This window comes from Hyperoodon ampullatus, assembly GCF_949752795.1.
Source record: "Hyperoodon ampullatus genome assembly, chromosome: 11".
NCBI classification, from domain to species: Eukaryota; Metazoa; Chordata; class Mammalia; order Artiodactyla; family Ziphiidae; genus Hyperoodon; species Hyperoodon ampullatus.
The window spans coordinates 34,022,746-34,093,117 of NC_136924.1; the positions used below are offsets into that span (position 1 = coordinate 34,022,746).

At 51.5% G+C, this 70,372-nt stretch overlaps 2 protein-coding genes across 6 annotated transcripts; both read right to left on the bottom strand.

The window, feature by feature from the left end:
• Positions 1–3,957: 3,957 nt before the first annotated feature.
• Positions 3,958–23,282, bottom strand: IFT27 (intraflagellar transport 27). 5 transcript variants are annotated; one of them, XR_013811150.1, is made up of 10 exons: positions 23,130–23,282; positions 15,909–15,988; positions 15,522–15,581; positions 13,829–13,888; positions 11,724–11,841; positions 10,688–10,797; positions 7,385–7,435; positions 4,996–5,104; positions 4,400–4,466; positions 4,125–4,179 (listed from the first exon to the last, which is right to left on the bottom strand). XR_013811150.1 is itself a non-coding variant. In XM_079714786.1 (8 exons), the coding sequence occupies exons 1-7, from the start codon at positions 23,161–23,163 to the stop codon at positions 7,415–7,417; spliced, it is 483 nt and encodes a 160-aa protein (XP_079570912.1). In that variant the 5' UTR covers positions 23,164–23,282; the 3' UTR covers positions 4,045–4,179; positions 7,385–7,414. The 5 variants fall into 5 exon arrangements, 3 of the variants coding, with proteins under 3 accessions (XP_079570911.1, XP_079570912.1, XP_079570913.1); XM_079714786.1 differs by lacking the exons at positions 4,400–4,466; positions 4,996–5,104 and having other exon boundaries at positions 4,045–4,179; XR_013811149.1 differs by lacking the exons at positions 4,996–5,104; positions 7,385–7,435 and having other exon boundaries at positions 4,101–4,179.
• A 19,117-nt stretch (positions 23,283–42,399) lies between these two features.
• Positions 42,400–59,395, bottom strand: PVALB (parvalbumin; the record flags this gene model as incomplete). The annotated part of the gene is made up of 4 exons (XM_079714790.1): positions 42,400–42,512; positions 56,072–56,181; positions 57,470–57,602; positions 59,335–59,395. The coding sequence occupies 4 exons, from the start codon at positions 59,393–59,395 to the stop codon at positions 42,484–42,486; spliced, it is 333 nt and encodes a 110-aa protein (XP_079570916.1). The 3' UTR covers positions 42,400–42,483.
• Between the last annotated feature and the right edge of the window lie 10,977 nt (positions 59,396–70,372).

The following is a 70,372-nucleotide window of genomic DNA, read 5'->3' on the forward strand; positions in this document are numbered from 1 at the left end:
TTTTTAGGATGGAAACGAGCTCTTCGTTGCTGTCCTCTTCATATTGATCAGCTCTGTTTACTGGCAGAGCAAAAGAGTGAGCGGGCATTGTGTACATAAATATCATAAAATCCGCCGAGGCCTGTCAAGCCGAAGTTCTTAATCCTGGCTCCATCACTAACAGTTTGCAACCCAAAGAAGTCCCTCTCTCTGTGTTTTCTCTGTCTCTAAAGTAAATAAAGGATAAAGTGTTAAAAAAAATCAGTTGGTGTTCTGAGAAAAAGGGTGGGGTGGGGGAGAAAACAATTCTAAATTGGGCTGAAAATACAAAGTTTTTGTTAATGCTGGAGATGGGTGAAACCTTGTCTCCACATCTTCCCCATCAGCTCTTGGCCAGAATACTGGGACGTCTCTGAACTGGTCTCCTTAATCTCCAAGCACCTCCTCTCCCACCGCCTCCACTGATTTTCCCCTAGGCTGATCTTTCTAAAGCAGAAATCCAGGTGAGTCACCTCTGTTAAAACCCTTAGAGCTTCCTATTTCCTTCTGGAAAAAGTCCAACTTCTCTGGTCTATGTACCAAAACCTCCATGCTCTTGTTTTGCCTTCTCTCCAACCTCTCACCAGCTGGGTACCCCTCACTCCTCACCCAGTGCTTCACGCACAGGTCCTCAAGGGGGACCCTGCTTCATGCCTCAGGGCCTTTGCACGTGTGGTTCCCTTTGTCTGGAATGCTTTTCCCTGGTTGACACTGGGTGTTTCCCTGCGAGGTCCCTGGAAACCCCTCTTGCCTGTGAGACTTGAGTTCCTTGAGGGCACAGCCTCAGCCATCCCGATATGCAGCAGGGTCCCTGCACCGAGATGGACCCAGGGATGGGACTGGCAGGTGCAAAACCAAAAGCTTCTCTCAAAACCAAAAACTCCTCCAAGAGATCTGGGTTGGCATGATTCTCAGCTCCCATCCTGGGCTCCACTGAATCTGCTCTGACTGCCATCCCAGTTTGGGACAGGAAATTTTTAATTTGCAATATGCCATTTTAAAATACACACTTTAGCACCAGAATGCATGTATTTTAGCTACAGCAGGTAGCCTCCTGCTCTCTGAGTCTCCTCACAGAAGAGGAGAGTTTTCCTTAGTCATGGAAAACTAAGGGCTGGTGCTCATGGCAAAAACAGTGTCAGGGTGAACCACTGGGCCCAGGACACGCCCCTGGGGCTGCCTCACATGCCATCCACACCTGAATGGGGAACTCTTCCAGGGCGGCACCCCAACAAAGAACTCAGCCTGGAAAGTGCCTGAGGGCCCATGTTGGAACTGGGGTCTATATTTCTAAGCGACCACTCCAAAACACAATGGGTCCCGCTGTGTTCCCACACTCCCACTCACCCAGGCTTCTCTGCCCTCTTGGTCGGTGAACCCAAGTGATGCCAGCAGCAGCAAAAGGTACCGCAGAAGGGTCGGCTTCACAGAGCCAGGGAGTGAACAGAAAGAGGCCAGGCCCCTGCCTCAGACCATTCCTCGCAGAAGAAGGAAACCGTGGAGGACAGGGAATGTCCCAAAGACAGCAGGAGAAGCGCTCAGCTCCTGTGCTCGTCCACAGCAGTGGGGGACCCTGGTGCCTACGCTTTTGGGGTTCCACTGGGGTTTAGAAGTGAAGTGTTGGCTCATCTTTCTCTTCTATGGCTTGTAGGTGATTCTAGGGCAGGCACTGAGTCCCATCCATCTCCAGATCCCCCCAAAGTCCATACATACAGCTCAGACCCAGTGCCAGCCGCCAGGTAAAGAAAGTGGAAGGCAGGCTTTCCACTTCAGAGGGGCCTATGAATCAACCACACCGAGAGGGGCCACTCTGCCCTCTCAGATCTTGCTGAACTGTCCCCTTCTCAGCGGGATCTTTTCTAACCTCCCTATTTCATACCGCTACCCCCTCCCTGGCACACCCTCTGCACGCCCTGCTCTGTTACCATCCATCAGACTGCCGGATTTCCCTAAGTGAACTTCTTTCTCACCCCACTAGAATGTAAGCACCCTGAGGGTAGGGATTTTTGTTTTACTCTCCAAGTCCCCATTTCCCAGAACAGGGACTGACACTTTGCCCTCAGCGTCCCACCCTCTGTGTGGGTCCCCACGTGAGCCCCCTGGGGGCCATGAGCAGCGGAGGTGGGAGCACCTGCTCCCCCTGCTGGTGGCACAGGCTTCTGCATCCCCCCTCCCCAATCCCCCTGGAGGGAGCCAGGCACAAGGCTAGGGGATGCGTGCCAAGCTCCCCCAAGGACGCCCTCACCACCCTGTCCCTGCAGTTGGCACCAGGCTCCTGCAGCTCTGCGAGCATGCAGCTGGGGAGCAAGGTGCCAGCCTCCTCTTCTCGGCAGTGTCCTCTGTCTCTTCTTAGGAGGATTCTCCTGGGGTCGCCAGTCCCTGGTTCTGGGGGTGGGGCCGGAGAGGGAGTGGTACCCATCCACCAACACTGTCCACCCTCACTCCCTCCTCCTCTTGACCACTCGATTTTCTTATATAAACAGCAAAGGGCAAGGAGTGGAGGGGCGGGGCACCTCCAGGATGCCCCGGGGAAGGTGGCCCCAGCCTTTTGTGATCTCTTTAGGAAGTGGGTTTCTTAGCATCTCTCTGGCCACAGCCATGGGTCCCAGTAACCAATTCTGGGGCCTCCGTGTCTCCTTGGTTGTTTATTGTAGATCTTCCCTTCCGGAACACGGGCCAAGAGACCCACAGCTTGATGTGACCAGTGCCCAGGAAAATGCCCGGCGAATTGCAGGCCCCTATCTTCTGAAAGAAATGACTCACTGGGAAGATGGCTGTGGCTACAGTGAGTTTGTGTTGAGAGGTGACAGGAAGGGGGGATGGGAGGGGCCCGAGGTGGCCGATTCGTGGCCGATGCCCTTCATGTTCTCTCACTTCTCACAGTGACCTCAAGGGGCAACCGAGCCATCACCTCCTCCTCCTCCCGGCCAAGCTCAGGTGGACGCAGGGGGGCGGCAGCTGTGGGCCAGGCTCTGGCGTCCATGATTCTGACTCTGGTTCCTCATTTGTAAAAGTGGGGCAGCGAGACTCCACGTTGTAAGGATTAAATTAGCTGATATGTGTAATGTGCTCAGCTCATGTAGAGACATGGCAGGTCATAAACAGCGACCAGAGTTAATTTCCATTATGACTGCTATCACTGGGACAGACCCAGAATCTGCCTACCGCCAAAGCCAGCACCCTGCACAGCACCCCAACTCCCACCAAGAGGGGGACTGAGAGAGGGTGATGACCCTCTGGGGCCCTGGAGCTGAAAGAAACTGGACCCCCGGGTGAGGGTGACAGTCAGAGGCAAGCTTCAATGCCAGACCTTGGCCCGCAGCCCTGAGGTTAGGGGGCAATGAGCAACTTCCGTGGGTCTTTAATCAGGGGAGTGAAATGATGAAAGTGGTGTTTTAGGAAGATTAATCTGGCAGCAGAGACAGGATGGAAAACAGTCAAGCTCAGTGCAAAGAATTATGACTGCTTCCCGGCTTGCTGAGAGGAGGGTCATTAAAGGAAAGTGGCCTCATTCTCGGCTCCCTGGGTGCCAAGTTCAGGGTTCCCGGCAGCTGGGAGGGGCTGGGTCTTTATCAAGAAGAGGTACCCAGGGCAGCCGGCAGAGGGCACTGTTTTGCAAAGGGACAGTAGTCATCACCAGGGAGCTCTGGCTAAGGAGCAAGGTGGACAGCGGGACAGGAAGCAAAGTCGAATCTGCTAGAATAAGGAGAGGGCCATCAGCCCCCTGGCCATGTGGCAGATTCCAAGCTGAGCACCTCAACTACGGCAAGTTGTGGGGTGGGCTCTTGCGGGGCGGTCCTTCGGGGAGGGCAGGACACCCACTGTCACAAGCACCAGCTCCCACCACTGGAGGCTGCTCTGGAAGCAGCAGCCAAAGTGTAAAATGGCACCAGGGCTGCCCCGACCAAGAACGGAATGAGCTGCTGCTTCTCCATTTTTCTCATTTTATTTAAAGCTGTCACGATAGATTGGAAGGACCCAGGCAACTCTATCTTCTCCCATCTCCCGAGGAGACGGAGCCCGCGGCCAGGTTCCATCGCGGGGAATGGTCCAGCCAGCCCCTCACACCAGCGCCTGGAAAACCTCCAGCTTCTCCTGGTACAGGTGGTGAAACTGTTTGGCCAAGTAGTGGAAGGGTGCTTTGTAGTTTTCCATCTCTTTCTGGAGAGAAAAATTGAAGACGTCGGTTGGTTGGTTTTAGGACTGTCACAGAGAGCTGGCATCGCCCACTCTTCCCTCCTGCCAGGTGCTCCGCCCTCTGCCCCAACTTCTTCCCACCACCCCCACCACTCAGGGCAGCTACTACCATTCCTCCCGTTTTACAAGAAGGAAACTGAGACGTGGAGAGGTTGAGGTCACGTGCCGAAAGCCACACACTTGCCCGTGATGGAGCTGGGTCTGAACCTAGACCTGTTCCTGCAGAGCCTGTACTTTTAGCCACTCTTGCTCTGTGTGTGACAGGATGTTAAAATGAGACTCTTTCTTGCTTAGTTTTGACTGAGGCCCCAAAGGTCAAAGCAAAACAACAGATGGCAAGGACCTCCACACTCTGGAGGGAGGACCAGACAGGATGGAGGTCAGGGAGTGCTGTGGCATTTACCCCAGGATGCGGGTGCTTCTCCCTCATCCTGAGGTCAGTGGGAGGGTCCCAAGAGGAAGCCTGCAGCCCGGGGACCTAGGCCAGTGCTGGACCCGGGCCTGGGAAGCATCAAGGTGAGGCTGGGGTTGGCTGTCTGGATGGCCAAGCAGGAGGGGGCAGACTGGGGATGGCCCGCAATGCCTCCTCTGTCAAACTGGGGCTGCAGCAACGCTTCCCTGGACCAGCAGCGGGCCCAGCGGAAGCCCAGCCTGGAGCTGTATTAAAGGGACTCCGCGGGGACAGCCTCCAGGAGGGTGATGGGTCCCAACAAGAATGGGCGGCCCGGAATTGAGGTTGCAGGAAAGGTGAGGAGGTGTCCTAGCCTGAGGAGGTGTCACCTGTGAGGTGGAAGCCGCAGGTGAGACAGCACCCCTGATGGGGGCAGGGAGGGCATCTCTGACACCTGGCAAGTCCAGAGGGGCCACAGCAGGTCCCAACAGAAGTGAGCTGGTGGGGAAGCACAGGTCCAGAAACACAGATGCAGCAGCCTGGCCCTGCTTCCCACAGCAGGCTCAGGAGGCGAAGCTGACTTTACGAATTTTGACAGTCACTCAGGACTGGGCATTTTAATAAGTGAAATAATGAATAATTTTGTGACTAAACGTGACCAAAGGATTTTTTTAATTATCTGAGAGAGATCAGAAAAGTTCTGGAACTTGCCCTAGATTTTCTTCATCTGGTAGGAAGAACCAGCCCTATAGGGTGAGCCTGACAGGCTCTGGGAGAAAGAAAATGGTACGCTCTCCACTTAGCTATCGTTTCTCACTCTCTCTGTGTGCATCCATGGGTATTTAAAATTTTTTTAAAGAAATAAGTTGGCAGAAGAAAGCACCCACTACTTTCAAGACAGTAGCTCAAACTATGAATGCACAAGAACCTGTTTTCAAACAATCTGTAGCTGGTGGCAAAAGTGCAGCCTTGATAAGAGGTAATGAAATATCCCCAACAAAACGGAAGGATTTCCAAACCAAAGGATGGAACGAAGTCATCAAGCTCAGTGCCTTTGTTTTAGAGACAGCAGTCTGGGGCCCAGGGGTGCAGTGGCCCAGCTGGTTTACGCAGAGCCCAGTCTAGAATTCAGATGCCCCAAATTTGAGAAGAGCAGCCTTTTCACTCTGCCAGCTGGGGTGACAGAAGCGCGCAAAAGGAAACCAGTTCCTGCAGAAAGTTACTGGACTTCCTGTCCCAAAGGTGGAGGAGACAAGTCACCAAGAGCAGAACCAGAGGTGGCAGTGCTGAGAGGGTGCTGAGAAATGAGAGGACAGCTGGTGGCCCAGACGAGCGTCTATACTCAACTCATGACTGCCAAGGACCGGAAGGCTGTCGCTCTTCAGCCGGACATAAGAAGAATAACTCAGTTATATTTGCAAGACACTTTTGACTGTACAGAGCATAACGTCCTAGGCTATGCCAAAGTCAAATAGCAGAACGTTACGTCGGTTGCAAGTATAGTTAAGCATTGAATGGGAAGAGAATGAGGCCTGCAAAGCACATGCACAAGGATTTCTAACTGAGTCTGAAAGCTCTTGAAAGCCAGATCTTTGGAGAACGCAACATAAAAAGTGGGGAATTCAATGGAGGCAAGTCTCTTTATACACACGGAGTGCTCCTGAAATAGCACATGTAAACAGAACCATTTTCCAAATGCATTAGGAAGGCTTGCCAATGATAGGAACCCTTTTGTTAAATGATGAATCATAATCTTGCTGACATAGTTTGACAGCTGTAGAGTAGGTCTGCTTTGCGTGAAGAATCTTTTAGAGCAGGCTCAGACTAGTGCTTAATCTGGCCTAGAATTCTGCCCCTGAGACTCCCAAAGTAGGCTCTGTGGGAGGCCAGAGCCCCTTCTAGAAGGTTATCAAGCTGGACAGGCTGGCCTGTGTTCTAGTTCTGGTTCCACTGCTCGTTAGCTGGGCAACCAGGGAAAGCAACACAGTCTTTCTGAGTCTGTTTGTCATCAGTAAGATATGGATAGCAGCAGGACTGTTGGAAGCCTAAATAGATAATGTGTGCAAGAAACTTAGCACACAGTAGGTGCTCAACAAACATCAGTTCCCTTCCCCTCACCTTCCTGCAAGGGAAGCCATCCCTATGGATCTTTCCTGAACTCGCTTTTATTTAATACTGTCCAACTTCTTGCAGTAATAAACAATGCATTTTAAACTTTTAACTGCTGTTTAAAGAAATGCTTTTAAATTTTTTGGTGTGAAAATGTCAAATATTGAGGGGTGTTAGAAAGTCAAAGAGAAACCACAAAGACCTCGAATAGCCAAAGTAATCCTGAAAAAGAACAAAGTTGGAGGCATCACATTTCCTGATTTCAAACCCTATTACAAAGCTATAATAATCAAAACAATACGGTCCTGGCATAAAAACAGACACGAAGCCCAATGGAACAGAATTGAGAGCCCAGAAATAATTGCCCCACATATATGGTCATCTAATATTTGACAGTAGAGTCAGGAATACTCAATGGAGAAAAGATAATCTCTTCAATAAATGGTGCTGGGAAAACTGGATATTCACATGCAAAAGGATGAAACTGGATCCCTATTTTACACCTCCCAGAAATTAACTCAAAATGGATTAAACACTTGAACTTAAGACCTGAAACCAAAAAAACTCCTAGAAGAAAACATTGGGAAAAAGATCCTTGTCAGTGGTTTTGGCAATAATTTTGTGAATATGACAACAAAAGCATAAATCAATAAGTGGGACTACACCAACCAGAAAGCTTCTGCACAGCAAAGGAAACCATCAACAAAATGAAAAGGCAACCTGCAGAATGAGAGAAAATATTTGTAAACCACACATCTGATAAGGGGTTGGTATCCAAAATATACAAGGAATTTGTGCAACTCAACAGCAAAAACACAAATACTCTGATTAAAAAATGGGCAAAGGACGAATAACAGATATTTTTACAAAGAAGATATTCGAACGGCCAACAAGTACATGAAAAGGTACCCATAATTATTAACCATCAGGGAAATGCAAATCAACCACAATGAGCTATCACCTCACACCTGTGAGGACGGCTATCATCAAAAAGACAAGAGGTAAGTGTTGGTAAGGATGTGGAGAAAAGGGAACCCTTGTGTACTGTTGGTGGGTATGAAAATTGGTGCAGCCACTATGGAAAACAGTATGGAGGTTCCTCAAAAATTAAAAATAGAGCTGCCATATGATCCAGCAATCCCACTTCTGAGTATGTAACCAAAGGAAACGAAATCACTTCCTTGGAGATAGCTGCATCCCCATCTTCACTGCCAAGAGAATAGTCATGACAGTAGTCAAGACACGGAAACAACCTAAGTGTACACTGAAGAATGAATGGATAGGGCTTCCCTGGTGGCGCAGTGGTTGAGAATCTGCCTGCCAATGCAGGGGACACGGGTTCAAGTCCTGGTCTGGGAAGATCCCACATGCCATGGAGCAACTGGGCCCGTGAGCCACAACTACTGAGCCTGCGCATCTGGAGCCTGTGCTCCACAGCAAGAGAGGCCGCGATAGTGGGAGGCCCGCGCACCGTGATGAAGAGTGGACCCCGCTTGCCACAACTAGAGGGAGCCCTCGCACAGAAACGAAGACCCAACACAGCCAAAAATAAAATAAATAAATAAATATTAAAAAAAAAAAGAATGAATGGATAAAGACAATGTGGTACACACACACACACACACATGAATACTATTCAGCCATAAAAAAAGATGGAAATCCTGCTACCTGTGACAACGTGGATGAACCTTGAGAGTATTATGTTAAGTGAAATAAGCCAGCCGAAAAAGATAAATATTGTTATGTTCTCACTTATGTGTGGAATCTAACAAAAAACAAACTCAGAAACAGAGAGTAGACTGGTGGTTGTCAGGGGCGGTGGGGATGGGGGTGGGAGAAACGGGTGAAAGTGGTCAAAGGGTACAAAACCTCCAGTTTTAAAATGAGTATGTTCTGGGGATGGGATTATAAAGAAAAAAGAAAGTCAAATGGCCATGTAGGTATCTCCTTTAGGTCTGCAGGACAATTATGGCTGCATTTAGAAAGAAAGGAGGAGATGGGCTTGGTGTCAGGACTTGGCTGCGTCTCAAATGGCATTTGGTTATATCTCCTTTTTAATTACAGCTTTCTTAACCGAGCTGCCGGTGGTGCTTTTGTTGGCATCAACTCAGTGGGGGACTAGTTAACTTGCACAGTTAATACCAAGCGCTTAACTGCAGCCTCGTCAGACATCATTTATACCCTCCCATTTCAATCGTGTAGTGGCAAGCACCTGACCAGAGTTTAAACATGCAGCCCAGTGGCCTTTGGTGATGGAAGTGTTGGGAGTGGGTGTTAATTTCTGAGTTCCGTCAAGAGCTCCAGGGAACGTGGGATATTGGGGTAAGGAGGCAACTTCATAAATTTGAATGCAGGAGGGGGGAATAGGAAGATACTGTTTGCTGTGGGTGGTACAGCTTACTGCTTTGCTCAAAGGCGTCCTGCATACAAGATGGGCAACCCTCTATATAGTAAAAGCCTGCTAATTGGAACTTCACTAATTTAGCATTTGTGATCATTGGACCAGAGGCAAAACTGACATTTATCTCTGCACAATCTAGCAATACAAGGATTTAGTGAGTAATAATAGCATAAATGAGATGACTAGAGGGAATGTTTATATTTAAAAAAGCTAACATTGACTGAGCGTTTCCTATGCCTCAGACTTCGGGCTACGTGTTTTTATATTCACCATCTGACTTAATTCTCATATTTATTACTCAATGAGGGATATATTTTACTATCCCCACTTCATAGGTGAAGAACCTGGGGCACCAACAGGTTAAGTAACACACCAAGCGGCCCACAGCTAGTCCTGCAATTCACCGTCGGAGGTCAGAGCACCTGCCTGCACTCGCTCCTTTCCCTAAGGAAGCATGCCGCTTTGAGGGGGTTTAAGAAATTCACATCCATACAGCAACTGAATAGCAGCATTGGCCAAATTTCATAGATGCAACAACAAGAGTGCCTGTGGCTTAAGGAGAGTTTGAGTAGAAAACGACCTCAGGGCTATTTATTAACTAGCGCACTGACTCTCTGGGAGGACCAAGGAATCAGTCGGGGCCAGAGGCCACAAGGCCAGGAATGAAGTCCAAGTTACCACCAGGGATGTTTCAGGCTGTGCCAGACATGGCAAGTCTCCCCAGCAACCCCAGGAAGGGGCACTGCGGCTGGCACCTTGGTCCCTGCTGGCTCTGAAGTGGGTGTTTCTGGGCGGCTCCTGCAGGGGGGTGTCTTCACTTGACCCCCTTCCACAGTAGCACACGAGTGTTTCTGATTGGTGTAGCCTGGGTCACATGCCTGCACCCTGGCTGCAGGGAGGCTGGGACCTCAGAACTCCCCACGTAGGAGGGAGCTTCCCACAATACCATGAACATGCCCAAATCATGGTTATCGGGTACTGAAGGGGCCGGGAACAAATCCCTCTGACCGTCCCCCCTCCCAAGGTTCTTGATGAATAGACCAGAGGACACTCTATGGCCTGGTGTCACCCCGGGGCTGCGGCAAGGTAGGGGCAGGGAGCACGGGAACCAGAAGTCAGAGATCCTAGTCCTGGCTCACCCCTTCGTGAGTCAACGTGACGCACGGGCCAGTCACTTCACCCCAACACAAAGTGGGGAATGGGGGCCAGCTCCTGGATCATGGGGCTGATTTTGAGAGTCTATGAAATAATGTGCCAACAACACCATAACCCAAGATGTCTCATGCCAACATCAAGTGTCACAGTAACTGAACACAATACACTTGTGTTTCTTACTAATTGAGATCCAGCTTTTCCCAGGGCTGGCTGGCTGGCTGATCTGCTTGTTTGTAACACACGAGTGACTCTTGCTATACTGAGAAGAGATCTTGGGCTAAGGATGTAAACATCAGCTCCAAATTAGGCTCTGCATATGGTGGACTAACAACTCGATGCATGTGAGGTCATGTGAAAAACCGCTTCCAGCCGAGGTCTGCTCCAGACTTGGCTACGGTGCAGGCGGAAATACTTACCACGGATGTTTCAAAGCATTCCAGGCCTTGGCCCAGTGCCCATGCCCGGGTCTGGGCCGACTCCACCACTCGCCTGCTGGCCAGGTCTGTCTTGTTCCCCACCAGTACACCTACTCGAGAGAAACAATCGGAGCATCGCATTTAACCGTGGCTGTCTGGGAGGACAGCTGGAGAGATAAAAGAGCAAGCAGCCTAATTTTGAGGTGTGTAAAACCTCATCTGAGAGGGGCTCCCTGATCCGAGGTGATGAGCATGACCAGAGACCCTGCACCGACCCTGCACGGGCCCCCGAGGGCCGCAGCAGAGCGGGAGGCCGGCGCTTTGCAACTGCAGCTTTCGCTCAGCCCCTCTGCTAGACCTCCTGGGTACCTGTCCGCCTCCTCTCCCTATGGCTGCAAACCGTGAAGGCGAGGACCAAACTGATGTGAGCATTTGCGATCATTCCCAGCTCATGGAGCAAACTTTCAAAATGCTCATTAACACTAATCTGAGGGCTGGGCTCAGCGTCAGGCACTCAGGGGTAATTTGGTTCTGTTGCCAGCTGCATCCGCTGCGGCTAATTTTTGAGCCTGTCTCTGGAGATCGCTTTCCCTGGTCTCTAATGAGGAGAATTTGTTGATCTCACATAGGGATGAAAAATAAACTGATTGAGAGCATTCAGAAGTGAAAACGGGCCCTGCATGGTTACTGGTGCCCCACATACAGGAGAAAATGAGGACTGCTTCCCTGGGGTTAGCTTTCCGGAAATAACAACTCATATTCCTATCACAGCACCTTCCCCCTTATTATCTTGAGTCACCCCATAACCGTGTCAGGGGGGGCGTCAGCAGGCCCATTTTACAGACTCACAGAGGTGGGGCAACTCACTGAGGTTTCCGTGGTTGCTGAGGCAGAGCCAGGGTATGGTCTAGACCATCACACTCAAAGACCAGGGCACCCTTTTTCTGCACCCACAGCCATGTCTGCAGTGACCTTGTGCCCTTGAACTTGAAGGTCAGAGGTGCTGCTGGAAACCCCGGATGCCTGCAGCTCGTACCTGGGAGGGTGGCGCCTGGAATCTGTGACCGAGCCTTCTCCAGCCACTTGCTGCAGTTGGTGAAGGACTGCTCGTTGGTCACGTCGTAGACGAGACACAAGACGTTGGGACTCTCCCACTGTGCAAGGGGGACAGGATGGGGACACGTCACTGACAGCGAAAGTGACTTCTAGACTGGGAGGAAATGTGGCCTTCTAAGGGAAGGGACACGTGGGCAGAGGGAAGTGAAAAATTCTAAAGGGGATGTGAATCAGAAAACCGAGCCACATCCACAGAAGAAAATGATTCACCCACAGGAATGAATGGGAGGGCTGGGCGAAGTGGCGGGGAAGGCCTAGGTCCGGGATGGTGACGGCGAGGGCAACAGCTCGCATTCGTGCCAGGCTCTCTGCTGGGCGTTTTCTGTGCATCATCGTGAAACCTCCCAACTTTGCAGGGCTGGTCTGAAGATCCCTACTGTGTAGCTGAAGAAACTGAGCTCAGAGAGGGTAACTGACTTGCCCAGGTCACACAGGCTTTAAACACCAGGGCGGGGCCGAGGCTTTTCTCTACCCAGAAACGCTTTGCCTGCCCCGGTTCCATTAACTCATTCTTCTACTCATTCTCATAGAGGGCCCACTATTATGCAAGGTGATATGCTTTTCTGCTTTGCAGGCCTGAAAGAGCATCCTTTTTTCATTAGCCACTCACTGGAAGCTGGTTTGCTTACATTTTCCTAATAAGGGCTGGCTTTTCAAAAGGCAAAGGGCACTTTCTGCCTCTCCTGCAGTGTATCAGCCCTAATCCAAACCAGACCAGCAACTGGACAGGGTTCGCTGTCCCAATTAAGAACCAGGGCTATGCTCTCAGGGGCTGGCGCCTTCAGGGGCTGCTCAGAGTCCTGGGCCATCCTGCTGCCTGGCACGGGGCCGCGGGGCAGCCCTGCTTAGGCTGTGAGGCTAGTCCTGGTGCGTGTGACTCTTGGCGATGCCCTGGTCTCTGGGGACCCCCATTCTGCACAATTAGAGCCTGGCTCATCTCTGGGGTGTTGTGTCACCTCCCAAGGTGTGAGGGAGAATCCTTTTCCATCCAGCTGTCCTTGGAAGGCCAGCCCAGAATTGGCTCTGGAGGCCTCACCCTCCTGCCCCTGAGGCAACACTGGCTCCCCTCCTGGAGGTGCCCAGGATGGGAGGAGCTTGGACTAAATTGATGATCCCTTCACACCTTCACTCCACAGACTACAGAGCTCTAGCCAGAGTCACACTGACCACTCCTGTGCATATGCAGGAGAGACCTCCCTCCTCCAGGCCCCAGTGAGGGGACCCAGCATGGGCAGCGTGTGACCCTGACTTGTCCAGACACATCATCTCCTTTGCTGGGCAGCGCCAGACAGTGTACATGGGAGCCGCGTGGGAAAACACCAAGAACCGATGCGTGAGGCCAGCCCTGTGTGAAATTACCATCATTAGATCTATTTCTCTTAGGCGAAAAAAAAGGGCGGCAGCAAACAGTTTCTATTAAAATGTAGCTGTTCTCGGAAAGGCAGGGGAGGGCTCTGGAGATCTCAGACCTTCTAAGTAGCTCACTGGCCCACATTAGCGGAACGGTTACCTTGGAAGGTACAGCAAGCTGGATCCTAAGAGGAAGGCTGGGCGGGCAGCAGGGGCAGGTCCCAGAGCAAACCTAGGTGGGACCAGGGGATGGGCTGGGAAGGTGAGCCTCACTGTGGGGCCTCTAGGGCACCCCCTAGCGGGGAAGGAAATCTTTGCTCCAGACCCAGGAGGTGGAGGAGGGCTGAAAGAACACCCCCAGGAGGGGGTTGCTCCAGAGAAGGGAGGCCCCGGAGTGGAGGGCTGCGAGGACCGAGGTGCACAGCTCTGGGGCATTGGGAGCCAGCCACTCCAGGGCTGGGGGGAAGCAATCACGAATCACATGCAAGAGCTGCTCCTACCTGCCAAGGGGCCACAAACCCCAAGGCTGGGAGGAATGCCCCTTACAGGATGTTGCCATGGTAGCTTCTCCTGGTGGCTGTAGTGAAGTGAAATTTCTGTGAGGGCATTGTTAAGGGGCAAACCTTTGGAAGGAGGTGGTGGTGATTGTTAGGAAAAAGATTGAATGCTACTTGCCAATTTATCCAGCATTTCAGAAAACAGCTCCTTGCCGGCCGAGTCAAGAATGAAGAGTTCCTGGAATCAGAAAGACAGGTCCCAGGAAAGCCTACACACGGGGAAACCCCTGGCTGCAAATCCCCGATAGGACTCCCAGAGCACCTTCAGGGTGACACACGCATGCGCACGTGCACACACATTTGTCTTTTGGCCAAGGCACGAGGAAGACGGTGGGAGGAGGAACGAGCTCAAGTACAATGGTTTCCCACCCCAACTGGCTCTTTCTGGGCGGCATCTCACCTCTCCTAACCCCGAGTGCAAAAATACCGGGAACAAGCTGACTTCCCACCTGGCAGAACAGAATGCTAGACAGGCTGACAAGTGCGCTGTTTTCCAAAAGGTCATTCTGCACTTTGTTAACCAAATTGATTTTCAAATCTTAAAACGATCCTTTTTAAAGGAGGTCACCGAGGAGGCCTGGGGAAGGCATTTAAAGTAGGACAGTCTGTCATGGTTCTGGATGGCTGAGGTGTGATTCTAGCAGAGGGCGCAGGACGACCCTTCCTGCCCGTGTCCGAACCTTCACCGGCCCAGGGGAGAGCCCCTCCCCAATGCTGCCATTCCAGGAAGTCTCCCCTAATTGCCCCGTTAATTTCCCGCTGGCTCTGGCCTCTGGCACACGCTGTCTGAAGGTCAGCGACCTCCTTTGCTTTGCACACTGGTTGTTGGTGCATTCATCTTATCCCTTCTCACTGTATCCGGGGTACTTAAAATTGCTTTTTGCTCATGGACCTCTTTAAGAATCTAGCAATTCTTAAGACTTCTCTCCAGAAAAGCACATGCAAACCTAGCATCTTGCAATTCAACTTCAAGGGTCGAGGCTTCCCACAGAGGGACCCAGGTTAGGAACCTCAATACTCGGTAAGTTCCGAGGGTAAGACCCAGAGCCCAGTCTTCCTCACTTCCTCTTCCTTGTCCCTTCCATACAATGCTTCCCGTGTTCCCCCCAGCCTGTTCCTGAATGCTCAGACAAGTCTAGGCCAAGTCCTGGCACTTGTAGGTAGCTAGTCAGACATGAGTGGGTCTCGCCCCATCCTGGACGGGGTCATCTTCCCCTCCCCAACCTGGACACTAGTGATCAGAACCCACCCAGAGATCCTCCCTCTTCTAGTCAAGGACCACCAGCCTTATCAGAACTAAGCAAGATAAACCGACCAGCACAGGTCGGTGCAGGTGCACCAAGACCTAAAAGGTGCCTCAAGGTAACCTGGGGTTCATTATGCCGTATGTGTAATACATTAGCATTGCGGTTTGGGTGCTCGTGCGCAAAGCGCCTGTCCGCTAGGAGAAAAGTTACGGAACCTAAAGCTGTCAATCAACTTGTCAGTCAAATAACGCAGGACACAGGGAGGGACCACCACTCTACAAAGCCCAGCCCTACCCCACTGCGGGCTGCTTCTGGTTTCCAGACAGCCCACTCTCATTCTTTCTTGGGAGTGTACTTTCACTCTGCTTAATAAAACTCTGAGTACTTAAAACCGTTCTATGTCTCTTGACTGAAATCTTTCCCTTGGGAAGGCAAGAACTGAGGAGATCGCTGTCCCCCAGGTGACAGCACTGCCTCTCTCCCAGGGAGGATGACAGTGACCACGGAGCCCTCGGGCGCAGCTGGGGCAGCACTGAGCCCCCTTGGGGCGAGGGCACCACTCACCACACTGTCCCCTGTGTCAGGGACAGGCACCGTCTTCACCACCAGATCCACCCCTGTTGTCTGTGGAGGCAAAGGGAGAACACGCACGTCAGAGGTCCCAAGGGGACGCATGTCCCCGGCTCAAGTGTCTGTGCTCTGGACTCACTTCTGGTGTGGAAGTCAGAGAGGTCCTAGTCTCGTCCAACCCCCTGCCCATGAGAGAGCTGTACACGGTGACCAGCCGACCACCGGCCAGTCTGCTCCACACACTGCCCTGTGCCCTGTGGCTTATGGCCATACGGTCAGGCCTCTTAGGGCTTCTTAAGGACATTTGGAAAGTCACTGCCCCAGGGTTATCTGATCACTTGTCTTTAAGCCTCCGCCAGGCCTACGACGCCCACATCTCACCAGGGTGTAGTTCTTCTGGAAATGGGCTCCGTCACTGCGGAAGATCTGGGCCAGGGCGGTCTTGCCCACTGTTGGGTCTCCTGTGAGGTCAGAGTAAAAGAAAAACACCGCTTTCATCCTAAGCTGACTGGAGGCTCTCCCATTCCAGAACGCTGGTCTAGAAACCGAAAACCTCAATGAGTTCTCAGGGAAAAGGTGCTTGATTCTCATGGGAACTTGCTCCGGGGTCGCTGGCAGGGCAGCAGGTCCTGAGACCGATCTTCCAAACCCATGACGGCCAGTCTCTTTTCTTCCGGGCTAATCCTTTCATCTACAAAAACCCACCCAGAAGGTAACAGAGCTGAAGGAGGGCTTCTGAGCACTGGAAATAGAACTGACACTCTTCCACTGAAACACACCCGATGGGGAAAACCTGTCCCTTTCAAACTTGAAATTACTTTGAAGTCTTGAAGGTAAGGAAGTGTGACCAGGTACAGACTTACAGGCTCAGCTCCCTAACGGAACCACTTTGAGTTTACAGCGTCCATCCTGAGAATCCTGCGTACTTTTCTGGGGTGGGGGGAAGAGGGGGAGAGTTGGGTGGGTTTCTACATTTAGGAGAAACAAAACGTCAGGGGCTACATTTGCCATCCTGAAGCCCATTTCCAAGTGACATTTTCCACCTCCACCTCCTGGTAACCCATGTGCGACCACTGCGGGCCCATCTTCCCAGGGCCTCTCCTCTAAGTCTATCGGCAACAGCCACTGGCTCCTCTAAGCCCGTCTCATACCCACCGGCTCCATCTCCTCGGCTTTCCTTTGTTAGTGAAGAGCCCCATAAACTGGTACCTGGAAACTAAAGATCTATGTCACAGTTTCATGTCTGAGACCTGGACCTTTCACAAGGTGGTCATGGGGAATTTATTCTGGAGTTCCTCCCGGGCCCCCAAGGGTGCTGGACGCTCTCCGTGCCCGTCCTTAATTCTCCTGCATCCTCCCCACGTCCCCACCGGTGGCTCTGCGTGACTTCCTTTGATACCACGCTGTGTTCATCTGCAAGACCTTTTCCACCTTGAGAGTCTCACGCTGATTCTCCCTCCGTCACCCAGCGCCCTGGCAGAACACCCGTCTGCTGCTTTCTCACCCCCTTGATCCTCAGCAAAATCACCGCGCTCGCATCCTTCTGCCTTGCGTCCCTTGATGCAATCGTCTCACCTTCACCCCGTTTTACAGGCGGCTTCAACTCGCCTCTTTACCTGACTCCTCGACAGCCAGCCGCTCTGTTCACTTTTCAGTTTTGACTTTTCCCACCTATAATTTTCTCCTGTGAGACAATTATTTGCCGACTCGTGGCGTTTCATTTCACGTTAACTCCTCCAGGTCTGAGTGAGCTAGTCAGGTCTTGCTTTTCTGTTTGCCACCACTTCTTTTTTTTTTTTTTTTTTTTTTTTTTTTTTGCGGTACGCGGGCCTCTCACTGTTGTGGCCTCTCCCGTTGCGGAGCACAGGCTCCAGACACGCAGGCTCAGCGGCCATGGCTCATGGGCCCAGCCGCACCGCGGCATGTGGGATCTTCCCGGACCGGGGCACGAACCAGTGTCCCCTGCATCGGCAGGCAGACTCTCAACCACTGCGCCACCAGGGAAGCCCCTGCCACCACTTCTTAGAAGGGAACCAACACGGGTTGAGCCTCTGTCGTGGAGCCATTCATACAATCTCATTCGCTCCTTCCCAGCTCCCAGGTCCCAGCCTCCACCCCCTGCCGGGGACTATCATTAACCTCATTTGACAGATGAAGATACTGAGGCTCAGAGGAGCTGGGTAACCCGCCTAGGATTCCAACATCGCCCTCTCTCCGCCAGATCCCACTCCTCTCCTAGAGCTCAGGGACCCTTCTGACCCATTTCTAACACTGCCCCTGCAGATCCTCATCCCCGCAGCCTTCCGGGACACCGGGGGTGGGGTGGGGGACCGTGGGCTGGACTTTCACTGGGTACCCACCCATCTCAGGGCAAACAGAGCACATCTTGTGCAATGACTGCATCCACCCTCCCGACTTCAATTTTGCTTCTGAATCGGGTTGGAAATTGGCCCTTCCCGTTTGTGAAATTCCCCACAGATCTGTTCTGGTTAATTTCATAACACTTGCTTCCGACTGTCAGTTAGAGTCACCCACACTTCTGGAAAACCTCCTGTGTCGGCTGAAGAGGGACCCGAGTGAGCCCAGGACGGGGAGACCACTGATACAACACATGTGCAGGGCAACAAAATGACAAGTGCAAATTCAAAGAGCACAAGCTGAGAATCGAGGTGTCTGAGGGTACAGGGAGGAGAGAAGCTGATGAGGGGTTTCATCAGCGGGGAGGACTTCCCTGGAGGAGGCTGAGCCCAGGGGTGACGGCGGGGGGTGGGTGCACTGCTTGAGGGAGAGGGTGCCATCTGTGAAGGCACGATGCAAGGTCACCTGCGACCTCATAATCGCCTAGTCCAGTGGTTTTTCCTCAGTTCTCACGCTCCCCAATGCCTCCGAAGGATGAATCAGCTTGAAGCAGCACCCTGCCCCCAGCAGCCCTCTGGCCCCGGTGACCCCGCACCGGCCTGGTCCTCCTGCTGCTCTGCCTGCCTCCCAGATGTGGACACCCCTGTGGGCCTGTCCTTGGTCCTCTGTTCCCATCTACTTGGTCCCACTTACTCTCGTTACCTTGACTGTCACTTCTCGTGCCAGGATTCCTCTCACAAGCGTTGTGTTTCCAGCACCCTGTGGGTGTTTCCACTGGAATGTCAGGCCTTCACCGGATCTCAGTGCCTGCAGCCAGGCTGGGTCCTGAGCAGCCTCGCCCATTTATCTGACTTGTTCTCTTCACCACTCTCGATGTCCCCAGACTTCACCCACAGTCACCTCTGAAGGCTCCTTCTCCTTCCTCCCAAGTCCAGTCAGCCTCCCCTTCCTTCCTTACTTCATTCTCTGTGTCTCCAGCCCGCACTTCCTTTGTTGTCATGACCAACACTGCCCTAGTTACCTCCAACTTCAACCTGGGCTCCTGTCTCAGCCCCAAACCCACCCATCCATGCTCTGCCTTGTGATGCTGGAGCTGGGACTCTGCACACGCTTCTCTTTGGCCAGGGATTTCCTGTCAGGCTCTGCCAGTGTCAGTTCAAGAGCAAGACTGGAAGGCTGGGGGTGGGCGGGGGGGCGGGACTTGCTCCTTCCCCTTTGCTTGCTGTTTCTCTTAGTGTCATCCTAGTGATGGCCTTCACCCAGCAGCAAAGGTTAGTCGCTGCCTCCAACTGTGTTTTGTTTTGTGTTTTTGCACTTCTGGACCAGCCTGAATGTGCCACCTCAGAGACACCAGCGTAAGTGGGCAGCGTCCCCTTCGCAGAGACCTGCAGCTCAGCTCCCAGCACCCTTCTGCGCTTCGAGGTTCTGACGACCTGCCCTCTTCCCTCTCGTCCTGCAGCCCTGGGATGAGGCTCCTTCCTGAAGTTACTCTCTGTGCTGCCTGACTGTCCCCTTTTGTCTTTCCAGTCCTCCAGTACCTGTTTAATGAACACCCCACACTAAATCCTCACTGTCGAGATGCCTATGTAGTTTCAGCTTTTTGCCTGGACCCTGCCTCATGTAGCACTTGGTACCAGGAGTGGCCTCAAGACACAGACCCTCAGGATGGTCTGGAATTGGTTTGGCGGTTTCTCACCCTAAACATGGGGCTGAGCTCCTGGCCAGTGGGCAATGGGTCCTAGGGATGGGTGGCACGTGCTGGCATCACACACTGGGTACCACCCCAGCCAGGCAGTGCCCCCTCCTCAGAGGTCTGGATCCCAGCTCAGTGTTGGGGGAGGTTCTTCTTCAAGCTTCTGACAACCCTGACCTCCACCCACCAATTGTGTCATCACAACGTCGTCTTCTGGCTTTTTCAGTTCTCTGACACATGCTGAACCAATTCCATATATTAAACTCTCTCTGTTGAAATGCCTAATGTATTTTCTGTTTTCTTGACTAGGCCTGGACTGAAAACACTTCCCAACTGGCCCTCTCTTTTTGTTTTTCTCCCTGCTCTAACCCACCCTGAGCTTGGCATCAACAGACAGATCTTCATAAAACAGCGCTTTCCTCTGGTGACGCTCTCACACAGAGCCTGTCAAAGGATTCTTTCCGCTGTACGCCCCTCCCCACCTTCCAACTCTGTCTCTGACTATCCCTTACACAAAATCTGGGCTCTACGGCTCTACAGTCCTATTCTCTTGATCCCTGAAAATTCCTCGAAGATAACCTCCTTTCAGGTCACCCTAATCCAAATCCTAATCCTGCCCAGTCTCTGCCAGGCAAAGCTCCAACATGGCCTTCCTGCCCAGCCTCTGAAGGTCGTTTCTCGCTCCTTTGTCTTTACCTGCGTGGGTAGTGCAGCTCACTGCTGGTGGCATGAGACTTGACATCAGAGCAGCCCTCCAGGGAGTCAGATTTATCATCCCATGTCAAGAGGCAGTAAGTACAGCATGGTACTCAGGGCACAGACTACAGCTCCATCACTTATGAACTGTATGACCTTGGGTCAGTAATCTCTCTGGGCCTCAGTTGCCACATCTGCAAGATGGGGACAACAGCTTCTATCTCATAGAATTGCTATGAGGATTTAATGAGTTAACATGTACAGTGCCTGATATATATTAAGTAATATTTATGTGATTTGGAAGCATATAAAATATAGATAAATGTTAAGTGTTTTTTTCTCTCCATCTGAATCAGAACAATTAGCAGCTGTGCCTTGAGGTATTTCTCTGGGATCAAAGGGCATTCGATTCCTGTTTCTTGCGTTATAAGCTATTATGCACAACTCAGCACTTCCTTGAGTGCGGGGGCTGGCCGGGTTCACCCTTGTACTCCCAGTGCACCTTGCGTGGCGACTAACACATAGTAGGTGCTCAGTAAATATGTGGACTGAATAAGCACTTGAATTATCAGGTCCCTCGGTGACTAGTTATGTGAGAGAAAAAAGGCAGATTGACTCCATTTTAAACAGTCGGGGGACTTCCCTGGTGGCGCAGCGGTTAAGACTTGCGCTCCCAATGCAGGGGGCCCGGGTTCGATCCCTGGTCAGGGAACTAGATGCCAGATGCATGCCGCAACCAAGAATTCGCATGCCACAACTAAGGAGCCGGTGATCCACAATTAAGGAGCACACGTGCCGCAACTAAGGAGCCCACAAACCACAACTAAGGAGCACACCTGCTGCCACTAAGACCTGGCACAACCAAATCAATAAATTAAATAAATATTTTTTAAAATGTGGTGCTTGTTTTAAAAAATAACATAAAATAAAGAGTTGGCCAGTGAGGGGGCCTGTGTGGTGAGGGTGGGGTGAAGAACAAGGTTTTGATGGGTGGTGGAGGTAGGGCTGTGTGCAGTGATTCACTCTGCTGAGGTCTTTTGGCCCCTGAAAACTTCCAAGAGGAGATAGATACCCTTGAGGCCTCAAAAGGAGGCTTCAGATTGAGGGTTAGGTTGGAGTTCAGGAATGACTTCCCAGGCAGTGGATGAAATCAGGTAAAACTAGTACCTGAGGGTGTGGGTATAAAGAAGGGCAAGGAGTCTCAAGTTGAGGCCTGTGGATGGTAGAGTGTGGGGCTAAGAACAAAGCCCTGGAAATCAGATCACCTGAATCTAGATCCCAGCTCAGCCAAACCCAGCTGTGTGACCCAGGGCAAGTGTCCTAACCTCTCTGGGTCTCAGCTGCCCCATCTGTAGAGGAGAATGACAATAATCCTGACCACACAGGGTTGTTGAGATGACCCGTGGTGAGGGTCTAGCACAGTGCTGACACATAGATGGTGCTCAGTAAGTTAGCCTCGTGATGGGAGTTGATTTAAAAAAGAAATAGGAGAAAGAATAGTCAGAGAGAGAGGTCCATTTAGAAAAAAAAATCTAACTTCAGAAAAAAACGATCCCACCTTATCCATGAGGAAACTGAGGCTCAGAGAAGTGCTTTGTCCAAGAGGACACAGCCAATCTGAAGATCAGCAGAATTAATTTTGTTACACAATACTGCCCCCACTGGTGCTCTGGAAACTAGGGACTGCTCTTGAGAACCATTAATTTCTTTTGCTCAGTATGATCTGATTGACTATGGTCAGTCAACTTTCTGTGTGACCCTTTTATTTCCAAATTGGAAAAGTCATTAAAAATACCATCCTTTTCGGTCTGGAAGAGAGGAATCAAAAAAAGGGATCTCTTTTTCCTCTGCATAATTTCTCACTGCTTCTTTCCCGAACTGGTCAGATAAACCCAGAAAGGTCACAGGTTTCAACAGTAACACAAGTTAAGAATTTTGGAGGTAGGAAGTTAGGAATTTTAGGCCGATCTCGGGGTTGAAATTCTGCCTATGACCTTCCTTCGCTAGGGGGTGACCTTGGGCAAGAAACTTCACCTCAGTGCCTCGGTAAAGTCAGAACAATCCAGCACTTACCCCAGGGTGCTACCTACTGTGACAGGATTAAATGAAATGCACGTGCCTGACAAGCAGTAAGGACTCAGGAAAGTACATCTGTGCTCTGTGGTCCCAGGTCCATAATCCAGGCAAATGTTTTTCTAAATGAGCAGGAACACCACAAATGTGCATGCCACATAGGCATTCATTCTACAAATATTTACTGAGTACTTACTATGTTCTACATATATGTTCTGGCTGCTTGGGATGTATCAGTCAGCAAAACAAAGATTCCCACTTTTGGGGGATTCAACATTTATGTCCTCCTGACCATGAGGCAGCACTGTAACTCTGGATCTTAAAGTCAACACACATAGCTTTTTGCAAACTCTGGTCAACTGTACCTTACTGTCTCCTATCCTTGTTTGCATAAGATTGGGGTCAGGAAAAAAATCCCATAAGACCACCAAAGTCATTGATGCCTAACTCTGGGGTACAGCACCTGGTTTAGTTGAAGCACTTATGGTGTGCTTAGCCTGATTTTCTTAACAAGTCTACTCCTCCTGAGTACAGCTCTAATTGGTGACGGTGGTCTCAGAGTATGACAGGGAGTGAAGGAAGCCACCTGGAGCTACAAATGTGCTCTGGAAGATAATTCTTCCACGCCTAATGAAATTTACTCTATCAGTAATTGCATTAACTCGTCTTTGCGAGAGAGAAAGGGAAAGAGGGTAGACAATTTACATGAACAAAAGCTCTCGACAATTTATGAAGTCTCTGGACTCCGGAGACTGTATTCACCCGCAAGTTTTCAGACTCACCTGCCAGGATGCATTTGGCTGCCAGCTTCACCATGGTAACCAACCACCTCCACGGACCAGACAGAAGAGCGGCTGCTGGAGGCGTTGGTGCCCTGCCTGGGAAGGGGAGTGGGGAGGGCTAGCGCTCAAGGGGCCTGTGGCCGCGGTGGGGACAAGGACAATGGGGCCTGGACCCTCCGGACAGCCCGCGGGGAGGATATCGGGCGCTAGGGTCGCAGCGGGGCGCACAGGAGCGCCAGATGGGGCCAAGTTCAAGGCCTCAGAAGGCAGCCTGAAAGGTGCCAGCGAGGCGATGCGGCTCTCGTACTCGGCCCAGCCCCTGGCAGTGCGGTCCGGGAATAGTGACCCAGCAACCCTCCGGCCGCAAGCACTGAGACAGAGGCGCTCTCCAGGAAACCATAGCCCGCCTGCCCTGCCTCCTCATCGTCGTCCTCCTCCTCGTTGACCGTCGATTGGCTGCCATCAAAAGCTCCCACCCCGAAGGCTCACGGAGACCAGTGGGAGGAGGGGGCGCGGCTAACAACATTTCCTCGCAGGATAATTCGTAGTAGTATCTGCTCTTCAAGCTTATCTCGCTTGACTAATAGTTGTAGGAGATGTCAATCATCTCCGCCTCCCGCCCCCGCACAGCCTGAAAGTTCAGGGAAAAGCAGTTCCAACATCGTGTATCCAGAAGCGGTGATAAAAGAAGCTTCCTGATTGGCCAGAGAGTGGCTTGGCCATCTTCGGGAGGAATGGGGACTCGCCGTATCCTCCTGCCCTCCTGGAGGTGGGTTCGCCCACTAAGTGGGCTGGTCGGGAGCGCGGGAGGCTGGAGCGGCGCCTGCCCCGTGGACAAGGTGTCGTTGCCCAGGCGGAGCTTTGAGCTGGTTTAACTTCGCCGAGGTTCTTGTCGCTCCCCCAAGTCCCAGATTCCGGGGAGCGCGGCCGTAAGGTGCATCAATCTCGCAGGGGAATCTGATTTTTAAAGCCCAGGGATATTATGCGCTTTAAAATGTAAAATATGAAAGTGTTAAAAGTGATATCTGTGAAACAAAGACAAGTGAGGGATGTAGAGGAGCCATTGGACTCAGGAATTGGAGGCTGTACTTTCCTCTGAGTCCAGCCCCTCTTGTAAAATGGACAATGTATCACATACCACATACGGAATGAAAGCGAGCCTCCAGGACACTTCCCATCCCACAGGGAGGCTCCGGATATATCTGTGGACTTTCCGGGGAGGCCCCTCTTGCTGGTGGTCAGGAACCCTAGTCTGCAGTCACTGCTGTCTTCCTGACCTGGGCAAGTCGCCTCACTCCTGAGCCTGTTTCCTCATTTTTAAAAGGGGCTAGTGGAACCCACCTTCTGGGGTTGTCCTGAGGCTTAGAAGAGAGAACATCTGTAGGTGCCTGGGACATAGCTGGTGCTCAACGGTGACGAATGGATGAATGAGAAGAGATTTATCTGGACAGATCAGGTTTATCATCACTGTCACATGTTGGCCAGATGCATGCACCCCTCTTCTCACTCTCGCTGGTTCCCCTGGGATGACTGGTGCTGAAAGGGAAGAGCAGCCCCTCAGGGGAAGACGCCTGCCCCCAGGATTCGCCATCACATGCCTTTCATTTGGCTACCAGCCTTGTGCAGGGCAATGAACACACACACGCTCTATAAATCGCTGTGAATGCTTCAGCCTTGAATGGGGAGTGAAACAGTGCGAGTTGTCTGGAATTTTCTTTCCTTGGCAGTCATTCCTGGTGGTGTGGTTAAGACCTGTCTCCTGCATTTCCCTTACCTACTTGTCTTCTTTGGAGACATCGGGCAAGTCTGTTTCAGACACCCCAGGCCTTGGTGCGTCACGAAGCCTCTGCCTGGTCTTCCTGCCTTCGCCTCCATGCTGTCCTGTTAATCCCTTAAAGGACCGCTTGCGTGAGTCACCCTCCTGAGGCAGCTCCATGGGGCTCAGATGCTGAGATCTGGGAGCCTCAGTTTCCTCATCTGTGAGGGGTGGGGGTGGTAATAATCGCACCTCCCTCCTAGGGCTGTCCTCGGCACCACATCTGCTCTGGCCCTTTCCTTGCTGCTCCTGTGTGCAATTTTGGTCAGCACCATTGTAAGAGCATTTTGGATCTTCCTAGAGAGGTGGTAAACCCCATACGATGAATTCTACCACCTCACTCCACCATCCCAAGGGCCTTCTATACACCGTTGATGACGAAACGACAGCAGCATGACTGTCACTGGGTTTTAGGTGATCAGAGAGTTTGGGAGCCCTTGAGAAATTCTAGCCTCGCCCCTCCCTGAGCAGCTATAACAGACCTGGCGTTTGCTGAGCACACACTGAGTGCTGGACTCATTCTGATTGCTTTAAAGAATTCATTAATTTAATATTCACGTGCTTATTTGATAGTCACAGTAACCCCTGTGAGGCTTGCATCATCCCTGTTTGATAAACAGGGAGACTGAGGCCCAAATGAGGTGAAATCAAATGCCCAAGGTCACAAGGCTAGTGAAGGGCAGAACTGGGAATTGAACGCAGTTCAAGGAGGTATCAACCTCCTGCCCCTGACAGGGACCTCTCCTACCTCTAATCCTCTCACACTTCTTCCCATCCTAGAGAGTAAATATTTATTGAGTTCGCTGCACTAATAGCTCCTGCTGATTGAGCATTAGATATGCCAGGCATGTACTAAACCCCTCACATCCTCTCTCTTGTTGGATGCAATGACTCTAGGAAGTAGAAACTGTCATTCCTTTCATTTCACAGGTAAGGAAACCGAGGCCCACAGAGAGTCCAGGCTCGTGCAACAAGCCAGCTAGAAGCAGAACCAGCCACAGGTCTCCTGATCTTGGAACCGATGTTTTTCTTCCATTGCTTGATGTAATCCTTCCTGTTTCATTAATAAGCTTTCCTTGAGTGCCTACGCTAGGCCAGGTCCTGAGCTAGGTGCTGGAGCCACGAAGTGAAGGTGACAGAGACCCAGGCAGCTCTGGAAAATCATGGACACGTGGAAATACCGGCCCAGTGCTGCAGGACCCTGCATTTTCTAGAGGAGCCAGAAATCTGTATTTTTTGTGTGATTCCCCTGACTCTCAAATTTTGGCAACGAACTTCCATTTAAAACACCGCAGCTGCGTAGAATACCTCTGTTGTCCGGTTCACTCTGGGGGCTGCCCGTTTGTGACATTTTGTCAAGAAAGACAGACAAATGTGTGAACAAATCCTCTGACAAGGATCGATACAAGGCCCCAAGGAGCACCCCTAACCCTGGTTAGGTGGAGGGAGTTGGGAAAGATATTCTGGAAGGAGAGCCTTGAAAAGTGGGTAGGAATTTATGAGGCAGAGACAGTGGAAGGGACTTCCTGGGCAGATGGAACAGCATGTGCAAAGGCGTGGAGTTGTAAGAGTGAGTTGAGCATTTGGAGAATGGCAGGTGACTCTCTTGTCTTAGGTGTGAATGGGAGACTGTAAGAGATGGGTCTGACCCAGGCCTTTGCTAGAAGCCAAATATACAGCAGAGTGGCAAAAGAAAGTAAGGCAAGGCCTAGAACCTTCTTTGAGGGATTCATTCAACAAGGATTTTCTTGAGTACTACTTACTAAGTACCAGGGACTGAACCATCCTAGTGGCTGTTCTCAGGGAACATCCACCCCAGTGGGGAGGCAGGTCATCAAGCAGTGATGATCTATGACTGCTTGTGGTCAGGGTTGAGTAGGAAATGACTAGTTGCATTAAGAAAAACCATTCTATTCTGTGGTCCCTGGACCACACAGTGACCTGTTAGAAATGCACATTCCCAGGTCCCACCCAGACCAACTGAACTCTGGGGGTGGAACTCACGATCTGTGTTTTTATATGCTTTTCTGGTGATTCAGCTGCATGCTCATGTTTGGGAACCACTGCTCTTAGGTCATGCCAGGACCCACTTTTTAAACAAAAAAATATTTAGTTATTTTATTTATTTATTTTCCTTTTTTTTTTTTTGGCTGGGTCGAGCCTTAGTTGCTGCATATGGGGTCTTTGTTGAGGCATGCAGGATCCTTCCAATCCGGAACGCGGTCTCTTCGTTGCGGCACTCGGGTTTCTCTCTAGTTGTGTCATGTGGGTTTTCTCTTCTCTAGTTGTGGCACACGGGCTCCAGAGCGCATGGGCTCTGTAGTTTGCGGCACGCAGGCTTTCTAGTTGAGGCTCACCAGCTCAATAGTTGTGGCACGCGGGCTGCCCTGTGGCATGTGGGATCTTAGTTCCCCGATAAGGAGGGATTGAACCCGTGTACCCTGCATGGAAGGTGATTCTTTACCACTGGACCACCAGGGAAGTCCCTGCCAGGACTCACTTTTATCCACTTTCTCTGGTTGCTTTACTATTTCTTAAACTCTCCAAGACCCTTCCTGCCTCAGGGCCTTTGCACTTACTGTTCTCACCATGACTGCACAACTTTCTCACGACCTTCAGCTCTTTGTTCAAATGTCATCTCCTTGGAGAGGCCCTCCGAAGCATCCAGTTGAAAGAATCGCCCCCAACCTGTCAGACTCAACTCCTCGTCTTACTTTACTTTCTTCATAATATCCACCACTACCTGGTATTACTTTCCATATTAATTTGTTTATTTATCTAGTATCTGTCTTCCTCCACTAGAAGGTAAGTTTCATGGGAACAGGGACTTGGTCTCTTTTGTCCTCCCAGCATCTGGGACAGTACCCAGCATGGCGAGATGCTCAGGAAATATTTTTGAATGAATAAATCTCTTAGAGTTTACCCTTCTGGTCATTCATTCATTCATCCAACAAGCACCAATTCTAGAACCAACTCTTGTGCAGGTAATAGGCTTACTGGTGGAAGGGGTGCCATGGCCATTTGGACGGGGGCAGCCTGATGCCTGTGTCTTCCACACCCCCACCTCCCCCGCACTGCACAGCCAGCTCCCAACCCGTAGAGCCTCCAGACCTTCCAGAACTTCCAGACCTGAGGGCTCGTGGAGGAGGAGGGGTTAACAGCGCTGCTTCCCAAAGCCAAGGACTAGGCTGTTTGGGCTGACTGGGAAGCGAGGGCTTTGGGTGAGAAGGAGGCGGAGAGGCAGCTCCTGACAAGTCGTTCCCAGGGAATGTTCAATCATCCTGGGGTTGAATGCTTTTTGACAGCCCTGACAAGCAGCATGCATCTGAGCTGCGGCTCGGTGCCAGGGACACCTGCAGTATTCCACGCACGGTGCCCTGGCCTATCGTGCCCACTTCAGGGTGTGAGTCCCTCTGCCATGGTTCCAGAGGTTTCTGCGCTGCCTGGGCTGCTCTTCAGAGCCCCATGCTTGTAGAGTGTATTAGCAGGACTGTTGGATGCAAAACAATCCCACTGGGGACATAGAGGCTTTAGGAGAAATTAGTGGGGAAAGGCCTCTTGAGAGTTATCCGGCATAAATATTCCTGAATCCTCAGGAAGAATACCTTTCATACGCTAAAGCAGACTTGCTCGAATGCCCTCATGTGACAGGGCAGTGCAAAAGAGAGGGCTAGTAGATTTGTAGGAATTTTATATATTTGGATCAGGGTTTCTTCATCTTGGTACTGTTGACATTTTGGACTGGCTAATTCTTGGGTGTAGGGGCTGTCCTGTGCGTTAGAGGATGTTGGCAGTATCTCTGGCCTCTACCCATTAGATGCCAGAATCACGTCCCTCGTTGTGACACCCCAAAATGCCTCCGGATATTGCCAGATGTCCCCTGGGGGAGCAAAATTAACCATGGATGAGGACCACTGATGTATGAACTCAATGGGTAGGGAATATTGATTTTAAAATGGAAAGCTGAAAGGATTGGGACTCAGCCTTTCTGCACTGGAATCCTGCTTTGCCTGTTAAGCTCAGTTTCCTCATTGCTGCACGTCTGGGTGCCCCGAGGATCAGCTGAGTTAACACATGACAATAAGGGTTCTAGACCGGCACCTGACAAGTCATGAGATTCAGTAAACACCCGCTCTTATTAACAGCCATTGGGATGCTGATGAATCCCCCTAGGGGGATCTATAATGCAGCGGTGGCGTCTGTTTTACAATTTCCTATAATGCACTGTGTCGCAGCTGCCTTCTGGTACACTGCTTTCTCATGGTAATGACCTTTGCTGTTCAGTTTTCCACTGTTCACGTGGGCCTGGTGGTTTATGTCTCTGCTGATGCAGTACCCGGCGGTGGCCATCTCGGTAAAGGGCAGAGGAAATGTGACTGACTCACCTTCTGTGTGCCCAGAATGCAAAGTGGAGCTCTGAGCTGTGGCCTCGGAATTGCACAGAGGCTGCGATATCCCAATTCTGTCAGCAGGGGGCAGCAGCAGCTGGGAAAATGCCCGCTGCTGCAGGAGGGCGCCAGGGGCTGCCTCGCTGTTTTGATTTACTTTGCTGCTGCAGGTATTTCAAGTTGAGCAAATCATCCCTCCAGGGCCACCCGAGGTTTCCTTTACCAGCCCATGGTAGTTTACCTGCGGGAGCCAAGAGTTGCTTTTGGAGAACATTCTACATTTAGCGTGTCTGTCCATTTCCAGATGGCTCAGTCTGAACCTAGGCCAAATTGTGCTAGGGACAAAGTTAAACTGGTTCCTGTTGTTCTATGTTCCTTTCCCCTTCTGTTCACCGCACCCCATCCTGCCCCTTATCTGAGTGACACAATGCCCTTCCCAGAAAGCACCCCAGGCAGCTGCACCCTATGCTCAGGCGCCATCTTACCTTGTTCCCCATCCTGCCCCCACCATAGAACCTCAGCAGTCCAGAGTCTTATTCTCTCATAATTTCCCTGAGTCCACTCTTGACCTGCTCCATTGCATTTTCTACCCAGCAGCCAGGGTCATATTTAAAATTTTAAAATTTTGAACAGACAGTCTCTTCCCTAGCTTTAAAATTTTAAAGATGGAAAAGAGTACACAGCAGACGTTTCCTCCCACCCTTGACCATAGGCCTGCAGTCACCACCCCCATGGGCTACCACTCTTAACAGTTCCTCATACATCCTTTCAGAGAGATTTTATGTACATTGCAGCAAATATGCATGAATGTTCTTTCTTATCCTTTCTCTTCTCCTTTGCCCCACAAATAGAAGCTGCCACACACTCTTCTGCACTTTGCTTTTTTCCGTCTAACCATATACTTTGGAGAGGTTCCACGTCAGTACCCACAGGGCCCCTTGTTCTCTTTTATTTTTTAATCGCAGTGTCCTCTTCAATCGCAGAAAGTTGTTTTCTAAATCTTGTCGTATTGCCACTGCAACCTCCTCAAAGGCTTCCTACTGCCCTGGGGGGTAAAGTCTGCTTCCCCCAAAGAGCTGCCAAGCCTGGGGAGCAGGCCACTGCCTATCTCCAGCTTCATCTCACTTTCTGTGCCCTGGGAAGGCTGGCTTTCTCCATCCGCAAACTTGACCTGCTTCTCCTGCCCCAGGACCTCTCCCCCTGCTGTCCCCTCCTAACCTAGTTTACTCCTCCTGTGTTTTTCTCAGCTCAAACATCACTTGCTCCATGTGTCCTGTACATTCCATTACAGTGGTGACCATTGTCTGTAGTTATTGGCCCTGTAGCATGGTGATTAAGTCATGGGCTCTAAGGCCATACTCCTGAGGTTCAAATCCCAGCTCAGCCACTCTGTGCCTGGGTGACCTTGGGCAGCTCACCACACCTTTCTGACAAGTGGAATGAGAGCAGTAGATCCTTCGTCCTGGCTTTTGTGGTGAGGATTCAATGACTAAATGAGCAAGCACAGAGCAAGACTCCATGGCGGTGGGGATTGCAGCACATCTCTTTTGTAACTGAAAGTGGGGTCCAGCTGCTCGCAGCTCAAAAGCCAATAAACAGGCAAGGTTTGTGGAAAGGAAAGGTTGCTTTATTTCAGATGCCACCAACCAGGGGCTGGGGGAAAGGGGGAGGGCGGACTCCTGTCCCAAGGCCGATGCCCCCCACCCCCCCCACTGACAACCAGTGGGCAAGAGCTTTTATAGGTGGAGGGAGGGGGCTACATGCAGAAACAGCACAGTCAGCTCTGACAGTCATCTTGATTGTTTTAAGTACAGTTAATCTTCAGTGCCAGGGTCAGTTTATTCCCATTTCTCTGAGGCCAATTCTCGGAATTGTGGCAGCTTGTGTCATGGCTACAGTCTGGTCATCATGTAGTTAACTTCTTCCATCTGGTGGGAGTTTCAGTATCTATAAGACAGCTCACAGGATATGGCTCAGAATATTATCTATAGCCCTTGAGAAGAAACTGAAGGTCCTTGAATTTGCTTAATGATTAAACTACTATTATTTGGTCTCCTTTGACTGTTTTCCTTTGTTTCTGCATTTTCTCACTTCTCTGATTAAACTTATTTTTTAGCTAAAGTTTTTCCACAGACAAAAGGCAGGCGGAAGACATGCGGGGCCAACAACCATAGGGTCCTTCTCTGTTTCACTTTCACCTGCTGCATGCAAACCCTGACAGTAAGGGCTGTGTCTCTTTTGCAGGTGTCAGACACCAGTGCCTGGTGCAGAGCAAGAATTGTAGAAATATGGGCCAAACCTACTGGGCGTGTTTACATATTAGAAGGAATCTCTGGAGGAATCGTTGTCTTCACCCACTAGTTTTTGAACCACGCCTCTTGTGATACTAGTTAAAAATAACAGCCAGTGGTTGTTGACCCTGGTGCCAGGCTCATCCTTAGATTATTTCATCTCTTCTTTACAATCCTGACAGGTAGGTAGCATCATTAGCCCTATTTTCCAGGTGAGGAAACTGAGGCACAGAGAGGTTTAGCAACTTGCCAGAGGTCACACAGGAGCAGAGCTAGGAGTCAAACCCAGGAAGCCTTCTAGGAAACAATAAACGTTTAAAGAACGTTGTCTTCACTCAGAGATGGCCATCTCTGTGACTGAGTGTGGGCTGTGCTCAGGGGTACCCTTCCCATCCATCACTGCCTGTTTCAATTCTAGGCAGGTTTTGAGACCCAACTCCAGTACCCTCTGCTTCCTCCAACCTGGCAGCCCATGTCCTGATCTACCTCTGGACTCCTGGAGAGAGAAGGTGGCCAGTCCCTCCAACTGGGTTTGGGCCCCCTGCTGTCCCCTCTGGTAATTATACCCTCTTGCTCCTGGGCCCTCTATTTCCTCTGCCCACTTCCGCCCCACCCGCCTCCCCCCATGCTGCCTACACAAACTCAAGCCGTTCCTAGCTCTCCAGAGGAGACCATCCCTCAGTGCACACCTCCCCTCAAAGGTCACTCATGGCCGAGTGGTCCGCTGCAATGCCAAGTCTGCAGGAATGGGGGACGCTGTGCCCTTACTATGTACCAGGCCCGCGATAAGCACTCAAGCCTCATGGTACCATGTGAGGTGAGGATGAGAAAACCGAGGCACAGGGAAGTGGAGCAGCGTGCCTGGGATCATACACTTGAAACAGTGGGGCCGGCTTCGAATCCAGGCCGGCTTGTGCCAAGAGCCATGGCCGCTGTCTGCGATAGGGCACCTCTGCCGGTTGGCAGGCCTCTCCTCCCTCCTGGCCCTCTCTCCGCCTTGCTTGGTGACACCTCTTCTCCTGGCCCTCCACCTGCCTCCCCAGTGTCTTTCTCCAAAGCACTGGCGGAGGCTCTGCTCCCTGCAGTGAGTCGGTGGCCCCCAGGGCTGTCAGCCTGCCCTCCAGGCGCTCCCTGGCGAGTGTGCTCAGGGCACGACTTAACCCCTACCGCAGGCCACATGGCGTGGCTGGACCTGGAGTCACGATTCCTCACCCCTTGCTCTCAAAGGGTTCCTGTGCGGCTCAAAACTGACTCTGCCTGTTGCCTCAGACATGCTTGGCAAACTGTAAAGTGCTGGGCAAAGTTAAGGGCTGTCACTCTTACCATGATTGGCTCCCTTCCGAGGTCGATTCCTGATCTCTTGCTCCAAGGATTCTGGGGACACGTCGTCAGCACCCGAATGTGGCATCCGTGGGTTGGCATCTGGCAGCCTTTGAACAGACTGGAAATACCTGACAGCCGTTCAGAATGCAGAGTCGAGGGGCCTTTTCTAGATGGAACCACAGGGCTAAACACGGGCTGGTGAGCATGTTGCCCTACGGGGTGGCCTCCAGGCCCACCTGCCAAGCCCCTGGTCGCTGTAAACAGGCGTGATCGCCTGGAGACACAGGCATCCCTCGCTTTAGAAGAGGGAGCTGGCAGGACACGAGCCACCCAGAGCCTCTTGACTTAACCTGCCCGGGGGCTATGTGCCTGATGGTGCCAGAGTGACAGGGGGATGGACTTTTAAGTCAACAGATCTGGATTCAGAGTCTGATCTGAACAAAAAGATGGCTCTGGTCTCACCTCTCAGTGAGACGACCCTCAGTTTTCCCAAAGATAGTTCTGACGTCTTGCTTGCTGGGAAAGATTTTTAAGATCTCATGAGGAAAGAAGAAAACGGTTTGGGGATATTTGAAATGAAGAATAGATACCAAGTCATGTGGAGTCGTCCCTCAGAGGGCTGGCACTTTAAAGCTCAAAGCTCTGCCCTGTTCTCTCAAACTTCAACAGTCAGTGCATCCATTTCCAGAGGAGGAAACAGAGGCTTCAATAAATGATTTAAAATACGTGTCTGACGCCACATGGCTAGTGAGAAGGGAGAGTGGAATTAGAATTCATATCTTCTCTCTCCAAATCCAGCTCCACTGCTTACTGGCCTTGGGAGAGCTCATGAACTTGGCTGAGCCTCTGTTTCATCATCTGTAAAGTGGGACCAATGACCTACCTCAGAGAGCTGTGAGGATTAAACAGGATAATGTAAACCACTTGATGCAGCCACAGAGTAAACACCCAACAAATACCGGCAGTTGTTACTACTTTAGGACTCGCTGTTATTAGTGAATGAATGAATAACTTAAATGTATTTCTGCCCTCTCCCGGGCCTAGGAACCTTCCCTTGCAAGAAACCCCCAAAAATGAAGGCAATTTCCTTTAGATGGAAATAAAGGCCCACTGAAGCCGTGTATGGTGGCAGAAGAATTGGCCCTCATTTCCTCTATGTCATTCACCTTCTTGAAGGATCTTTCCCAAAGCCAAGAAAGTGCTGGCCTGCTGCGCAGACCATCCGTGATGATCTCTCCAGCGATGCTGACAAGGTGGCCTTTTGTGATGATTATGCAGGAAGCCTTCCAATAACTGACCATCCGCTCCAGCAAAAAGCTTTGAATTTTGCAAGACTGCGGCGTAGCAATTTCTCATCTGACACTGGCTCACCCTGCAAGTCTCTCAGCCAACCCAGAATAGTCTCTGAAGCGCTCTGCCCGACTGACTGCCCTCCGCTCATTTCTCAAGAGTTAACAGGTGTGAGATTTAGAGGAGAGGGTGACAAGTGGCCTGGGACCTGGAGAAGCTGGAGTGGTAAGAGAGGGGCCGGCTTCTTGCTGGAGCACATCCAAGTCGGCACTGCGGGGACCGCAGTGAATACAGAAAATGCTAGAATGTTCAAGGGCCTCCACAATCAGAGCAGCTTCCACGCTGGTCCCTTGGCTGCTGCTCCGCTGCTGCATCCTGCTCTTGGTGGCAGATAGCCAGCTACTTTTTATTTTGTGTCCCTAAATATGGGACACACATCATTTATCTATCCCATAGGGCAGAGGACTGTAGTGGATCTGAGCTGGGGCTCTGGGGTCAGGTAAACCAGGGATGGTTTTTGTTTTTCTGTTTTATTTTGGCTGCGTTGGGTCTTCATTGCTGTGCGCGGGCTTTTCTCTAGTTGTGGCGAGCGGGGGCTACTCTTCATTGCGGTGCGCAGGCTTCCCATTGCGGTGGCTTCTCTTGTTGCAGAACACAGGCTCTAGGCACGTGGGCTTCAGTAGTTGTGGCTCATGGGCTCTGGAGTGCAGGCTCAGTAGTTGGCTCACGGCTTAGTTGCTCCGCGGCATGTGGGATCTTCCCGGACCATGGCTTGAACCCATGTCCCCTGCATTGGCAGGCAGATTCTTAACCACTGCACCACCAGGGAAGCCCAACTCCAACACTGTTTTGGTTTGGGGTTTGCCCAGAAGCAGACCTTGACCAAGGACTTGAGCACGGTGTTTTATGGTGAACAGATTCCCAGAAGTATCACTCGGGGGGTGGGGACACAAGACAGGGAGGGAGGAGGAACTAGGAGGGCACAGCACTGAGCCAACAGCCGCTGTGGGAAGCTCAGCCCCCTGGGGACTCAGGGACGCTGCGTGGAGCATGCCTGGAGTCACCCCAGCTCAGCTGAGGGAGCTGGCGAGTTCTTATCCACCCCACCATCCGGCACTGGTCGGAACTGCACAGCTGTTACCCTCCACTCATCCGCCTTGCCCTGTGCAGGGGCTGGACGTCCACAGCCAGGAACCAAAGCCCCTTGGACAGCGAGTCTCGGGTCTTCAGGGTGAGAGGCGAGGACAGTGCAATAACTGCTGTGACCACTGCCCCCACCCACACTCCTCTAACCTGTCTCTGCCTCAGTCTCCCAATCTGTTAAAAACGGGTAACAATACTTATTAGGGAAAGGAGACGCAAAGCATGCAGCAGAGGAAGTGGTCACTACTGTTGCCATTATCATTATAGTTTGCCTCCCATCCTTCTGGAAGGCCCTTCTCCTCTTTGTTAACCAATGAACTTCTATTTATCCTTCAAACGCCCAGCTTAGGTGTCACATTTTCTTTTCTTTTTTTTTTTTTGGCGGTACGCGGGCCTCTCACTGCTGTGGCCTCTCCCGTTGCGGCCTTTCCCGTTGCGGAGCACAAGCTCTGGACGCGCAGGCTCAGAGGCCATGGCTCACGGGCCCAGCCGCTCTGCGGCATGTGGGATCTTCCCAGACCAGAGCACGAACCCGTGTCCCCTGCATCGGCAGACGGACTCTCAACCACTGCACCACCAGGGAAGCCCAGGTGTCACATTTTCTATGGCACCTACTTTTCTGTATGTATCAGTGTCCTGGGGCTGCCATAGCAAATGACCACGAACTTGGTGACTTCAAATGGCAGGAATTTATTCTCTCATAGTTCTGGAGGCCAGAAGTCTGACATCACGGTGTCAGCAAGGCCACGTTCCCTCCAAAGGCTCGAGGGGAGAATCCTTCCTTGCCTTTTCCAGTTCCTGGTGGCCGCTGGCGTCCTTGGCTGCAACCAGGGCCTGCAGAGGACTCCATCCTCTGCCTCTGTCCTCACGTCAGCCTCTTCCCTGTGTACCTTCTCCTTTTCTGTCTCTTATAATGACACCTGTCACTGGATTTAGGGCCCCCACACTAATCCAGGATGATCTCATCTTGAGACCCTTAACTGAATTACATCTGCAAAGCCCTTTAGGCCAAATAAGGTCACATTCAGAGGTTCCAAGTGGATGTGCAACCCACTACATTACATTTTACAAATTTTCTTTAATTATGATTGCATTGGTTTGAGTTATATTTGCTGCATGTACTAACCACAGCAACTTAACCAATAGGGGTTTATTTTCTTCCTGTCACAAGCACTCTCAAGGTTGACAGCTTCCAGGCTGGTACGATAGCTTCAAGGAGCCATGAGGGACCAGACTCCTAGCTTTCTGATGGCACCAGCTGCGTCTTTAATCTCCATGGTCGTAAGAACGCAGCTCTGTCTTTGGACACCAAAGCTGCATCCTAGACAGGGTGAAGGAGGAAGGCAAAGGCCAAAAGATGAAGGGGATCTGCTTCTCCGGAAGCTTCCCTGCAAGCCTCACCCAGGGATGTCTGTTTATATGTCATAGACCAAAACCGTGTCCCCAGGTCAGGTATTTTTCTCAGGGTACATTGCTGTCCTGCCCCGAAATGGGATTGTGATAGAAAGAAAGAGGTGAGAATTAGTGAAAAGTAGGCAAGTATAATGATGAGTAGGCAAATTATAGTATAATATAATATAATATAATATAATATAATATGACATAGTAAGTCCCCTATATATGAACCTTCAAGTTTTGAATTTTCAAAGATGCTTCGAACTTTCAAAGATGTGCATTCGAATGTCCAGTCATGTAAGTTAGTTCATGTGTCTGGCATACATTGTCAGGTGCATGCATCTGACAACAAGTGGTTGTGCTTTTGTGTACTTTACTGTACAGTACTATATAGAGTACAATAGGACAGTATCTTTATTTCAAGCCCAGGAAGTCCGGAAGCAAACGTAAAAGCAAAGGTGATGTAGCTGGTACTACTGTACTTTTCAAGGTACTGTACTGTAAGACTTTAAGTGTTTTCTTATTTTTTGTGATTGTTTTTTATGTATTATTTGTGTGAAAAGTATTATAAACCTATTACAGTACAGTACTATATAGCCTATTGTATTAGCTGGGTACCTAGGCTAACTTTGTTGGACTTACGAACAAATTGGACCTGGTGACATCGGCATGTCACCTTCCCAAGGTGGCGTTCTGAACACTGGGTCAGGTCGGGAGGGAGAAAATAAAAAGAGCAACCTGGAAACTTCTCTGCTTCTCTAGGACATGGTACCCTCTTTGGATCCACCCACCTGACATCTGTGCTCAATAAATATCCAGTGGATGATTGATTTAACAAGGTAGCAAGAGACTGAACATTTTGGGAAGAGTTCTCGCAGTTGCTATGATGACTTAACAAGGTAATGCTTCTAAAGTGCTTAGCTGTGCAGGGCACAAGTAATCATTCAAAAATCATTTGTTGAATGGATGAATAAGTGTTTTCAATTTTCATTTTCTGTTTTCATTTTTTTTTTAAATTTTTATTGATTGATTGATTGATTGATTGCTGTGTTGGCTCTTCGTTTCTGTGCGAGGGCTTTCTCTAGTTGCGGCAAGTGGGGGCCACCCCTCATCGCGGTGCACGGGCCTCTCACTATCGCGGCCTCTCTTGTTGCGGAGCACAGGCTCCAGACGCGCAGGCTCAGTAATTGTGGCTCACGGGGCTAGTTGCTCCGCGGCATGTGGGATCTTCCCAGACCAGGGCTCGAACTTGTGTCCCCTGCATTGGCAGGCAGATTTTCAACCACTGCGCCACCAGGGAAGCCCCTCTGTTTTCATTTTTATTAGCTGTGTGGTTTGGGCAAATTACCTAACCTCTCTGAACCTTAGTGTTTTTCACCTGTTGTCTTCCTTAGAGGGTCACGGTGTGGATTAAGAGGTGGTATATTATATACAAAACATCTGGCGCATATTAAGTGCTCAAAGGAGGAAGAGGCAGATGTGGATGGAGTCTCTGTCCAACCCCAGAGCTGGAGCCTGGCACAGTCATATTCTCCAAGTCCGTGGCTGAAAGAGAAGAGCGTCTCCAACCCCAACTTTCCCCATCCATCCTTCTCCACCTCTGGTCCTTCCTCACTACCCCCACCCCACCCCGCCACCATCTGCATGCTTTCCCTGCTCTTGGGCATCCAGTCCATCATTCAGCTCTCTGCCCAGGTGCAGGCTGCTCCCGCTCTTATCAAAAGGCACTCAGTAGGACTTCCCTGGTGGCGCAGTGGTTGGGAGTCCGCCTGCCGATGCAGGGGACGCGGGTTCGTGCCCTGGTCCGGGAAGATCCCACATGCCGCGGAGCGGCTGGGCCCGTGAGTCATGGCCGCTGAGCCCGCGCGTCCGGAGCCTGTGCTCCGCAGCGGGAGAGGCCACAACAGTGAGAGGCCCGCGTACCGCAAAAAAAAAAAAAAAAAAAAGGCACTCAGGAACCCATTTGCCGGCTCCTCTCCCAGCCCTGAGCTCCCTCCTACCTGCTCCCGGCCCATCCCAGGCAGAAGGGAGACAGAGATAATGAGTGAGGCTCCTCTGAGCATAACAATGAAGAAAAGGAGTCGCGTTCAGCTGATGAGCAAACGAGGAAGGTGGCTCAGAGGGCGACGAGGTATTGGGGCGATGGATGTTGGGTGGTCGGAGGCTGGTGACACTCGGCCTACAGCAGGGGATGCTGGGCAGGCAGGACTTCCCCTGTGCCCCTCCCTCCTTGCTGAGTTAGAAGGTCCCTTTGGATGAAGCAGCGTGGCAGGGTGGGAAAGCAGGAGACAAGTTCAAGTCCCCGTTCTGCTCTGCACTTCTGTGTGGCCTTGAGTGAGTCACTGGCCACGTTGGGCCTCTGTGGCCACATCTGCGTCATGCCACCTTTCTGTGTGCCAGGCCTTGGGATCCAGCAGGGAACCCCACAGACATGCCCTTGGCATCTTACGATCTCTGGGACACATGGCTGTGAATTAGCTGGTCATACTCCCCCTCCTTTTCACCTGTGATGGGGAGAGTTTAGGGGCTCTGACTCCAGCTGGGGGCATCGTCCAGGTGGCTTTCCTGAGGATGAAGAGGACTGAGCCAGGGAAAGAGGGGTGAGGAGGGCAGGGAGGGTAGAATGGTCCAGGCTGAGGGATCAGCTTGGAGGGAGAAGGCAAAGATGGAGGATGGGGTGGGGGAGAGAGAGGTCAGGCCGTCCCTGGGGGCAGGGAAGGCTGGGCTTGGCTTTTGTTTGTTTGTTTCTTTTTTTTTGGTGGTACGTGGGCCTCTCACTGTTGTGGCCTCTCCCGTTGCGAAGCACAGGCTCCGGACGCACAGGCTCAGTGGCCATGGCTCACGGGCCTAGCCGCTCCGCAGCATGTGGGATCTTCCCGGACCGGGGCACGAACCCGTGTCCCCTGCATCGGCAGGCGGACTCTCAACCACTGCGCCACCAGGGAAGCCCCTGGGCTTGGCTTTTTATCTTATAAAATGATTTATAGAATACTTTGTTATAAATATATTTTAAATATATTACAGAATTATCAATAAAATAGGTTTATTTTATTCTATAGAAGGCGCAGTCACTGGGTAGTTTCAAGCAGAATGATGTGACCTGGTCTGTTTTGGAAAGGGCCCTTAGCAGCTCTGGGTGGAGAATGGATCGGGGAGTGGGAGATGAGACCAGAAGACTGGGTAGGAGGCCGCTGCAGTGGTCCAGTGGCCAGGGCAGCTCCCACCAGCGTCTCTCAGAGCCTGGTTGAAGCCAGGGCATACAGTAAACTGCCCCGTTTATAAAAATGCCAAACCTGAGTTACCAACAGCGACTAGCAGAATCACCTCACTGGAAGAGATGCCAAAAATGCTAATTGGAGGCTCTTCACAAGTGTGAGACCCAGGCCACATGGCTCCATGGAATAGTGCCCCTACCAAGCCCATGGCCGCCAGGGACGAGGTGGACTTGGCAACTGATGACCGGGGTGTCACTTGTCATGACACCTCCTCTGACCGCACCACTGCTCCCCCCGCCCCCGCAAGGTACCCTGACCTTGTCCTGCCCAGGCTCTAGGCAAATCCTTTCCAAAACAGGGCCCTGGAGCCAATGTCCTGTGTCCCCTACGAGGTCAAACAAACGCGCTTGGTGATTGCACCACGTGCTGCCCCGGGTCTGCATCGTGATGTGCGGGCTGTCGTTTGGGTGCAGGGCGGGAGGTGCTGAAGGCCACCCCAGACCAGCGGTAGTGGCAGCTGTCACTGTTCCTGACCCGTGTCCTTCTCGCGGGGCCCTGTACTGGTTTCTGTGGGAGACGCTCCGGCTCCCCAGCCCCTCTCCTGTAATCCACATGGGCCACGCGTAGGGCGGCCCCTCTTCATCTGCCCCGTCCTCAGAGTCCAAAATTGGGCCCCGTTAGACTTCATATGGAAACCCAGGTTGGCCCTGGTCCTGACTGCTGTCACAGGCGTGTGTGCACACACGTGCCCTCACACCCACCAGCTCATACACACCGTCTCTTGCTCACACGTACTCACACGCTCAGGCTCACCCAGGCCCACTTCCAGCCGCTTGACCTCTGGCTCACTTGCTGCCTTCTCAGCCCCTGAGGCCTAGTGCCAGGCTGATCCCCGGCAGGGCAGCCCTCCGGGGCTTGCCACTGCTTTGGCCCAATTCCCGGTTCTGGCCCCAAGTCCCCTCCCAGGCCTGGGAGTGCTGGCTCTGTCCGGCTGGGAAGGTGGCCCATCCATCCCTGCCTCTCAGCCTGGATGCTGATGGGTTTCCTGCCCAGGTCATCCTCAGTGAGAACCTTCCCTGACAGCCCCACCCAGGGCAACACCTCAGGGCCCAGGGGAAGGTCAAGAGACACCACTGGGTATGGGGTCTGGAAACATGACACGGGAGGGGAGAACACTGCTCCAGTTCCCAGCCCAAGGCTGTTGTGGGGAAGAGCAGAAGCCATCCTGCAGGGCCGCTGCCATGCTTGCCCACCCAGCTTCCCCCCCACTTCTGATTTCCACAGGGATCTCTCTCCCCTACTCTTCTCCAGACTTGAGCTTTCTGTGTCACTGACCCTGCCTGTGTCCATAGATGGGCACCTTCCAGAATGGGCCAATCAGGGCTCCCATGCTTCAGGTCGCCGTGACTGGTCCAGGGAGGGATGCAGGCTCTGGAGGTGGCTGCGGGGTTGGGGTCCTGGTCCCACCACCTACTCACAATGTGATCTTGGGTGAACGTGTAACTTCCTGTGCCTCAGTTTCCTCATCTATACAATGGAGAGAATAATAGTCCCCACTTCATAGGGTTGTTGTATAGGTGGAATCATGTAAAAGGGCTCAGTGCAGAGTAAGTGCTCAGTAAACATGAGCTACTGGTATTAATAGGATTAAATTTGGGGCCTTCTGATGGAGTGATTGCAAAAGAGAAGCTCTTTTTTTTTTTTTTTTTAACTGATATTCTGAATAGACACCTTGAGCGGCTGGAGGAATCTTGTCATCAGGAGGGAGAGCCTGCCTGATAATGAATCCAGCACAAAGGAAAGCAGTGCCCAGAGATGGGGAAAGAAGGACTTAATCCTGATGAAATCACTTAAGTTCCTTGATCCAGCTGTTCCTGAAGATCTACCCCTGGACTATTCAGGAACATAACCAAGTCTTTGTTTTCTCTTCCTTTTTTTCTTAAGTTACTTTGAGTTGGGTTTCTATCATTTGCAACAAAAAGAGTATTAATGAGTATCCATCTGTCCATCCATCCATCCATCCATCCAACCATCCACAAGTCCCAGCTGTGTGGGCTTAGACACGTCACTTTCTCCAAGACTCAGTCTTTGTACCTGTAAAACAGAGTTTCATCACCTACCTTATGGGTGGTTTCAAGGATGAATGGGCAACCCACGTGCCAAAGGCCAAGGAGGGGCTCAGTAAATTTCCCTTCCATTTCATCTTTTCTGTCTGTATCCTGCCCCATCCCCGGGCAGGTGTGCCTGGAAGGCCACGGGCAGGAGCCACACCCCACCAGGTCTGGTTCCTCTCAAGCAGCAGAATCTGATTGGTTACAGCCTTTATTGTTTCTCCATCATTTTCCAGAAGAATGGTGTCCTTCAAGGGCCACAAGGGACAGGGGTAGTAAAAATAACATAAACAAACTGAACAGAAAGGCAGGAGGGCAGCAAGTGGGGCTGAGATCGGGTGTTTGGGGCAGAGAAGGACAAGACCTGGGCAGTCAGAGCCTCTTAGCTTTCAGCCACCAGAGCAGAGAATTCTGCAAAAGAAAATGACAGAGGTGAGTCAGAGGTGGTCAGTGCAGCAGAGACTGGCCAGGACCTGACTGTGGCCCCCACACCCCCCACTGGTGTTTTCTCTTGATTCTCGAATCTGCTGCAGAAGGGAAAACTGAAGTGATGGAGCAAGTGAGCATGGGGATGAATGAATGAATGAATGAGTGAATGAATGAAGTGAGATGGGAAATGATGAGCCTACCATATCTTTCGCTTCACGATGTCATGTCACCCACAAATTATTAGTAATAATAACTATAATAATAGTGGTGATGATAGATTTCTGCATGTTAATCATGTCAGTCCCTTTTCTAAGTGCTTTATATACAGTATCTTATTTGACTCTGACAAAAATCCCATATTGTGCATTTTATCATCATTCCCCTTCCACAAATGAGGAAACTGAGGCTCAGAGTCCAGCAATGTCTACGACATCACACAGCTAGCAAGAAGCAGAGCCAGGCTTCAGACCCAGGTGTGTCTGACTTCGGACCCTGAGCTCTTTCACAGCCACTTGTCTTAGCCCATGAGGGTCACCAGCAGGATCTAAAAGGATATAGAGTCCCCTTGCCCTGAACTTTCTGATTTAGAAGGTCCGGGGAAAGGGATGTGGTGAGCAGCCAGGAACCACTGTGTGTTCCTCCTCATCTGGGGGACGGAGCCAGACCCTGGAGCCGTGACCTCAGCTCAGAGGGGTGAGTGCGTCCAGGTGCTCAGAAAGAGCTGGTCTCTGTCTCCTCATTAATCTTCGCGAACACTCAGGGATCTGGGAGTTATTATCTCCATTTTACAGAGGGGAAAACTGAGGCCCAGGGAGGAGAAGTGACTTTTCAGAGTGTCCAGGTTGTAAGTGGCTGAGGATTCAAGCTCTGGGGTCCAAGCACCTCCGTGTGGGCTTGCCTGCAAGCCACAGCAGTCCCCCCATCTCCCCAGCAGTGTCCATCTGCTCTGCTTCGCCTTAATATTAATTAAGGAGGTCAGAGACTGGTGTCAGCATCAGGGGTTGATCAGATGTCCCTCTATTGAATCCAACTCCACAAAAATGGACAAAGGGATGTCCCAACCAGGTGAGGGGAGACACAGGGGAGCCGGAGATGGTCCCTGCACCCCAGGAGCTTCTGGAAGAAGATGTCAGGAAATGCTCTGTGCTGCTGGCCTTTTCTCTGAATCTCAAGCACGCCGAGGGCATTCGCAGGATATTTGCACCTGCCGTTCTCACTGCCTGGTACACTTTCCAGGCTGCCTCACAGCCAGCTCCTTCTCACTTATCTGGTCTCAGCTTAAACGTCACCCCTCAAGGGGCCTTCTCTGACCACTCTGGCACAAGCAGTGACCCACCCCTACTGCGATCCTCTTTGCTCTCATCATTATTTATTATATTCCCAGCACTCACCACTCTTGAAATACTTCTGAGTATTTTCTTGCTTATTCACTTGCTGTCTGCCTCCCCCATTGGACCATAAGGCTGCAGCCCCACTGGCTTTGTTCCCTCCATCCCACTTCCTGGCTCCACAGCTGACACCGAGGGGACCACATGTGTTTGTGAAAAGACGTGAGAGGCACAGAGACTTCGCACTCACAGGAGAAGAGGTGCCTTCTATTTAAGGGATCAGGAAAACCTTCAGAGGAAAGGTGGCTTCTGATACAGGTCTGTAAGATGCAGAATTCCCATAGGAGAAAGCAGATGGAGGGGTCAAGGCTCAGAGGGCAGGATGCAATGGGGTGTATTTAGGAAAGACCCAATAGCCGTGCTGGGCTGGCCTCTTGTGTGATAGGATGAGCTCAGCTAAAGAGGCCTGGGCCCCCGAATCTGGCTCTTCCCCTGACGGGCTGTGTGACCTCAGACAAGGCGCCTAGCCTCTCTGAGCCTCACTAGCATCATCTGTAAAAGGAAGGAAAGTCGGCTTTGCTTCTTGATCCAGAGACAGTCAGAAGAGAAGTGCTGGTGCACAGGAGGCCTCAGCCCACATTGGGAACCCCTCTGCACCCCCTTCCATGTCCTCTCGACTGTGGGGCCCTCGTATGCTGGTTAGAAGGGGTTCTGCTCACTAGCCAGGTCTTCTGAGACCTTTATTTGGAAGATTTATTTTAGGAGAGTCTTCTCTGTTGTTTTTCTCTCCAGGGGACAACAGAGGACAGAAGGAGCTTGCCACCCTCTCCTGGAGATGCCAGGTCCCCAGCCTGCCAAACACTGGGGGGCGTCAGGTAAGTCACCATCGCCTCTGGAAATGCAGTGTTGTGATGTGGGGACAGCGCAGGTGGGGATCAAGAGCTAGGCTTCGAGGCTCAGCCTGGCCATGTTTGCTGGGAAAGGTCCCCCTCTGGGCATCTGCTCCCCCATCTGCCCATGCAGTGAAGAAAGGGGGCGGTAACAATTCCTAGTGAGAGACAAACGAAAAACTGAATGTGAAGAGTCATGTACCAAAACGTTCACTGCAGCTCTATTTACAGTAGCCAGGACATGGAAGCAACCTAAGTGTCCATCATCGGATGAATGGATAAAGAAGATGTGGCACATATATACAATGGAATATTACTCAGCCATAAAAAGAAACGAAATTGAGTTATTGGTAGTGAGGTGGATGGACCTAGAGTCTGTCATACAGAGTGAAGTAAGTCAGAAAGAGAAAAACAAATACCATATGCTAACACATATATATGGAATCTAAGAAAAAAAAAAAAAGGTCATGAAGAACCTAGGGGTAAGACGGGAATAAAGACACAGACCTACTAGAGAATGGACTTGAGGATACGGGGAGGGGGAAGGGTAAGCTGTGACAAAGTGAGAGAGTGTCATGGACATATATACACTACCAAACGTAAGGTAGATAGCTAGTGGGAAACAGCCGCATAGCACAGGGAGATCAGCTCGGTGCTTTGTGACCACCTAGAGGGGTGGGATAGGGAGGGTGGGAGGGAGGGAGATGCAAGAGGGAAGAGATATGGGAACATATGTATATGTATAACTGATTCACTTTGTTATAAATCAGAAACTAACACACCATTGTAAAGCAATTATACTCCAATAAAGATGTTTAAAAAAAAAGAAAAGAAAGGCCACAAGAGGTACCTGGGGCTCCCCTGAGGTGTGTCCCACCCTCCCCAGGCTTAGTATGAAGCACATACTGTAAGAACCTCCCAGTGTAATTTCTTCAATGCACATGGTTATGTGAAACGTTAGCATTAGGAGATGCCCTGCGAGGGGGATATGGAACTCGCTGTACTATTGTGAGACCTTGTCCGTCAACACAGCTAGAAGTATTTAAAAATTACAAAGTGAAAAAACAAAACCACCCAACCCAACACGTGCTATCATCATGGAAATGACCTGCCACTGACCCCCGCCAGGGGGAGGGCTCCTCACCTTTCTGGGGTTTGACCCGGGAAATGGACACCACTCTCTCCTGTCCCCAAGTAGTCCCTGAGGCCAGGAAAGGCAGGTGGCCTGGATGTAGGGGCCTGGGTATCGACTCAAGGTGGAAGAGGGGCAGGGTTCTCCTGCTGGCCCTGAAAACCCTCGGAATCACTGGCTGAACGATCACAGCGACAGGAGTGCAACCCGAACATGAAACATTAAGAATGCCTCTCACGGGCCAGGTGTCAAAGCATCCGCTTTCTCAGCCACGAGCTCCTCTGATCCTACAGCACCTCGCTAAGCCAGGTGGTTCTTTTGAGATGTCTTTTATCGTTAGTACTTTGATTAGTATTGCCGATTTTTATAGAACTAAAAAATTCTTATTTTCAAGAATCACTTCCTCCATGGGAGAGACGCTTTTGTCTGCGTTTTACAGATCGGGAAACTGAGGCCCAAGAGTCAAGTAGCGTGACCAAGATCACACAGCGGACGTGATTCAAACTTCCCTCTTTACCCTGGAGGTTTCCGATCTACCTTGACCTAGGTCTAGAGTGACACAGGAGTCAGCTCAAATATCACTACCCCCATGACTGTCATATTAGCCGTTTTTTATTACTTCATGGTACTTAGCACTCTCTGAGAATGATCTTATTTATGTACGTACTTACTTTTTGTCAGTTTCCCCCTACCAGAACATAAACTCCAGGAGGGCAGGGGGCACTTTTCACTGCTCTCCTAGCAATAGAACACACCTGGCCCCCAGCAGGTGCCCATAAACAAATGTCAAATGGGTGGACAGATGGATGGACAGATGGATGAATGGATGGCATGGCTCATGAGTCCTTCTCAGGGTTCAAAAAGTACCGACTTACTGCATATAATTCAGCCCCAGGAGGTGAGTGGGATGATTCCCATTCTATAGATGGGGAAGTGGAGGCCTGGAGAGGTCAAGTGGCAGGGTCACGCAGAAAAGAAGGGGCAGGGGCAGGAGTTGGCCTGAGGTCCCATGAACACCCCCTACATCAAGGTGGAGAGGCCGTTCCTGATGGCGCTAACATCCCAGATCGGGTGGAAGCATGAACTCTCTCCAGCTTTCACCTGCCATTTGATCTGGAAAACTGGCCAGAGCCAGTAAAGCCTGTCCTTGGGCACTGAGTTGCTCTGTCCTGGGGAAAAGGAGACATGAGTCCGTCCACCAACACCAGCTCATGGAGTGATTGGCAAGAGGGGAAGTTGGTCCTTACCGTTTCCTGACTTCCATCTACCTGCCCCCTCCCCCCAATCCTCTCCCTAGAAGTTACGGGTTCTTGGCTGCACCTCAGCAAAGAGCCTGACCATCACCTTCACACCAGATGGCATTTGGAACAGTCAGCATGAAGGGGACCAAGGGATACCAACCAAGGGACTCTCCAGTAGTGGCAGGTCAGACATTTTGGAGCCTGACTATGGGAGAGGTTTTGGACCTGTGGGGTTTTCAAAAGCCTCTAAAAACAGACCCCTGAGATCCACTGTGAAGCAGCCGGGTGTCACAGTGGCACATGCCCTGGCTTTCTGAAGAGAACACAGGATTCTAATTTTGTCCACCCAGAACCTGGAGCAGGGCACTTTGGAGACAAATTGAAGGCAGGAGTCACCTCTTTTGTACCTTTTGTACACCTCTTGGGGCAGAGCTCAGGAACCAGCCAATTAACTAATGCCCTCCTATCAAACAAAGTCTCCTCTAAAACATCCAGGTCTCTCCTGAGAGAAAAACAAATGAGCAAACATACAAAGACCCTGTAAAGTCTAGGTCAAGTGATTTAGCGGTAGGATGCCGGGATGGAGAATGGGCATCAGAGGATGGGGCTCTGGTCTTGGTTCTGCTCTTCACTCGTGTCCCTGGACAAGACACCTCACACTTCCACGTCTCTGTTTTCTTATTTGTGCAGCCTCGGGTCTAGAAGATGCCTTTCTAGCTCTCCTCCGGAGTTTGGAGCAAGGGAGCTGGGAGTCAACCCTCAACTCCCATTTCTTGCTTCTGTGACCTGGGACTAGATACTTCACCTGACTGTGCCTGTTTCCTCATCTGTAAAGTGGGCCTCCTTGGGTTGTTCAGAGGAACCAGCACTACATCCCTTGTCGCCGGCCTGATCCATAGCCAGCATGCAGCATTTGGTAGCTGTTATTATCAAGATGCTTCTTTAGCTCCAGCCACTTTATTTATTTATTTTTAACATCTTTACTGACGTTTAATTGCTTTACAATGGTGTGTTAGTTTCTGCTTCATAACAAAGTGAATCAGCTATATATATACATATATCCCCATATCTCCTCCCTCTGGCGTCTCCCTCCCACCCTCCCTATCCCACCCCTCTAGGTGGTCACAAAGCACCGAGCTGATTTCCCTTTGCTATGCGGCTGCTTCCCACTAGCTATCTATTTTACATTTGGTAGTGGGTATATGTCCATGCCACTCTCTCACTTTGTCCCAGCTTACCTTTCCCCCTCCCCATGTCCTCAAGCCCATTCCCTACATCTGTGTCTTTATTCCTGTTCTGCCCCTAGGTTCATCAGAACGATTTTTTTTTTAGATTCCATATATATGTGTTAGCATATGGTATTTGTTTTTCTCTTTCTGACTTACTTCACTCTGTATGACAGACTAGGTCCATCCACCTCACTACAAATATCTCAATTTTGTTTCTTTTTATGGCTGAGTAATATTCCATTGTATATATGTGCCACATCTTCTTTATCCATTCATCTGTCGATGGACACTTGGGTTGCTTCCATGTCCTGGCTATTGTAAATAGAGTTGCAATGAACATTGTGGTACATGACTCTTTTTGAATTATGGTTTTCTCAGGGTATATGCCCAGTAGTGGGATTGCTGCTCCAGCCACTTTAAAACCAAGTCCATGAAATGCCTGGCCGCTGCCCAGTACAGGGGAAGGATGCCACCAATGGCACTGTAACCTTTATTTCTTGGCCTTGTTCTTGCCATCCCTCACCATTTCCTGTCCTGCCTGGCACCTGCCAACAACGTTGCAGTAATCCTGGAGTTGGATCTGAATCTTGTTCCATCACTTTCTGGCTGGGTGGCCTTAGATCATCACCTGACCTCTCTGAGCTTCAACTTTCTCATGTGTAAAATGGATATGATAACGCCGACGTGCACAGCTATTGGGAAGACCAGATGAGAAAATACAGAAAGAGGCCTGGCACATAGGAGATGGCTTATAAATGTTAGTTCCTTGGATATCCTCAGCACAACTGGCACAGGCTGGAGTTTTGAAATAATAACAACAATAGCCACAAAAATCCCAAAACTAAGACAGGAAGATATAAACAGACAGAGGACACGGGATGCCCAAAAAGCAAGTTTCTGACACTGTCTATCCCATCCGAGTTAGGATTCCATCCCTAACATGCCTGCCCACGGACACTCAGTCTCTGCCCCTCAGTTTCTACGTCTGTAAAATGGGGACAATGAGAGTATCTCCTCATACGGCAACAGTGAGGACTACACAAGGTACAGTGGTGCCTGGCACACAGAGGGAGCACAGTTAAATCAAGTCTTACTGTTGAGGTGTGAGGGAGAATGTTCCTGGGTAGAGGGGGCAGGATCCAGAGTCCTTCCTCCTATAAAAATGCAGGTACAACTCTACCTTTGCCAAAGAAGCCTCACCTGAGGCCCCTGGGGCCAGCTCGCTGGTATCTTCATCATTCAATCAGGAAGAGACAAGGGGTGGGGCTGGGGCTGGGGAGCAGCAGGGCAAGGGTCAGAGGATGGGCGGACTCACTCCTCTCCTTTCCCTTAAGAAACTGAAATTAGCCTAATGAGGTCTGTCCCCGTTCCAGGCACTGTGGGAATTGGACCAAATTAGAAGCTATTGACAGGTGAGAGCATCGCTGCTGATAGCCCGAGGTGAAAATGAGCTGAACTTTGAGTCAGCGCCTGGAAGACTCTCTCCTCCCCTCTGTCGTGATGACCAAGATGAAGACACCGGCCTCCGGTTTATCACCTCACTTCTAAATAGCTCCCAGGCTGGGTTTCTTATAAATTGGTATTGCAAACAGGGATCACTTTCCCACCCCAGAGAACAGGGAGGCTGGGTCATTTGGGGTCTAGCCGGACGGCCGCAAGGAGCCCGTAAACAGTCCTGGGGGCACACTCTGTGCTAGGCACCGCCCTGCGAGCTGCCCCATTTCATCCTCGCCAGCTGTCTTATCCCCATTTTACTTACAGGGAAACTGAGGCCGAGAGTCACTCAGCCAGGAAGATTGTAACTCAGGCCTGGCTCGTGGCAGGATGTGTCTCTTTCTCAGAGCTTGGAGTTGAACAGCCCTGGGTTCTTGAATCATGCTGTAACCTCCAGAGGCAGGAGAGGGATAAATGGAGAAGGAGGGTCTTCTTTCTGCCCTCACTACTGCTCCTTTTCTCAGGAGGGCAGTTATATAAGGAGTGCTGCTTTCCCTCCTTTGGCTAAATCTTATCTAGTGCAGCATAAGGTGGGGAGTTAGGGAGGGTCCACACGGGAATAAAAACGAGCATCTTGCTAAGTACAGAAACCATTTATAACTTGAATGTCCCAGCTCAGCCTGGTGGAGGGAGTGGTAGACTCAGGAGACCTAGGTTCCATTTGGCCAAGGGCTTGCTGTGTGACTTTGGCACTGCACGTCTGCTGGGCCTCAATTTCCACATCTCTCACTGGGGACCACAGACTCTGTCCCCCAGACCATACTGGGCTGGGATGAGGATGTAATGAAATAGGACAAAACACTGCATGACTTGGGGCTCTGCCATCAGGGCTGCGGGCTGGCCCCGATGTGCATATCCTGCCTTGCTTGGAAATCAAACCCCATAGGGGCTGGAGGGCTGGAATTACAGGGAGGCAGGCATGACTCTCCTTTTATCCCTCTCAGTTTCTTCCCATCTTAGACTCCATTTCATTTCCTTTGAGAGTGGGTATTCCACTATTTCCAAAGGGTTTTGAGGTAGCTTACAAGAGAAAGCACACAAAACAAGAGGAAATGAACCATTTCCAGAACACTCACAATTCTTGCAACAACCTTTGAAGGTGGTTATTTTTAACCCTGCTTTGGGATGAGGACAGGGATGTCCAGAGAGAGGAGAAGCCTTGGCCATTCACACTGCTGGTAGCAGCACTCTACCGGTTGTATTTTCTGCCTGACTTCAGGAGTTTCAGCCCGAGGGCTTACTCCCTCCCTCCTGCCTCCCATGTTAAACATGCTACTTAAGGATAAAAGAGAACAGATTTTTGCCAGAAGGAAGCAGAAAAAGCAAATGCCTTTAGGCATGCGGAAACGACTGCAAGGGTCAGGCAATCATTATGACTAAATTTTTCAGCCACGGAAACAAAAGCAAACCACAGGCTCTTGAGTTGGAACAGGCTTGAAGCACAGGAAACGGGCTCTGCCACTGGGATCAGGTTTCAGGAAAACTAACTAGGATTGCGTGTGTGCACGTGTATATGCGGGGTATGCAGTTCCTGTCGACAGCATGGCAGGGCAAAGAATGTCGAGGTTTGAAGCAGCACCCCAATGCTGAGTAGCTGTGTGATCCTGGGCAAGTCACCCCACTTCCCTGAGCCTCAGTTTCCTTGTCTGTACAGTGAGGGCATGTCTTGTGATGCTCTTGTGAGGACGGAAGGAAGTGCCACACGGATGGTACCCGCTATTCCCAGCAGCCTGCATGGTCCATGCGGGCAGGTATTGGGTATGGAGAACCCAGGCTGTGGACACATGCAGGGTGGCAGAGGGTCCTGCCAGGACCTCTGAGTCTCAGTTTTGGCTCTGCTACTGAGGGACCCTGGGCATGTTCCTTAACTGCTCAGTGCCTCAGTTTCCTCAACTACAAACTGGAAGAGGGATGGCATCTATTTTCTAGGATGATTATAAGGCAGTGGTTCTCAAAGTGTCGTCCCCGGACCATGAGCACCACATGGGAACTTTGTAGAAATGCAAACGCTTGGGCCCCACCCCGGACTTAAGGAGTCAGAAACTCTGGGGATGGGGCCCAGCCATCTGTGTCGTGAAAAGCCGTCCGTGATTCTGATGCCAGGTGCTGTTGGAGACCCGCCATGGGGAAGGACAGTTACTTGAGAGAGAACCTGCTACTTACTAGTCTCACCTGTTACTGATCCCTGGGTTTGGGGGCACCTTCCACCTTTGATCACCTTCTCCCTCCTTTTCTGCTTTAAATCCCCCCTTTACCAGCTCTACACCAGGCTTTCAAGGGTGGCCATCGAGAATCAGTCGACCACATCTATAAAAGTCTTTGAGCTTCCTGGAAGTAGCTGCCCAGAAGTGGGAAAGCAAAGGGCTGTTATGAGAACTTTGTCTTTCTACCCATTCCCATCAACCTGTGATCCTAAAGGACCTGGTAAATATCACTCACCTTCAGAAGGGCAAGCAGCTAGAGACGGAGGCAGTATCCCTGGTTCTAGAATCCGCTAGCACCTGCAAGCCCCAGCCCAAGTGGGTCTCCACTCTTAGCCTGTGGACCTCTCCCTATATACCATACTTCCTCATCATTGCATCCCCAGAACTGGACACATTCATTCATCAAACTTTTCTTGTGCCCCTACTATATGCCAGGCCCTATTCTAGGTGCTGGGGTCAGAGCTGAACAAAACAAAGTTCCTGCCCTTGTGGACATGACATCCAACCCAGTGGGAGAGAGAGAGAAGCAATCAATAAGTCAATAAATAAAATCGTCTCCAGTAGATGCTCTTTGACTTTGAATGAATGGATGAATGAATGAAGCAGGCAGCACAGGCCATGTGCTTTGGATCTGGACAGACCTGAACTCAGATCTTGACCTTGTTTCTTCCTAGGCAAACTCTTAGCCTCTCTGAGACTCAGTGTCCTCATCTATAAAATGGGGATAGTAATAGTATCCTCAAAGAAGCTGGGAAGATTAAATGAGTAAAATGCTAAGCTCAGTGCCTGGCACAAAGAGGACTCCATGAAGTTAGATGTCATTGCTATCGTCATTCAAGGTCACATAGCTGAGCCTAGATGCCAACCTGGTCCTCTGTCTAGAGATGTATGCACTGGGGCACATGGAGAGTCCCAGGGCTGGAAGGGACCCCAGTGATCAGCCAGTGATCTGACCCCTGATTTTAAAGAGCGGGCACCTGAAGGTCAGAGAAGTTCTGTGACTTGTCCCAAGTCCTACCGGGAGTTGAAGGCATCCTCCAGCTGGTGGGCAGGGCTCAGCCTCTTTGGCCTTTAGAGGGAGTGGGCAGCAAAGCAGAGAGTCTAAAGTAGAAAATTCTGGGCCCACGAAGGGCTCTTCTTCCCATCCCGCTGTTTATGAGGCACCATCACACCCATCCTTCCTGTCGCCCTCTGGATAAAGTACTGTGTTTGGCAGGGGAAGCGGGGAGGGGGCGTGTCTGCATCTTCCCACCTCAAAAGCATGAGGTGTGGGCCCCCCTGCCTCGGGTGATCTGTTCTCATTGCCCATTTCATCTCTTGCCCCCCTGTTTTGTTCTGCCCTGATTTCCAGACTTTCACCAGGTTGGCCTGAGCCTGGACTGTGCTGGCAGACAGACCTGGGTTTGAATCCATGCCACCTTGGGCACTGGAGCTGCTCTTTCTGCATCTGCATCTATGTCCTCTGTCATCCTAAGGTCAAATGAGGTGACATGGGTGCAGAGTCCAGCATCGGGCTGGGCGCACGTTACTCACCCTGGTAATAATTCTCTCTCCCCTCCCACCCTCAGCAAACCTACCTTCTTTCCCCTTTCTAAACATGCCCTAAACTTCCCAGCCTTAGTGCCTTTGTGGATTGATACCAAGGCCCCGCCTGGACCTCCCTCCACCTGCCCTCCTGGCCTGTGGCAGCCCTGCCCGTGGTCTCCAGATCCGCACGGGCGCCCACTGTCTCCCTCTCTGAAGATCTCGTCTGCACCTCCTGGCCTCTGCCTGGTATTACTGTGTGTTTGTGTATAAATCATAGAGCTGTAAACATCGTGCAGGTAGAATAGAAATAGTGTTGCAGTCGCTGTTTACTGAGCACTTACTGTGCGCTGGGCACTGCACTTAACACTGCCATACATCGTGTCACAGAATCCTCACAAAATCCCAGTGAGCTATGTGTTGTGTTGTGATGCCCAGTTTATAGATGAGGGCTTTATAGTCGGGGCTCAGGGGCACCCGGCCAAGAAGTGGTGCCTCTGAGGGTTGGGTCTAATTCCACTTTGCTTCCCCCACTGCCCAGCACGGGGTTGCTACTCAGTAAGTATCGGTTGGGTCTGATGGAAGAGTTGAGTTAGTGCTTTAAGATCTGAGTTGGGCAGTGAGGGAGGCAGGGAAGCAGGCCAGGATCTGGCCTGGTTTCCCTTCACCGTGTAGGTTGCTCCTGAGCTGTAGCACATTGGCTGCAAATAAAAACGGGAGGGAGGTCCAAAGGCATGAGCTGGGGTCACGGGGGGACCCGAGCTCGGGGTGGAACTGTCCGATAAGTGACTTAGTGAGGATGGGGGTGTGGGAGAGACACACGTCTCACTGGAATCACCTAGACCAGCCACGCTTTTCCCTCCAGCACCCTCTGCTCCACCTCCTTTAAAGCCACCTCCCTCTTTCCCAGCCACAAGAAGTGCAGCTGGCATCAGGAGGTCAGGCGGCTCATTGCATCTAACCTTTCTAGAGTTTCTCCATTCTCATTTCTGGCATAAAAATTTAATAAACTATGCCCACGTTCAGACTCCTTGTACATTTCCCAAGGCAATGCTGTGTCTGCAGCCGCTTAATTTTCACAACGAGCCCAAGCAGGTCTTAGGATAAAACTGTGCACCCCGTTTGTCAGACACTGGAACCTAGGTATGGAGAGGTGATGGTCAAGGTCACAGCTGGTGAAGGGCAGAGAGCAAGCAGAGCATAGGGGGCTGGACTTCACACTCAAGCTACAGATATTTATTAAGTGCCTGCTTTGGGTTGGGTATGGGCTAGCCACTGGGGATACAAGGATGAATACAACCTAGCCTCTGTTAAAAAAGTAGTTAACAAACATGTATACAGCAATTCTTCTGTGCCACTGTTCTACACACATCACACATGAACAAATGTAATCCTCTGACGATCCTATGAGATAAGAACTGTCGTTATCCTCAGTTCAGAGATGAGAAAACTGAGGCCCAGAGTAGTTACTTGAATCACCCCAAATCACACAGCTAGCAAGTGGCTGGGCTGGGATTTGAACCCAGACAGCACGGGCCCAGAGGCTGAGCACCTACACATAGTTTTCTCTTAAATTGGCAGAAAGGACCGTCACGAGGACCAGCACATAGAATATTGGACAGAGATATTCAGAACTGGCTCTAAATCCCCGCTCCCCCACATATGTCCTAGCTCTTTGAACAGGCCAAGCACCTTCAACCTCACTTTGCCCATCTGCAAAGTGGATATGATTCCCAAGGATGTTGTGATGCTAAAAAAGATAATGATGCTGGGATGTGAATGCTGGTTAGATCTGAATGGAGAAGGATGTGGGATGGTGGACCGCCAGGCCCTCGTCTGTTCTGAAAGCAAAGCTTGAAAAGCAAGGTCAGGCCAGATGTTCCTTCTCCTAATTCCCAGCTCATCCCTGGCTGGCTGTTTTTTCCTGGCTCTCATGCAATTCTGAAATGGTATATTTGGGTGAAACCGAAACAGGTTTTGAGGCTAAGTTACAGGACACCCAGGGCAAGATGCTGAGGAGGATAGGAGATAACGAATTTCCATCCCTGGAATCTGAGAATGTGAGAGTCAGTAGGTCCTGGGGGATCAGTTGGCCTCGTTTCCTTGGGTTACAGATGGGAGACTGAGGCCCAGAGCAGGAGAGAGACTGCCCAAAGTCACATAGCCAGTTGGGGCAAAGCTGGGACCAGAACTCAGGCAAAAGTACAGACAAAGTTCAGGAAAAATCCCAAATTCTCCTGGATTCCTTACACAGCAGGGAGAAAAAAAAAGAATCTATTCCTTTTGGGTTATTCAAATCTAGAAAACAATATACCAGTTTTTTCTTTGGCTGGCTTACATGAGAGATCTCTCAGACCTAATGGATTGGCTTTTTTCTTCTAATCTTGGGGGGTGGGGGACCCCCTCTTCTCCCCTTCCCATGGTGGAGGGACATAGCTCTGAGCTTTTAGCATCCAAACAGCCTGAGATCCACCACATGCCCAGGTCATGGCTACTCACCATCGACCCCAATCTTGCCATCCCCATCCTTGTCTCCAGCAGCCAGCAGTGTCTTGATTTCTTCAGCAGATAGGTCTCTGGCATCTGGGGAGAAGCCTTTCAGAATGGATCTGGAGGAGGAAAGGGAGAAAGTGGGGAGGGAGTCAGGCCAGGGTCGCCTTGCAGGAGCACCGTGTGGATGGTGGGCTGGCGTCTGCACAGGGGAAGCAGGCGGCTGGGACGGGGTGAGCAGCAAGCACGCGTGCCGTTGTGCTGGGCCAGGTAGCCCCACCATGGCTATGCTTCGCGGGTAAGCGTGCAGGGAAGGACAGGCTGTCCTCTGCGAAGGGTTGCCCTCACTTCAGCCAGGGCACCTACATTTGTTTATTTATTCAGCCAACACAATAAACACAAAAGTGTCTTCTCTGTGCCACGGTCATGCTGGCAACGGGGGGCACAGAGATGATCTTAGGAAGCCACCTGAAAAAACAGGGAGGAGGCCATGTACTCTGGGAGAGACCACACAGTGTGATGGATGCAATGATGGGGAAGTGGTGAGCCGTGCTTGAAGGATGCATCCATTCACCTGGGGGTCAGGGGAGGAGTCAGGAGAGGCTTCCTGGAGAAGGTGATGCCTGGAGGATAGGTAGAAGTCAGCATCTGCGTGTGTGCATGCGTGTGTGTGCACATTGGGCATGGGAGGGTGGAGGAGAAGGTTCTAGACAAAGGTTACCCTTGTGGGATGGTTTCAGGGAGAGACAGGATGGATGGGGAAGTCCCTACTTGAAAAGCCCCTCTCCACACCCTCTCCCTTCTCTTTCTGACAAAATTCAAGGCAGTCTTGGCCAGAGTGTTACATAAAGCACAGAAGGGTTGGCAGACATGGGCAAGGTAGCCAAGAGGGTGATGGTGGGAGGTTATTTTGCGGATGTCACCTTGCATTTTCCTAGTCATAACCTTCTCTGTCTTGCTCCTAGGACTCCTGAACCCCCAAAGCTGGTTCTGCATCCCTGACTTGCCCAGAAACTGTTCTAGCTGCTGGTACAGAAGGGTAGGGGTCTGCAGGATGGTAGAAGTTGCCTTTTAGAGGAATGAAAATCAGTGAAATTCTCCAGGGAGCGCTCTCTGTCTTGCCTATGGTGCTAGGCAACGAGAAAAACCGCCTCTTGGTTTGTATTCAATTATTAAGTAGCATCATTCCATTAGCAATATTAAGTGGCTATAGTTTAATCTCATTAGTTGCACTTTCTGCTGAGGATTTTATTTTCTGGAAGCAACAGCGATCAGGCACGGAGGGTTATTTTCTGTGAAGGGTGCAGAGAGACGGGCAGCTGGACAGGACCTGCAAAGCAAGAGCGCCAGCCCCCATCCCCTCCCCCAGAGCCGCAGGCCGGGCAGCCCCCGCAGGCCTCAGTTTACCCCAGCTCCTCCTCCTCGATGAAGCCGCTCTCGTCTTTATCCAGGATGTGGAATATCTTCTTCACTTCATCCGGGCTCTTTTTCTTCAGTCCGACCATTTGGAAGAACTTTTTGTGGTCGAAGGAGTCGACAGCTGTTGGGGGGTGGAGAGAGGGGTGAAAATGAGGACGGACAAGGGGCCTGGGGAAGGGTGGGAGGATGTGGGTGTCACAGCATGTTGATCGCCTCCACAGGGCCAGTCCTGTGGGATGGCAGAGGCACCCCTCCACGGGAGGGCTGAGGGAGCCCAGGCCAGGTGAGGGGGCTTGGCCCAAGGTCGCACAGTGGCAGAGGTGGCCTTGCACCCACATCACCCTGGCTCTCCAACCAGACCCCACCCTCCACTGTACCCTTCACTAATGGTGGGGGTAGCATTTGAAGGCAGAGGGGCTTCCTGGTTTCCATGAAGCCTTTTGGGTGGCGGCTGAGTTGGGGTGGGCGGGGGAATTGGAGGTGGTGTGAACATGATGTGTGTGTGCTGCAGGGGAGAAGGGAGGGTCGACCTTTTTCTTGGTCATAGATTGTGTGAAATCTATAGAAAAGCAACACAGAGAGGACAAGTTTCTCTCAAGGTCACACTGTAGGAGGGGGAAGGGGACGACCCAGAAGCCCCCGCTTTGCTGCAGAAATCCATTCTGGTGGGAATGAGGGCGGGTGTTGGAAGGCTCCCCAAGAATTCCCAGTTAGGTTTCTTCTCCGAGGGAGCAAGATGGGTCAAGAGGTGGGTGGGCTATCGCAGTGCCCTGGGAGGGTGGCTTCCCAGAGTTTCTTCATGCCCAGGGGAGGGGTTGCCAAGAGGAGGGAAATGGGAGCCCTCCTCCAATTTTCTATGTCCCGAGCTCCTTTTGAAGGACACCTGAGAAAGGAAACTTTAGACCAAGTAACTTATGTGTGTGTGTGGGACGGGGGTGGCGGGGTAGGGGCTATCCCGCGAAGACTCACTGTTCCCTCCCCGGGCTGGAGGGGAGGAAAGCTGCTCTGTCCACCTCAGACACTAGGTAGGGGAGGGGTGGAGTGGGCAGGGACAAGATCCGGAGGTGACCCCCGTGCTAATTCCTCTGCTGCCCTGCCAGGTGATCTTGGGCAAGTTTCTAGCCCTCACCCTGCCTCAGTTTCCCCATCTGGGTGACAGGAGGGAGAAGGAAGGTAAGCAGCTAAGCGCTCAAGTCCAGGGCAGCTCAGAGACATGAGACTGCCGGCTCCCCTCCCTCGGTGCCCGAGGAGGCTGGAAGTTGCAAGCGCGGAGGATGCTTCTCGCAGGGCTGAGCAGAGCGGAGCGCCAGCTACGGGAAGGTCACCTCGCTCCCTCGCAGATCCGTTGCGGGGGGCTGAGCTCTGAGCCCCGGAGAAGGGTCTTGGACATTCAGGGAGCCAGGAAAGAGGCCTGTCTGGAAAGGGGTCGCGTGGAGAGAAGCATGCGCACCTATAGCCCCCTCCAAGTGCCTTGCAAAGGAAGCCCCCTCCAAGTGCCTTGCAAAGGAAGCCCCGAGCGCCCAAAAGCACCCAGAGGTGCAGCTTTCCACCCCTGTCTTCGCCCTTGGTCCGGGACCCGGGTCCTCGCAGCGTGGCCACCCGGCCTTTGGCGCCCGAGAGTTTCGGTTGTCCGGCAGGGCGCACGGCCTCCCCCGCCCGCTCTCTGTGCCAAGTCCGGCCCCGGGCAGAGTTTGGGAAATGCCGTAGACCCCCTTCCACGCTCCACCAGCGCCCCGCGGGATGCGTGGGCAGAGAAGCGCTGGGGAAGACTGGCCGGCTGCGGGACGCACGGGGTGCAGGGGCCAGGGTGGTGGATGAGGGGAGAGGGATGCGGAGGGAAGCGCGCTGCTCACCGGTAAAGGCTCCCACTGCCTTCGTGATATCCTCAGCGTTGAGAAAGTCTGTCATCGACATCCTGCAACTGTTTGAGCTGGCAGAGCAAGTGCGAAAAGATTAAAAAGTGCTTTTCTCATCGTTTCTGCTCATATGACCTGCGCTGCAGTGCCGCGCGCTGGGCGCACGCCCGCCGGCCTGGCGCACGCCCGCCGGCCTGGCGCAGAGCCAGGGGGCGCGGGGCTCTGCGCGCAGCCAGAGCAGCTCAGTCCTGCCGCGCCGCCGAGCTGCGCGGGCCGGCCCGGCGGGCTGGCGAGCTGTTACCCTGCCGCTGCCGTCCCGCTCCGCCGGGGGGCCTTGGGATCCCAGGGGCTGCGGCCAGGGCGCCAGGGGAAGGGGCAACCTCTGGAATTTACCGGGCGCCCGCGTCCCCAGCCGGATCTGGAGGGTTCTCCTGCCGTCAAGGGCACGCAGGAGGCGCCGGCCTGGTGCGGCTCAGGGTCTCGGATCAGCGCACCTCCGAGGATGTCCCGCCGCTTCCGGGAGGATACCGGACTGGCAGGGGCCAGGCTTACACCCTCGTGGGCCCCTTGGCCCTGCTCCCATTCTCTCTCCACTCCTACCTCAGCCTCCGCTCTGTCTCTCCTGGATGCAAATTTATGTTGCAAAATCTGAGCGCTGAGGTCTGGAAACCTGACCCACTGGACGGGGTGGCACGGATAGGCCGGTGCTGCTAGGGCCCTCAGCGGGTGCCCCATCCCACATCTGGCCAGGGGAGCACACGCGGAAACAGAATTTTTTTTTTTCCCGTAGTCTGACTTTTCAAAGAACCCTTCTCAGATCCCCACTAACTACTTGCTTTCCTGGTCTCCTGAGCCAAGGAGAGTATAGTGCGGGTCCAGACTCCTGCCCCCATAAACCAACGGGGATTGGTGCGGGGGGCGTAGAGGCTACTTGGCTACTCTGTACACCCTCCCCCCACTTGGAGACCAGAAGGCCTATGCCTGGGGAGAGGGTGGCACCCTCAGACTACACTTTCTAGACAACCGAAGCAGGTTTTATGGCCTGAACTTCATCTCTGGGAAATGTGACACTTCCTAATCTTTATGCAGCCAGTGACCAGTTGCATTCTTTCCCACGGTCTCCAAAGGATTCAGGCTGCAACCAGCTGTCTCGAAAGTGTGCAGAGCACGGGACAGGGAGTCAGGAGGCCTGGGTTCTAGATCTGGGGCTGCACTAAGTCCCCATGTGACCTTGGGTTGTGACCTTCCCCATCTCTGGGCCTCAGTCTCCCTCTGCTGTGTTGATGGTATGGGAGGTCCCTTGTGGCAGGATGTTGAGACTCCAACTTAAGGTGTGGGCAGGTGTGGGTGGGCTGAGATGGTGGTCCTTGATGGGGGCGCCGGGCAGAGCAGCCCAGCTGCCGTGTAGCTCAAGTTCCCTCGCACTCGCTGCTGTCAACACTGTCTCCCTCAGCTCGGCCCTGGACGGCTGCCCCTCCTGGAAACCTTAGGATGCTGCTGGCTCCAGCTGGCCCCCTCCCTGTGAGTCAGCTCCTTCAGGAGACAGCCCACCAGCTGGCTTCCAAGGCGCCAAGGCTGCAGCTCCCAACCCGATCTCTTGCAGTGTGAGGCCTTCCCCGGACCCCTCAGCTGCCCCTGCTGCCCCTGCCCCCAGCTGGGCTGTTAACTTGGAGATGCTGGGCTTCTGTGCTATCACTTCAACCCCCAGGCTCAGCTCACTCCAGGGACCTGGTTGGAGAATCTGCTTCCCCAGCTGAAGGATCCTTATGCTATGCTAGTGGGGAAACTGAGGCCAGAGAGAGTCAGTGAATGGCCTAAAAACACACAGCAAGGCAGTGGCTCAGAGAGGCCCGGGTGTGCTAACTTCAAGTTCAGCGACCCCCTCCATGGAGCTCCTCCAGTGCTCAGGACTCAGCTTAGTCAAGTCCCACATGTCTGAGCCAGAGACCGGCTCCTGCAGAGTCCCCAAACACTGACCCCTGTGGCAGAGACTGGAACGTCAATAGAGGCCCCATCCTTCTCCCTCCTTCCTCCATCTCTCCCTGCTGCAGAAGCTTCCTATCAACTTGACACCCTCTCTGGGCTGAAGTCCACCCAGCCAGAACATCAGATGATGTCATTAGGTCAGCCCATCAGCCCTCCGTACCCCTTCCTCCTGCCTCCTCTGCCCAGGCAGGGGCCTCCTCACCTGAACCCACAGATGTCTGGCTCCACCCCTCTCGTTCTATAGGTGGGGAACCCGAGACTTAGCCAGGGGGCGGGATTTGCTTCAGGTCACACAGGAGTTAGGATGGAGACCCCAGGAACTGTACTCTCAGCCCTACACTCCACAGCTGCCCGCCTCTCAGCATCCACCCCCACCCCAGCCTGTGTTACTGGGGGCAGGGGACGTGTGGCTGTCCCTTCCAGCTGGCCTCCTCCCCGCTGCATACCTCCATCCTCCTCCGACCCCAGTAGCTGCCACTCACCTCAGGTGGCGGTGGAGGGCTGGAACCTGCGCTGAAGGGCAGGCCCAGTGGGAGGTCCCGTCAGGAAGTGAGCCTAGCGGTAGGACGGCCACCTATATAAGCTTCTGCTCTGGCTATTTTGGGACGTGGCGCTCCCCTCTGCCCCCGGCCCCCTCCCCTTCTGGTGTCAGGTACTCCCCAGCCATGGTGCTGGATGTCTGTATCACATTCACCCTCCCTGGGCCCCTCGAGCCAGGCCTATTAATAACCCTTGGTCCCTGACTCCCTCTAGCACCCAAAATTGAGGCTCAGGCAGGGCTCTCCTCTTCCATGAAGGCTTCTGTGACCACTCGAGACGGCAGTAACATCTCCAGCCTCCAAAAGTCTACAAGGAAAGGAAGAGAATAAGCAAGCAGAAGGATGGAACAGGAATTGTCTTCCATGCACGGGGCTGGGCTAGGTTCCTGTTCCTACACCATCTTCTAACTACAGCCTTGCAGTGCAGGCCTGGTCCCTCTTTCATGGGTGAGGAAACTGAGATGTTAGGGGTTCCGTGATTGACTACTCAAAGCTATGGACCCGGAGCTGCGAGTGGACCCAGCATTTTCATAAGATGACCTAGTGCCTCCCAGAAACACATGGTCTGCATGTTCTCTAACAAATTCCTTCCTCTCTTGGCATCTCAGTCTCTCCATCTGGAAAATGAGCTCAAACAGGGGTAAACTTGGCTCTATAATGGACTGCGGGACTAAGGACCCTGTGAAATTATATTCCCAAAGTCACGTGCAAGTGCTCTTTTGTGAAGAGGGTGGCCACAGCTTTCATGAGACTGGGTCTCTGGGGTGATCTGTCTTGGATTGGAGATGACCATCCAAGGGGTGTGTTTTGGAAAGCGTGAGGGAATGAATGAATTTAACACATATTCACTGAGTATCTACTATGAACACCATGAAACCTTCCTCTTCTCGTCCCCAGCCTTAAAAAGAATCTCCAGGCACTGACGTTGTCAATAGGGCAGTCTAGTTCCTGACAGTGACATTAGGACGCCCAGCCTCCATGCAGAGGTGGATTGGGAGGGAAGCTGCACCGGTCCTTCACTGACCACTGATTGGCTCCAAGGATGGAAGGAGCAGAGAGGGGACTGGATGGGGAAGCCAGTGCTGGACCGGATGTGTAGGGCTAGGGATCTGGACTAGGGTGATGGTAGTGGCATCAGGGAGGGGTGTAGAGATAGGGTAGCATCTCTGAGGAGACTCTCCCAGACTTGGGAGCTGTGATTAACAAGATGGACAAGACCAAGCTGACTCTAAGTTTTCAACCTGGGGTTCATTGGAGAATGTCCGCACTGCTTTTGAAGGTGGTAAGTCTGGGGAGGAAGTGGTGTCAAGCTGGGGAGATGATACATGAGAGGTGAGAGTCCTAGGATGTTAGGGCTGGGAGAACCTCTGTAATGATCTACTACAACCTTCTCGTGTTATAGGTGGAGAAACCAAGACCAAGGTGACAGACCCAAGTCACACAGAGAGTAGTGAACCAGCCAGAACCTTGTGCTGGGTTTGGGACGCCTGGAGGACATTCTGGTGGACGTGCCCAGGAGCTCTGACCTCTGGAGAGAGGTCGGGCTGGACACAGAGCTTTGGTGGTCATCAGGGAGGTCAAGTCACAGGCACAGCTGAGCTCTGGGGGGCGGAAATGCAGCATCTTGACGAGCCCTAGAGGAAGATCCCTGGCTAGGATCTGGGGAAATAATCACACTCATTGGTTGAGTACTATGCAGTGCACACTGCATCATGCTTTTGTCCTTGTAACACTCCTTACAAGGTAGGCACTGCCTTCAGGATTTTACTAATGAGGGAACAAGGCTCAGAGAGGTTAGGTGACTTGCCTAAGGTCACAAAGCAGAAAGAAAAATTCTATGCCAAAAAAAGGCAAAAGGGGCATTTATTGACTCATGTGACTGTTAAGGCCAGGAAGGTTCAGGTATGGCTTGATCCAGAACTCAACTGCCACGAGAATGCTGTTTCTCTCTATTTCTCAGCATTGTCTTGTGCTGCATTGGCCACCTTCTCAGACTGGCTGTCCCCTGAGGATTACAGCACTGCCCTCCCCTGCAGTGCTATAAACTTTCAGGTCCAAGTCCTGTGGGGAAAAGGGAGTCCACTACCCTAAGTTCTTGATCAAAGTTCCCAGAGTTCAGTTTCACTGGCTGTGATTAGCTTGGTTTGGTCATTACCACCCCTAAACTGGTCACTATCAATTACAAGGGTTGCACAGACCTGGGCTGCAAGGCGCCTTCAAGTCTACACCATAGGAACTGTGTGGGGAGGAGGTAAGGGATTCTGGGTGGTCAAAGCCATGAACTATTCACTGAGCTAGTCTCTGGGGTGGGAGGATGCCCAAACATGCCAGGCACTAAGGCGGTTTATGCCCTAAGTCCTTGGTGAGTTTGATGACAGAATACATGCGAACTTCTCAAGAATGATTCACTTTGGGGCCCAAAGTGGCCTTTCTGAACTTGAGATCTCCAGCCCCATCCTGATCCTTGTGAGGCCTAACAGGCAGCTACTCCCACCCCCTTGGGCCTCTACTTAAAGGCAGCAGTAGTGCCCAGTGAAATTTTCTCCTAGCTTCAGTGTTTCTTACTCTGAACAGGGATGAGGTGGGCTGGGTAGACAGATGGATGTCACATCCCCACACTGACCTCGCCTCTTCCATCCCCTTGGTCCCCAAACTGTGTCTGGCCTTCAGCTGAACACTTCCATGTATATATTACTGAAATCGATCCCATTATCCTCTTTTTATAGATGAAAAACCTTAAGTTCAGAGAGGTCAAGTCACTTGCCCAAGGTCACACAGCATGCAGAGACCAGAGCCTGGTCTGTCGGCCTCCACCCTTGTCCAGTGTTCTTCCTAAAGCCCGCTCTGGCCTCCCAGTTGGTGGAGGGAAAGAGACCAGTGTGTGTGGGTCAGCAGTCTCCTAGCTGCCATCTGCCAGGAGACGAGCATTCAGCTTTTAGCTTTGCTGGTGATATTTCATTAGTTCACACTATTTCCACATGCTGTGGCTGGGAACAGGATACAGAGTTCCTCACGTCCAGGGCCCTGGCAGGCTGGGTGGAGGCTGCAGGATCTAATGATATTTATGAGGTCAGCCCTGTGAGATGATGTGTATTAACTCGAAGGAAACTTGGCCCCGTTCCTGAGAGCCAGATCTTGAGCCTGTGGCCTTGTTTCCCCTCCTGCCTTTCACTTGTGTTTAAGTACAATTTCACCACTGAGAAAGAGGCCAAGGGGTAGAGAGTCCCAAAGGTGCTAAAGGCATGCAGATAGACAGCTCTGGGTCCCTGCCACTTACCCACTGTGTGACCTTGAGCCAGTCGCTTCGCCTCTCTGGGCCTCAGTTCCTTCATCTGTAAAATGGAGCTGAAGAGGAAGCTGTGTTGAATACTAAATGAGACCCTCTCTGAGTAAGGGCTTTGGAGGATACAGAAATGATAATCAGGGTCGTTATCATTGTGAGGAATTTACCCTTGACCCAGTCCTCCCACTGAGAGGACCCCAGAGGGGCTTTGTGAATGGAAACGTGGGGAACCAGGGAGTGCCACCCCTGGTTTTCCCAGGAAGGTCTCCGAGGCCAGACTCAGTGTCCTTGCTGGGGAAGTCAGGAGCTACCGACAAGGGAGAAGGAAAGGTGGAGGATGTGAAAGGTACAAGGGGCTGAGAGCGGGTTCTGAGAGCCAGGGTGGTCCTAGATGGAGCTAGGACTCTGGCAAGTAAGCCAGGGTTGGGGCTCTGTAAACCCAGGTGATTAGGGCTCTTGGCCACCTGAGTTTGTGTCCCTCCCTTGAAAATTCCATCCCATCTCAGTGGTGCTCAGAGAAAATCAGGGAAGGGTTTGGTTCCTGTGAAGCTGGAGTTATAAAGGGGAGCAGGACACCCCAAGGTCATGACTGTGAAAGTCGGAAAATCTGGTAGAAATTGGTAACGGGCAGTACCTGGGACTCTCCCTTCTCGGATTGTGCTGGGGGATGTGTGTGGACAAGCAGAGAGAGGTTGGTCTGCAGAGTGTTTAAGGGCTCTCTTGGCTCCCAGACACCTGCTGACATCAGGGGAGCAGACAACACCCTGTCTTGAGCCCAGCTCAGACGGATAAAGCCATCCTAGGTTCTAAAGGCAGCAGCTTTTCTCACATTATCATCTCTTCCTCAATCCACTTCTACCTCCATCTGTCCTGGCTCCCATCACCAAAACAACCCACATCCTATAACAAAGAGTTAGAGTGATCATTGAAAGAGGTTGTGTATTTCTGTGTGTATGTGATGTGTGCGTTTGTGTGTGTGTGTTTGTTTATGTGGTTTGTGTGTGGGGACGCACACTCATGCGTGCATGCAGGCGCACCCACAGGAGATGGGTGATAAATTTCCATGTGCTTTTCCAGGACTCCCATCCAGTGTGCTCTTAACTGGCTCTTGGCATGGACGGTGGTGCCTGGTACTTCCCCACAGGTGGAGCTCTAACAATCCACATGCATCCTCTCCAGCATCAAGCATCCTTGCATAAAAATCAAGTAAATACTAACGTTCTGAACTCTCCCACAGCAATGGGGGAAAACAAAAGACTCATCTTGAACTATTTATCTGTACCCCAGTGTTATGGACTGAATTGTGTCCTCCGAAAATTCATCTGTGGAAGTCCTAACCTCTAGGACCTCAGACTGTGACTGCTTTTGGAGATAGGGTCTTTATAGAGGTAACTAACATGAGGACACTAGGGTGGGCCCTAATCCACTGTGACTGCTGTTCTTATAGGAAAAGGAAATTGGGACACGGACACGCAGAGGGAAGACCATGTGAAGACGCAGGGAGAAGATGGCCATCTGCAAGCCAAAGAGAGAGGCCTCAAGAGGAACAACCCTGCTGACACCTTGATCTTGAACTTGTAGCTTCCACGACTGTGAGGAGACGAATGTCTGTTGTCTAAGTCCCTCAGCCTGGGGTCCTTTGTTGTGGCAGCCCCAGCAAACTATTACGCCAGCAACAGAGAGGGGCTGCTGGAAGGGGTACAAGAGGGAAGGGGTCTCCATTTCCACCACCAAGACATGGACCACGTTCTCATGAAAACCCTCCAAGTCTTTTGAAATGGTTACCTTTACTTTCTTAAAAAATGTTTTTATTATAAAAGCGATATATACTCTCTATAGAAACAATGGAAAATAGAGGGACTAGGGTGGGGGAGTCACCAATATCCATTGCTACCCAAGTACAGCCACTGTTATCATTTCTGGAGGCTTTTTTGCCTTCCCATTCCTGCCAGACCATCCACCTGCCAATCACCCTTGGTGACTCAGCTTGGATGCCACGACTTACTGGAAGCCCTCCTTGGTTTCTCCCCCCTGACCATATGCCACTCCTAGCCCCTGCATTGACCTCTATCACTACCTTGGTAATGGCCCCATATTCCACTTGTTCTCTCTGTGTTTCCAGCTGCCTTTTCTGCTGGGAGTTTGAGGCACAAACACCGGCATCCAGCTTCTCCAAGAGGGCCTCCAAGGAGAATAAATCAAACTGATGTTTTTATTTTTGGCTATGTGTGGACAGTCGCTGTTCTCTAAAACATTCTTGGATTGCTACTTATAAAGCCATCTAAATCCACTTATTCACCTGTACTTCAGGGGCACCTGCTGGTGTATAATTAGTCTTTCAGGAACTTCAGCCTTCCCTTGGGGTTCAAGCCTCATATTCATGGGGCTCTCACTTGTAGGCCAAAAATTGCAGTTCGTATTCTGATAAGAGAGGGTGCTTTGGGGAACAGGGAACTGGATATTTGAAACCAGACTAAGCAAATCTGGACTATTTGGTGCCTCCTACACGTCTTGGTGTCCCTTCAGCCAATGGGGGGGAGGCCTGATGTTGGCCCCTAGAGGGAAAGCCCTTGGTGACATGACCAACGTGTTTTAAGGACATGGTTGAATCATCGCTTTTTCTTATCTGCTCTGTATTGCTTTCATTCTGGTTCTGGGTCAAATTCTATTGAAAAGATATCGTAAATCACAGAAGCTGAATCTATTTGAAAACCAGTGGTTCCTATCTTGCTCCAGTACTGTAGACTAATCCACAGATTGTATTAGAGATCGGACTGAAGTTTGGAGAATGACAGTGATTGACAATAACTGAGAATCTGGAAATAAACCTATGGGCAAAGCAAGGCAGAGAAAGACTGCAGGACAGCCCTCCTTCTCCGCTCCCCGCTTCTCCCTGCATGTCTCCTCTCTCCCCCTCCCCCCTCCTCGCCTTCCCTTCTCCTTCCTTCTCTCCCCTCTCCCTCCTCTCCCCAGTCTCTCCTCTCTTACTATCTCCCCCCATCCCTCTCCCCATCCCCCCTCTCTCCATATCCCCTCCTCCTTCCCTCCCTCTCTCTCTTCCTTGACTGGACTTTTCCTTGCCTTCCTTTGTCTCCTTGGCCAGCCTTTCTTTTCCATGACTCTCAGTCATGAGTCCTTGGTCTTATTGTGCTATAGGATTGGGTAACCTTTAGCCATCAATTGATCAATTCAACCGTCTCATTTTTAAAGTTCTTTCCTTGTATTGCTTTTTTTAAAAACTGTGATAAAAAATACATACCATCTACCATCTTAACCACTTCAAAGTGTAAAGTCCAGTTGTGATAAGTGTGTGACCTTGTTGCGTCAACCATCTCATTTTACAGATGGGAAGCCTGAGGCTCAGAGGGAATGGAACACGTCAAGGGACACAGCAGAGTGAGGACACACACCCAGGCCTGTGGATCGCCTTCTGGCTCCTGAAGGAGGGTCGGACATGCCGAAGGGAAGAGGAAGAAGAGGTGTGGAGGGAGAGGACCCAGGCAGGGGCTGGAGATGCTGGGTCATATTTAGACCACGGTCCACGCTCTGTTCTCTCCTCCCTAACTGGAAAAGACATAAATTATCAAATGAAACCTTGAGAACACGCTCAGTGAAAGAAGCCAGTTACAAAAGGTCACATACTGCACAATTCCATTTATATGAGATAACCAGAATAAAATCCATAGGGACAGAAAGTAGGTCAGTGGTGTCCAGGGGCTGGGAGAGGTGAGAATAGAGAGTAACTGCTTAATGGATAAAGGATTTTATTATGGTGGATGAAGAGGTTTGGGAACTAGATAGAGGTAGTGGTCGCACAATACTGTGAAGGCATTAAATGCCACTGAATGATTCACTTTAAAATGGGTAGCTTTCTGTTATGTGACTGTCACCTCAATTAAAAACATGTTTTTCACAAGATTTTTAGTGAATTTGCAGATGACAAAATATCACACGACAGCTGGTTTCACAGGTGTAGTCATGGTGGTTCGCACTCATAGGAGACACAGCCTTCCGTTTGCTTTGAAGGATTTCCTAGGCCACCATAACAACGGCCTGTAGGAATGGCCAGACCTGACACTGTGCTCCCTCTCTGGATGTTTCCTCACCCTCTCCCTCCTGCAGGCCCATGACACCTGCCGCTCATCCCTCACGACTTAATTCAGGCATCACCGCTTTCCAGAAGCCCTCCTTGATTGCTCCCCTCTGCCCCCTGATTACACGCCATGTTCATGTTCCCTGCGTTTACTAGGACAGTTCCTGTGGAGCAATTATCCACTGACTTGCCTGCTCCCACCCTGTCTATGAGCCTGTTGAGGGCAGGGACCTTTTAGTGGCGGAGTGGAAAGGAAACCATGTAGATCTTGGTGCCACATCGACCTGGCTTCAAAGCCTGGCTTGGCCGACTTCTTAGCTGTGTGACCTTGGGGCAAATTGCTTAACCTTTAGGAACATCAGTTTCACACCTGGAGAATGAAGACGATATTTTCCCTATAGGACTGTGCCAAGGTGTCTTGATTATATGATCTCATTCACTGAGAGACTTTTATCTTTTCCTTCTTCTTTTCCACCTCCTTCTCCTTCTCCATTATTATTGTATTGCTCTTGCTTTTCCCTTAGTTTCAGCCCTTTCCGAATATTGTCAGACTATCTCCCTGACCAGACGGACTGTAGAATGGGCAGCCTGGTGTCCACGAGGGGGGGCTGCAGTGGTGCAGGAGGGTCGAGCTGGGGCAGCGAGGAGGTGAGTCCCGGGGGTGAGTGTCTGGGGACAGCGATGCCTGCTACCATTGCCCGGGGACAGGAAAGGATAGTATTAGCTTGAGCTCTTCCTGTGTGATGTGGCCAGAGAGTCGCCCTCTCTGAGCCTCCATTTCTGGTTGTGTAAATGGGGACTCATGAGAGGACTTCCCTAGAGTGTCACACCAATGGGAAGACCTAATGCAGAGAGTGGCCATAAGAATGGGTCATGCACTCAATAGCTGCACAAGCGCAGATGTACCACCAGGTTGCCTTGCTTGTGTAGCATCACTGTGAGATGGAAGAATGATGTCTTGCACCAGAAATAGAGATATACTCAACTCTTTGCTGGGTTCTGAACAGATTCTTCAGCAGTGAACTTTCAGGAACTCCAAATTCCTACCCAAATTCTTAAAATGATTTTCAGAAAATCAAGAGAGGAGAGATCCTTTCTGGGTTTTTTTTTGCTTTTTAAAAAAATTGTAGTATA

Excerpts from the sequence above, each read along its gene's own strand:
- IFT27 (XM_079714785.1), bottom strand. The coding sequence starts at position 23,163 with ATGGTGAAGCTGGCAGCCAAATGCATCCTGGCAG. Across the intron at positions 15,582-15,908 it reads TCCAGAAGAACTACACCCTG|ACAACAGGGGTGGATCTGGT; the intron begins GTGAGATGTGGG and ends TTGCCTCCACAG. Across the intron at positions 11,842-13,828 it reads CTGAAATGCTGGATAAATTG|TGGGAGAGTCCCAACGTCTT; the intron begins GCAAGTAGCATT and ends CCCCTTGCACAG.